The sequence below is a fragment of the Carassius carassius genome, chromosome 29 (assembly GCF_963082965.1).
Source record: "Carassius carassius chromosome 29, fCarCar2.1, whole genome shotgun sequence".
NCBI lineage: Eukaryota > Metazoa > Chordata > Actinopteri > Cypriniformes > Cyprinidae > Carassius > Carassius carassius.
The window spans coordinates 24,600,039-24,672,127 of record NC_081783.1 but is presented as its reverse complement, the minus strand read 5'-3'; the positions used below and the strand labels follow the sequence as shown (position 1 = coordinate 24,672,127).

The window sequence follows — 72,089 nt, the reverse complement described above, 5'->3', positions numbered from 1 at the left end:
GTTGACAAACAAATATTCAAGTTAGAGTTATATAATTATAATTTAAGTATCAACTTTGTTTCAGATGTTTGTTTTCATATATATTGGCCTGGCAAAGGAACACAAAGGAGGAAACCCAGTCTCTGGTGATGTCCATGAGTTCCAGACTTAATGCAGTCATTGCCTGCAAAGAATCCTCAACAAAATATTAAAAGTTAACATTTTATTTTTGATTATATGTATTTGTCCAATTACATCTGAGCCCCTGAAAATAGGGAGACTGTGTATAACAATGGTTGTAATTCCTAAGCAATTTATGTTATATTATTCAAATTATGAACTTTATTTTCATCTTTCATTTTAATTTAATTTTAAATAGTTGCATTGTATTTGCATTGTATTTCTATTCTGGTAGCTTACATAGCTGGAATTCAAATAAAAATAAATAAATAAATAAAATGTCAATGTCTAAATATATATTTGCCTTACTGTATACACACACACACACACACCTACACACATTATATATAATAACGAATAAATAAAGAAATAATTATATAAATAACGAGCATCATAATATGCATAGAATAAGCTTATTTACATTCCAGATAGAAAGCTAGACATAAAACATCTAATTACACAATTACACAGCACTGATAATTCAGTAAGGTCATTATCAAACGGTGGGAAAAAAGTTAATAGTTGGAGCTGTTTTAACATAATCTGAGCATAATTCGAGACATTGTTGTCTTTTGAAATCCCAGAGAAGACAGCATACTTTTCTGAGATATTTTCTTCAGAGAGAGAGAGAGAGAGAGAGAGAGAGAAACAAAACAAAACAAAGCAAAGCAAAGCAAAGCAAAGCAAAGCAAGGCAAAGCAAAAAAAAAAAAAAAAAAAAAAAAAAAAAAAACAAAACAAAACAAAACACAAAAACCTGGAGACTTAAGCAAGGGGTAAATTTGTAATGCAAATATTAAAAATATCTCATTTGTGAATTTCCCTACAGGCACCATTGTTTGTTTGTATACTTGAAAGCTCTAAAAAGCCCTATATAATATGCAGCAGCTAAAAGTTGGGCAAGGAGTTTTGGCAGTTCTGCAGCAGGAAAGTATTTATAAAGCAGGTGTCATTTATTGAAAAGACAAGGGCAGGAAATAGAGCAAAAATTATTGCCTTATTCTTTACTGAAGCTCACAAGAGGATTTGGACTGGATCAGTCTCTAGAGCCGGCACAGTAAGGCCAATCTGATGGTGACAGAGTACTGTTTGATAATAAATATAACTATATCCCTCCTCCACACTCCACTCAGGTTTGTCCATAACTCAAGCAGTCCACTGATAACATTACACTTACACAATGCACAGGTGACATGTTTGTTTGTTATATATATATATATATATATATATATATATATATATATAAGAAGAAAATGTGGATGTAATGCATCTGATACCGTTCATAGCTTTAAATAATCTGCACAATGTTTTCTAAAAATATTTTTATACTGCCTGATTTTGATTAACATATCATATTTGAACACACACACACACACATATATATATATATATATATATATATGTGTGTGTGTGTGTGTGTGTGTGTGTATATGTGGCCGTATAAAAATATTTTTATAAAAAAAAAAAATTAAAACAAAAATAATTATATATATATATATATATTGGAATTCAATTTTGTAATAAACGGACTAAGAATGAATATAAAAACACAAATAAAATATATTCAAAATATTAATAAAATCTATACTAGTAATCTCAGTGATATCAATGATACTGACATAATTGAGATAACTGAGATTAGTATTTACTGTGATACTGAATTACTGGTAACGTTACATATTTAGAACTTGTTTTATTAAAATTGCTTATTTATTAATTGATAAATAAACAGAATTTTCTTAATTATTGGCTATATATATAATATAACAATAACAATTGTTATTAATATAATAACATATTATTGTTATTAATATAATAACAATTTGGTGCGGCTGGAGGTGATCAGTTTGTGGCACTGCTGAGGTGGTATGGAAGCCCAGGTTTCTTTGACAGTGGCCTTCAGCTCATCTGCATTGTTTGGTATCTTGTTTCTCACCTTCCTCTTGACAATATCTTATAGATTCTCTGTGGGGTTCAGGTCTGGTGAGTTTGCTGGCCAGTCAAGCACACCAACACCATGGTCATTTAACCAACTTTTGGTGCTTTTGGCAGTGTGGGCCGGTGCCAAATCCTACTGGAAAATGAAATCAGCATCTTCAAAAAGCTGGACAGCAGAAGGAAGCATGAAGTGCTTCAAAATGTATTGGTAAATGGGTGCAGTGATATTGGTTTATTGGTTTAGTTAAAAAAAAAAACCTTAATGGGCCAACACGAGCAGATGGCAATGCACCCCAAATCATCAAAGACTGTGGAAAATTTACACTGGACTACAAGAAGCTTTGCTTTGAGCTTCTCCAGCCTTCCTCCAGACTCTAGGACCTTGGTTTCCAAATAAAATACAAGACTTGCTCTCATCTGAAAAGAGGACTCTGGACCACTTGGCAACAGTCCAGTTCTTCTTCTCCTTAGGCTAGACAAGACGCCTCTGACTTTGTCTGTGGTTCAGGAGTGGCTTAACAAGAGGAATACGACAGTAGCTAAGTTCCGTCTGTATGACTTGACCCCAGCCTCAGTCCATTCCTTGTGAAGTTCACTCAAATTCTTGAATCGATTTTGCTTGAAAATCCTTATAAGGCTGCTTGAGATAGTAAATTGGTGGGTTTTTGTTAAATGTGAGCCAAAATCATCACAATTACAAGAACCAAAGACTTTTCAGTCTTTGTGCATTTAATTTATTTAATACACAAGTTTCACAATTTGAGTTGAATTACTGAAATAAATGAACTTTTCATGACATTCTAATTTATTGAGATGCACCTGTATATATATATATATATATATATATATATATATATATACATATATATATATATATATAACTGAACAGACTTGGATATGGATAATCTTTTTAATAAAATATGCATAATAATATGGATTCATATGGCAAAGGCAGCTATTACAGTAATCGATGCTAAAAAAAGATGAATGACCTCACTTTTTTTTCAATCATTTATTTATTTATTTTTTTTTGTTGTTATTAGAATGCAGACCTAACTGTATTTTGTGTCAATATATTTGTTAATTATTTGCTTTGACTGACATAATTTCCATATTTGCGACGTTGCAGTATACTTGTTTAATGAGAATCTTCTAATGGTGAGATGCAAGTCTCTTTCTGTGGGTATCAGCAGTTCACCACTATGTCATAATATGTCAAAACTGCTGTCTGTTTACTATATATATATATATATATATATATATATATATATTTTTTTTGTTTTTTTTTTTTTTTACTATGCCACACACAACTCTGTGGCCCTGAAAAAGAGATTTCACAATGAACCCAAGGTGAAATGAACTTTTCTGTATCATCTCCTAAGAAAAAGAAAAAGCAGTGGTGGCCATGGAAACAACTCAAGTCGAAGAGATCTAGAAGAAACTGATCATTTCCTAGTCTCATACAGCTATGCAGGCTTTTTTGGTTTTAATTGAGTATGAATAGTCCTATATAACTCAAATTTCAAGCTCTGATTATAGAAAAAGAACCTTGAAGGTTAGTTTTCAAAGCTTTCTACAAATGAGCTACAAGTGAAGTGCATTGGCTTTAGGGTAAAATCATGGGGAGATAAAAAGAACAATGGAAACAAAACAAACATCAGATACTGTATAAAAGAGATGGGAGTCATTTAACCTGCTTAACTGCAGCCTGCAGCTCTATTAAAACAAAATAATTACCACAGACACAAATATCCAGCATCAGTAGCTGCCAACTGAGCAAGCAGCTTTAAAATTATGAGTAAGCTATAATGGGACGGTGCCTTGAGCAGTAAATACAAGCTCTACTCCCTGCCTCAAACAGCTTTGGCTTTCAGTTCCATATTATTCCATTCTGTGAAAAGGATAACTGCAAGTTGATCTGAATGCATGATAGGAATGCAGGGCACTATGCAGCTAAACGGCCAAATGATTTGTGAATGTCTGGGAGGTGAAGCAGTTATTCAGAAGTGGGTTGCTGCAGTGGGCACGAGTTCCGTTTGTGAAGCAATACTGCACCCTTGTGTCAAATGAGTGCTTTTTAGTGCCTGCAGATCTGTTTCCACAGCATCTGTTGACTATGCGTTTTACTGCTGTTTGGGTATGTATTTTGCAGAAAAGTGATGCAATGAAAACATCGCAACATACTGCATATAATGCAACACTATTTCACTAAGATAATTCGCCAGTATTACTTATTACCAGCAGCTTTTCTAAATATGTTCAAATGCATGTTGCAAAACTACTGAAATGTGACATTTCTTAAAAAATTAATAAGAAATACATAACTTGGGTTCAGCCAAAGAAGCATTTGACATTCAAAAACAAATCCTTTTCATTAGATAATATTTTAATGTATAGCTTACTGTATGCTGCAGGATTTGCCACTATTTGCATAATATTATGCAATTATTATTATTTTTTTTTTAAATAATAATAATAATTTTGTTTCTTCAGTGTTCAGTTGTGTGGTTGCTGAAATCCACTAGATGGTGATAAAGTAGTTCACATGTTCTTGCATTACACAGTGAGTGGAACGTGTGTGTGCTGTGTTCCAGAATGTCTCCAGTCGCAGATCTGCACCTGCTCTGGGGGAGTATATTTAGTTTGCAAACCCCTCAACTTTGTGTAATGGGACATCATTCTCAACCCTACATGAGTCACAGGCCGCACTGTATGCCATCACTGGGACACCGCTACAAAAAAAATCAAACATTTCTGCTTTTTGTCTGGAATTATTGACCATTAATCTACTAATGTCAAGCAATATCTGTGATCCCACTAGATATTATATTGAAAGGGGCCAAGAGACAAAGCCTAATAAATATTCACAATAGTTCTGACAGAAATACCATGACTATTACTAGTAATTAAACTATTGTTACTATTATCTATATAAATAAATAAGTTATTTCAATTTTATTTTTGTTGAGTATTTAACTTGAAATTGAAAGCAGTGTCATATTTGTTGTTATATAATATTTATATATAATATAATATAATATAATATAATATAATATAATATAATATAATATAATATAATATAATATAATATAATATAATAAGCCATTTCTCCTGCCGTTGTACCTACATTCATTCACATTGTTAACACAACGCTTCACACTGGTGTTTTCCTTTCTTTGCAAAAACACTTGAATGAGTTCGGTTCAACCAAGTCCCCTGCCTTCCTCACACAGAAAAACCTCCTGGACAGTAACCAATCTGGCTTCAGACGTTTGGCTAAGACTGTCTTGTTCTAATTTGTTTTTAATGAAACTTTATACTGGCAAGAGCAGCTTCCAAATCTTCTATAATTATATTGTTGTATCTGTCCACTGATTTTACTATGGTGAACCCCCAGCTTCTCCTGTCAACTTGATTGGAAAATGTAATCTCAGGAAACACATGCCAGTGGTTTGAGTCTTATCTCTCAGATACATCCTTCAATGTATCTTAGAGAGGTGAGATGTCCAAGTCACAACATCTAGCTACTAGGGTGCCTCAAGGCTCAGTTCTAGGACCACTTCTCTTCTCTGTCTACATGGCATCACTAGGCACTGTCATTCAGAAACATGGCTTTTCATATCACTGCTATGCTGATGACACTCAACTCTACCTCTCATTACATCCTGACGATCAGACGATAGCTGCTTACATCTCAGCATGTCTAAAAGACATTTCGTGTTGGATGATGGACCATCACCTTCAACTCAACCTGGCTAAGACATAACTGCTAGTGGTTTCAACAAACCCATCATTTTATCAGAATTTCACCATCCAGTTAGGCTCATCAACCATATCTCATTCAAAAACAGCTAGAAACCTTGGAGTTGTGATTGATGATAAGCTGAATTGCTTAGACCACATTGCTAAAACTGCCTGGTCCTGCTGATTTGCTTTATACAACATTAGGAAGATCAGGTCCTTTCTTTCAGAACATGCTGCACAACTCCTTGTTCAAGCTCTTGTTCTGTCCAGGGTGGACTATTGCAATGCTGTCTTGTCAGGTCTTTAAGACACTTCTATCAAACATCTACAACTAATCCAAAATGCCACTGCAAGATTAATGTTTAATGAGCCGAAAATAACACACGTCACACCTCTGTTCACCAATTAGCATTGGCTACTATAATATAATATAATATAATATAATATAATATAATATAATATAATATAATATAATATAATATAATATAATATAATATAATATAATATAATATAATAATTATTCCTATATATTATTATATTACACTTGTTATATTTTATGGTATCATTTTTGAAAGAATTCTCTTTTTTATGGATGTAATATGGTTTTGCTGAGTAAAAGTATCCATTCCATATATATATATATATATATATATATATATATATATATATATATATATATATATATATATATATATATATATATATATACATATATATATATATATATATATATATATATATATATATACATATATATATATATATATATATATATATATATATATATATATATATATATATATATACTCACTTTTTAAAGGTAGTATACACTAAGCATTAAATACTCACCACTACACTTCAAAGCACCATTTTCTCAACTATAATCTCTACAGCTCTAAAGCAGTTTTTTGTCTACAAGTTTAAGCTAGATATTTAGACATACTTAAATGTAAAAGCAGATTTCATCTTTCTGTCTTTTCAGTCTTGCTCATTAAATAGATGACTGAAAAGTATGAGCTGGCCATTGGTAGTCAGTACTGATGGATCTGCCTTTGAATGCTGAGGAGGGGCAAGGCTGGCAGGGCCATAAAGGCCTTCGTTATGGGGCCGTTAGGGCAGGAGTGGATCGGGGGAGTACCTGTGGTGGTGCCAGACACTGTGGGGATTGTGAGTGCTGCTGGGGCCAGCTGGGGACGGACAGAAGGCTATCAGTGGTGGGCAGGAAGTGGCAGCAAGGGCTCTTACACAATGCCACACTCACTACAGCACTGAGCCAAATACTGCAAGGTCATCAGAGCTGCCAAGACTCACATGCAAGTCTCAATCATTTTTCTTTAAGCACTTGGAGAGAAAATTTTAATTGGATCATGAAAAAACTAAATTTTTCGTTCTTTGAAATAAAAGATTTTGATGTACGATGCAACCATACTTTGACTTCCAGGAAGTAAACATTTTCCCCAAATGCTTAAACACATAGCCAAGCTCATTTACACATCATCAACACCTGTTTAGAGTTTAGAAGCCAATAATGGCTAAATAATATCAAGGATGGATACTATTATTATTTACATGCAAAAATGTTAGCCAGTCATAAGAAGGGGTTTATGTGTAAGGCTTTTCTCTCTTAAACTAAGTACTGTTTAATCAATTATTAGAGTAAGAAAATTGGTGTGAGATGGACACTACACTATGTTTTGATGCATGTAAGTGTGACGTCATCAGTTAAATAAAATGATGCATTTTCATATGGAAATATGATACGCAAAATTTTAAAAATAATAATAATAATAATAATAACAAAACACTTATCTCCATTACCTGTATTTTAATGTTGATGTTTTGTTTTGTTTTTTGTTCATGGCTTCTGCGATTAACTCTCTGGGGTCTGAGGGGGTTTCGGGGCTCTGGAGAAGTTTTAGCATTTAACTTTGGTAAGACATGTTTTGTAATAGAATGCCCTTATTTGAGGGAGTGACAATGGCCATGAATATTAAGTGATTCACACCTGTGTGACAAAGGGCCTCACATAATGGGCCATCAGTTTGAATGTGACTGTCAAGTAAGAAAGAATGTGAAGAGAGTAAAATAATGGAGGGTTTGACCATTTGCGTTTTATTTACAACACAATATAATACAAATGTACACAGTCAAAGACACGCTTTTGTCAAGATTTTATGCAACCTGCCCATATTGGCACCAACAGAAGCTTATTTCCAACAGAGAACACAAGGAAAATGTGATTATTATCTCACGATTCAGATTTTATTTTTAAAGAGTATGGATCTAACAAGTCTGAAAAAAAAAAGTTAAAATTGTGAGATGTAAATTTGTAATATTATTCTATCTTGCATTTGAGAGAGAAAAGGTCTGAATTGTGAGATAAAATTCACAATTACCTTCACAATTACCTCAAAAGAGACTGGCAAACCATTAACTGAGAACCATATATCCCTGATATACACCTGCCATTTTTTTGGAGGTAGACACGCTCTGTCAGTATAAATCTAGATTAAATACCCATCTCTTTAACCTGGCTTACACATAACACACAAATATATTTCTAATATTCAAATCCTTTAAAGTATTTTTAGGCTGCATTAATTAGGACAACCGGAACCGGGAACACTTCCAATAACACACAAATTTACTTGGTACATTGTTAGAAGAATTGCACAATGATACAAGACAATACTGAGACACAAAGATGAAGCTGAGAGGAATACACAGTCTAGGATGGTGGCGATGGGTGAAGCATCCGAAAGGCGGAGGTGAGTTGGCAGCAGGAGAGGGTGACACAGGAACTGCGGGGAAGCGAGCCGAAGGTAAGTGATGTTGCTTGGTGGTGGTTTGCGTAGAGTGGACGGGGTTCCGGGGAGACACGGACATCCAATGCAGAGACACACAAGAAAGCAAAGCATAGGTCACAAACATGAAACAACGCTCTCACAAACACAAGACGCTAGACAAGCCAATATATAGGGATGAGTAATGAGTGACAGCTGTTGCTGATGACAATTAGCGGAGACGCCCACAAACTAATCAGTGCTGACGCGTAACACACAGACTTCACCCACAAAGTGCAAAACCCTGAGATCACGGTTTACCAACCGTGACAGTACCCCCCCCCCCCTCTAAGAATGCCTCCTGGAGTTCCCAGAAGGGCCTACCTGCTGATTGTAATCATCAATAAGGGAGTGATTCAGTATGTCCCTAGCAGGTACCCAACTCCTCTCCTCCGGACCGTAACCTTCCCAGTCCACCAAGTACTGGAATCCTCGTCCCCTCTGTCTCGAGTTCAGAATACGATTCACCGAATAAGTCGGTTCCCCATCTACGAGACGCGACGGTGGGGGAACAGGGGTAGGCGGATTAATATGTGAATAAAACACGGGTTTAATTTTGGACACATGGAAGGCAGGATGTATTCTCCTGTACACTGGAGGTAGTTTGAGGCGGACTGTCACCGGACTAATGATCTTGGTGACAGTAAATGGGCCAATAAATTTGGGAGCTAATTTGTTAGAAACGGAGTGGAGAGGAATATTGTTAGTAGAAAGCCACACTTTTTGACCCAAGACGTAAACGGGAGGCTTTGACCGGTGGCCTTAGTGCGCTCCCTCATCTGGAGCAGAGTCTCGCGGGCTCTGGTCCAGGTGCGGTGGCACCTCTGGACAAATGCGTGAGCGGAGGGGACCGTGACTTCAGAATCCAGACTAGGAAAAACTGGTGGCTGGTAACCTAAGCTGCACTGAAACGGAGAAAGGCCCGTGGCTGACACTGGTAACGAATTGTGAGCGTACTCCACCATAGAGAGTCCAGGAAGAAGGATTCTTGGAGACTAAACATCACAACGTTCTCTCTAAATCTTGGTTGGCTCGCTCAGACTGCCCGTTACTCTAGGGATGATAACCCGAAGACACGCTAACCGTCACTCCTAACAATTTACAAAATTCCTTCCAAAATTTGGATATGAATTGGGATCCCCTGTCAGAAACCACGTCTACCGGGAGGCCATGTAACCGAAAGATGTGATCAAGGACAGTGACCGCTGTCTACTTGGCTGTAGGTAATTTGGGCAAGGGAATGAAATTTGCCGCCTTCGAGAACCGGTCCACTACGGTCAAAACGACCGTCATGCCATTAGAGGGCGGGAAGGCGGTAACAAAATCTAGCGCTATATGTGAACGGGGTCTCGAAGGGACAGACAGTGGTTGAAGAAGCCCATCTGGAGGCCGGTTAGACGACTTACCACTGGCTCAAACTGAGCAAGCCAAAACAAAATCGTGGACGTCGCGAGCCATAAGTGGCCCCCAGAATCGTTGTTTAACTAAACCCTTGGTTCGGCTTATCCCTGGATGACAAGCAACGTTAGAGCAGTGATCCCACTGAATAACTTCGGACCGTAACTCCTCCGGCACAAATAAACGATTCGGTGGGCAACTGGGCGGAGGCGTTACCCCTTCTTAGGCCATCTTGACCTTCGATTCGACCTCCCATACGAGTGCTGAGACGACTATTTTCTCAGGTAAGATACACTCGGGAGTCACTGGGCGTGCGGACGGATCAAAAAGACGTGACAAAGAATCGGGTTTGACATTTTTGGAACCCGGTCGGTACGACAGATTAAAATCAAAACGACCAAAAAAGTGCCCACCGAGCCTGCCTGGAATTGAGTCTTTTGGCAGTTCTAATGTACTCTAAATTCTTGTGATCGGTCCAAACAATGAAAGGTACGCCTGACCCTTCCAACCAGTGACGCCACTCCTCTAAAGCTAATTTGACAGCCAACAATTCTCTGTTACCAATGTCATAATTGCATTCAGCAGGAGATAAAAGATGTGAGAAAAATGTGCAGGGATGCATCTTATCGTCCGAGGCAGAACGTTGGGAAATAACTGCTCCTACCCCCACCTCTGATGCGTCGACCTCCAACATGAACTGACGTGTGGGATCAGGGGCTACAAGGATGGGAGCCGAAACGAACTGGCTCTTGAGGTGGGTAAATGCAGTCTCGGCTTCATCTGACCACCTGAACAGAGTACTGGGGGAGGTCAAGGCCGTCAGAGGTGAGACTAGTTGGCTGAAATTACGAATAAAACATCGATAAAAATTGGCGAACCCCAGAAACCGCTGTAGGGCCTTACGGGAATCTAGAGATGGCCAATCTATCACAGCCTTAACTTTGTCAAGATCCATACGTATTCCTTCGGATGAGACGATATACCCTAGGAAGGGGACAGACTGTGCATGGAATACGCATTTCTCCGCCTTGACAAAAAGCCCATTCTCGAGTAATCTCTGGAGCACTCGTCTGACGTGTTGCACATGTTTCTGGAGAGATGAAGAAAAAAATCAGTATGTCATCCAGGTAAACATATATAAACTACCGGCTTCCGACGCTGCACTGTGGCGACAAGTGCCTACAGCACGTCTGAAATGTTTGTTTGTTTTATGGTTTATATGTAAGCGTTTTTCACCACATAAACCTCGAACTACACGCTTTGAAAGTTTGGTTGCTAAGTCAGAAGTGAGCCAACACAGTCAAGTTGCGTTTTGTTGCGCAGATTTTGTCTATCGTCCTGGCGAATTACCTGTTGCTGTTAACAGTCCTTTCACTGAGTCGGGGAAGCTATGCATCGGCCGCCGCCACAACATATGGGATTTTACATTATACCCAGGATACCCGGGTGTACACGGACATCCACAGCACCGAGTAAAAGAGGCTGGCGAGGAGGCATACGGCGGAGAGTTTGCGCACGGGGGAGCAAGCCACCGCTACCTACGGTCATCCTGGCTAACACCCGCTCCTTGGTGAAATAACTTACGGAGCTACGGAACGCTGTGAGGTACCTCTCAGAGTATCGGGAAAGTTGTCTTTTGTGCTTCACGGAAACATGGCTTAAAGACACGACTGATAACTCAACACTCAGGATCAGAGGGTTTAGCGACCCGATTAGACCGGACCATGATGCACAGGTAACCGGCAAAAGAATGGGAGGGGGTGTGTGTGCTTATATAAATGAGCGATGGTGTAAAAACTACACAGTAAGAGACTCCAATTGCTCGAAGGATATTGAGCTATTGTCGCTGTCAGTAAGACCTTACTATCTACCTAGGGAATTTGGTCAGGTGTTTGTCACTGTGGTATATATTCATCCCCACGCTAATACTAAGGTCGCGGCAAATAGGATATATGACACAATGGCTAAACTAGAAAACATGGCACCTGATGCACCGAAGTTTGTGCTCGGAGACTTTAATGGATTTTCAATCAAAAGCGTATTGCCCAATTACTATTAATACGTCGAGTGCCCGACAAGGAGGGATAAAACACTCGATCTGTGCTTTGGGAATATTAAAGACGCTTATAAGGTCTATGTAAAACCACCCCTTGGAAACTCGGATCACAATGCAATCCAGCTTGCCCCACAGTATAAACAAAAGCTCAAGACCAGCAAACCCGAGATAAAGACAGTTAAACAGTAGACTGATGAGTCTGTTGAAAGCCTTCGAGGCTGTTTTGATTGTACTGTGTGGGATATTTTCGTGAATACCAGTAAGAACTTGGAAGAGTTGACTTCAGTGGTGACTGACTATATTCGGTTCTGTGTGGACTGTATAATCCCAGAAAAAAACTTTTAGGGTATTTCCAAATGACAAACCCTGGGTAAATAAAGATTTAAAAGTTGCACTGCACAGGAAAATGAGAGCTTTTGAGCAGGGAGACAGGCTTAAAATTAAAGCAATTCAGAAGGAGATTAGACAGATAACAAATGAATGTAAACAGAAATATAAATGGCAGATTGAGGTGAAAATGAGGGGGAATAACCTGAAACATGCATGGCAAGGGATGTATACAATGATAGGGAAGGAAGAGAAGAAAAGGCACATAGTTACAAATGGAGATGATCAAGCATTTGCAAATGAACTGAATGGTTTTTATGCACGGTTCCAAACATCAGACTTTCTGCTGGAGCGTGATGCCATTAGACAGCAGCTACAGTATGGTACTTCTCCAACTATTATAGCAGATGATGTGCGTAGAGTTTTTAATAAAATTGATTCTAAAAAAGCACCAGGCCCAGATCAAATAAGTGGTAGGGTTTTGCAAATGTGTAGTGAACAACTTAGCCTCATTTTCTGCCAGCTTTTTCAAAAGTCATTAGATACACAATACATTCCTAAAGCCTGGAAGTCCTCGCTCATAGTACCAGTACCTAAGGTGGCAAGACCAGCTGATTTAAATGATTATCGTCCAGTCACCCTAACATCAATCGTGTTGAAGAGCCTAGAGAGAATTGTTCTGAGACATATTCTAAATGATGTGCAATGTAATATCGACCCTTTACAGTTTGCCTATAGAAACAAGCGGAGCACAGATGATGCCCTTCTGTATATGCTCCATAATATCTATTGCCATCTGGATAAGCCCAAATGATATGTCCGGGTTCTCTTTATAGATTTTTCCTCCGCCTTCAACACCATCAGGCCCCACATTATGATGGAGAGGCTGGGGCAGTTAGGGGTAAATCCTGACATAATAAGGTGGGTTGAGTTCTTTCTGATGGAGAGAACACAGTTTGTTATGGTAAAAGAGGCTGTTTCCTCCCCGATTATGACCAACACAGGATCCCCACAGGGCAGTGTCATCTCACCAGTATTGTTCACTCTTTACACTAATGAGTGTAGAAGTAATACACCTGAGCATCATACAATAAAATTTGCATATGATACAGCAATAGTAGGGTTAATACTGAATAGTGATGAGACCAACTACAGGGCCTGGGTGGATCAATTCGCAGACTGGTGTAGGTCCAGCTATCTTCATCTAAATATAAAGAAAACAAAGGACATAATAATAGATTACAGAATTGGGAGCCAGCCCCATCAGTGTTTGGTTATAAATGAAGAGGATATTGCGATTGTAGCCAAGTACAAGTACTTAGGCACAATAATAGATAATAAGTTGCAATGGAACAGTAATACTGACACTGTCTATAAAAAGGGACTGCAGAGGCTGCATTTTATGCAGAGACTAAGACAATTTAGAGTGGATAGTGATATGATGTTACTTTTTTATCACTCATTTGTGGAGAGCATTCTACTTTTTTCTTGTGTTGCCTGGTATTTCTCTTTATCAGTGACCAATAAAAACAGACTGAGCAAGATAGTTAACCTGGCTAGCAAGGTTGCGGGGAAAAAACTAGACAGTATGGCTATTACCTGTGAAAGAAGGGTGTTGAAGAAAGGTCAAGCAATTAATAGAGATATGTCACACCCCCTACACCAGGCATATGAGGTGTTGCCATCAGGGAGGAGGTTTAGGCTACCCTCTTTCAAAACTAATTGAGCCAGTAAGTCATTCATTCAAACTAGCATTACATTTATGAATAATAACTTACCTGCAGGACAGCACTTTAAATAGCATCATGCACTTTCTTTCCAGCTTGACTGTTACAGTATGCACAATTGCACTATGTGCAGTTATGTGTAGTGGGGTTTGAGTCTTCTGTCCTGATGTTGGGTATGTGTGGGGGTGTGGTAGGGCGGGGGTGTTAGGGGAGGGGGAAATTTTGTTGTATATTTTGTTTTGAATTCTGTCTTGTCAACTGTCTTTTTGTCTTATGTATAAATGTATCAGACGTATTGTATGGTGTAGAACAAATTTCCGAAAGGATAAATAAATCTCTCTTTCTAAACTGATCTACCATGTCTCACAACACATCATTAACGAGTGCTTGGAAAACCCCTGGCGAGTTGGAGAGCCCGAACGACATCACCAAATATTCAAAGTGCCCTCTAGGGGTGTTAAAGGTGGTTTTCCTGTCATCCCCCTTCCTGATGCGGACCAAATGATAAGCATTACGTAAATCCAATTTTTTGAATACGGATGCTCCTTGTAACCTCTCAAAAGCTGAAGACATCAACGGCAAAGGATAGGTGTTCTTTATCATGATGTTGTTCAGCTCTCGGTAGTCAATACAAGGTCGCAGAGAACCATCCTTCTTACTCACAAAAAATAATCCTGCCCCCGCTGGAGAAGAGGAAGGGCGGATGAACCTCGATGCCAAGAAATCAGAAATGTATTTGTCCATGGCCTCCCTCTCCGGAATAGAAGAAGAGTAAAGCTTGCCCTTAGGCGGAGACTTACCTGGAATTAAGTCTATAGCACAGTCATAGGGACGATGCAGAGAAAGAGAAGCAGCACGGGACTTACTGAACACCTCCTTCAGGTCCAAGTACTCTGCGGGCACGTTTGATAACACCATGGTCTCCTTCTGAAAGACAGAAACAGGCACAACATGACAAGCAGAAACCAGACAAGACTCATGACAACTTTCACTCCACAAAGTGACTGTGTTGGAACCTCAATCCACTCGTGGATTATGTTTGATCAACCAGCGGTGACCTTAAAACAATGGGAGCGACAGGGGAGTCTATTAGGAAAAAGGATATGGTTTTGGTGTGGTTTCCAGAGGTGAGCAGAGTTATAGGTTCCATGTTGTGAGTGACATGGGGCAGTTCCTGGCCATTGAGTGCGGTGACATGGATAGGACGAGACATGGGAAAGACAGGAAGGTTCAGTTGATGTGCAAGGACAGTGTCAATGAAATTACCCTCGGCTCCAGGGTCCAGAAGGGCGAAGGGCGTGAGTATGGTTCTCCCACCGCAGTTTCACCGGAAGGAGAGTCGAAGATATAGTTGAGGACTTCCCGGGGGAGAACCCACCCGATAGTAGCCTCAAACTTACTACTGGGGCTGGCTCCTTTACCGGGCATGACTGGAGGGAATGACCCGAGCCACCGCAGAACAAACACAGTCCCTGGGACCTCCGCCTCTCTCTCTCCTTCCGGGAAAGCCGAGCTCTACCCACCTGCATGGGTGCGTGATCATAGACGGGACCGACCATGTTCTTTCGACTCGAGCGGCCCCGTTCCAGAGAGACGTAATGGTGTGATGGACTTGCTTGTTTACCCAGGCGATTAATTCGAGCGTCCACCCGGAGTGCCAGGTCGATGAGACCATTGAGCGTTGGGGGGCAGATCGAGAAGGTAGATCTCCTTCTGAACACGGTCGGCCAGCCCATGCAGGAATCGATCCCACTGCGCTGCCTCGTTCCACTGGCACGTGGCCGCCAGGGTGCGGAACTGGATGGAATAATACGCCACCGACGATTTCTCTTGTCGGAGGTCCGAGAGCTGGTGAGCGGCCTCCCTGCCGGCCGCAGCCTCCCTGCCGGCCGCGGCTCAATCGGACACTCGTCTCATCTCTTTGGAGAGGGCGTGGAACGAGGTGCAACATGGATGACGATTTTCCCACACCGCCGTCTCCCATAAAGCGGCCCTGCCAGAGAGTAGGGTAAGAGCAAACGCAACCTTGGACTCTTCCGTCACGAAGGTGCGGGACTGCAATGCAAAATGCATGGAACATTTTTTAAGGAAAGTCTTGCAAAAGTTAGGCTCACTGGAGTAGCTCTCTGGCGCCGGAAGTGGTCCTGGGAGGTCTCCCGGGGGACGGGCGGCGCAGGTGGTGCGGTGGGCGCAGTGGGAGAGGTGAGTTGATGGATCTGCTGGGTGAGCTCGGACACCTGTGTCACCAGCGCTTGGATCGTGTGTCCGATTTTAACAATGCTCTCCTGCTGCTGATCCATGCGGTTGACGCTGTGCTGGATGAATTCTGAGAGTGAAGTGGTGCTCGCTGCTTCCATGTTTGGTGAGAGCGTTCTGTAACGACTGGGTGAAGGAGTGGCAGGAAGCAAGTGCGAGATTAAACACAGTTTAATGGAGACAATGATACAAGACAGTACTGAGACACAAAGATGAAGCTGAGAGGAATACACAGTCCAGGATGGTGCCGATGTGGTGAAGTATCCGGAAGGCGGAGGTGAGTTGGCAGCAGGAGAGGGTGACACAGGAACTGCGGGGAAGCGAGCCGAAGGTAAGTGATGTTGCTTGGTGCTGGTTTGTGTAGAGTGGACGGGTTTCCGGGGAGACACGGACATCCAACGCAGAGACACACAAGAAAGCAAAGCATAGGTCACAAACATGAAACAATGCTCTCACAAACGCTAGACAAGCCAATATATAGGGATGAGTAATGAGTGACATCTGTTTTTGATGACAATTAGCGGAGACGCCCACAAACTAATCAGTGCTGACGCGTAACACACAGCCTTCACCCACAAAGTGCAAAACCATGAGAACCGTGACACTACGCTAATATTAGTCTGTCTCTTTCTTATTCTGAGGTCAACGTATAGCCACCAGATCAAGATGGTCACTACAATCACCCGGATCCAATATGTATCAGAGTATGTGAGCGGAGCAGAGCGAGGACTGGAGCAGCATGATTTTGCCTGTAGCTAGGAGTAGATTTTTTAAAAGTCAGAGAGTTGAGGTTTCCACTCGCTCCAAGAACGCTCTGTTGCCGCTCCGTCACAAGCACAAATTATCCCAACTCATGCATTAAACATAATTAGTTAAGTTGACAGATATATGGATCACATATGAAGGTTTAAAATGGCGATGGACAAGTGCAGGAGGTGAAAGCATGTTAAGTTGTACAGTTTTTTAACTCTTTCCGTGCCAGCATTTTTCTCTTTTTTTTAGGTTGCCAGTCACCACCAGTGATTTGGATAATTTTCACTAAAATTTGATGGCCTTCAGTTGCTGCACATGGACAGGGCACATAAGCTTGCACATAACGTACAGATTTAGGCAAATTGTAGTGTTCAAATTATCCATGCTAAAACTATTATTCTAGTTACTAGAATGCTTACTAGTTTACTAGTAGTGGAAGTCGTGGCCTAGTGGTTAGAGAGTTTGACTCCTAACCCTAGGGTTGTGGGTTCGAATCTCAGGCCGGCAATAACACGACTTAGGTGCCCTTGAGCAAGGCATTGAACCCCCAACTGCCCCCCGGGCGCTGCAGCATAAATGGCTGCCCACTGCTCCGAGTGTGTGTTCATAGTGTGTGTGTGTGCACTTTGGATGGGTTAAATGCAGAGCACGAATTCTGAGAATGGGTCACCATACTTGACTGAATGTCACGTCACTTCACTTTTTTTATTTTCATTTAATATCATTTCTGAACAAAATTAGATTTTTCAAGCATAGTAAAATCATTTAGCCATTCCACATACTTTGGTACGTATCCAGCCTAGATGGTGGATTAGGACCTATAAATCACCTCAACAGCCATGAATGTCAGCGGAGACCAGGACAACTTCATCTACAGCGATATCGTTGACTTGATTGCAAATAAATGCACAGACACTATTTAACTGAACAGAGATGACATAACTGAATCCAATGATGAACTGCCTTTAACTATCATTTTTGCATTATTGACACTGTTTTCCTAATGAATGTTGTTCAGTTGCTTTGACGCAATGTATTTCGTTTAAAGCGCTATATAAATAAAGGTGACTTTGACTTTGACAACTAGATGAGCCCGAGACAGATCCACAGTCAAAACCTTGTCTCCTAGATGGCCACCGGGACAAAACCACAGGGACCAGATGAGTCTTCTGCACAATCTGACTTTGCTGCAGCCTGGAACTGAACTGAAGGTTTTGTCTGGCCAGAGGAGATCTGGCCCCCAACTTTTTTTCTCCATTCTGTCACCGATGGAGTTTGGTTCCTTGCCTCTGTCGCCTCTTACTTGCTTAGTTGGGGACACTTAATATCAATTTCATCGACTTGATTGCACAGATACTATTTAAACTGAACTGAGATGGATGATCACATCACTGAATTCAACAATGAACTGCATTAAACTGAAATTGAGTGTTTACCATTGTTATTTTTCATTAATGACACACAATCTAATGATGTACAGTGCTTTGACACTTTGATCTGTATTGTTAAAAGCGTTATATAAATAAATAAAGGTAGTGTTAAATTGTATGTTTTATTGCTCATGCATAATGTAAACATCTGAATTCAGTCTTTCTGAAGTGATGCTCTGAAACAATCATTTGACTTTCAGTGGTGGAAGACTGTAGAATCCTCAGTGCTTGGAGCTCTGCTGTTTTTAGACAGTGCTGTCAGTGAGTGAAGCAGGACTGGTGACAGCAGCACAAGCTGTCTCACAGTGGTGCGACTACACAGGTTTCACACTGTGATGACTCATAAAATCATTACTAACGCGCTGACCTTCAACCCCCGGCTCAGAGCTCAGACATACACTAATGAGCTATCCATCATTTAGCCCTTTCCTCAGTATTGCCAAACAGTTGATGCAAAGAAATTTAATTATAAGTCAGTGAATCTGATTGTGTAACTATGTCTGTCACGGCGCATGGATCGGCTGTGTTCTCAGGTCCTGTGATTTGGTGTCTTTCATGTGGTTACATCATGCTCATTGGAATCAGCTGCTAATCAGTCCCCGCACCAGGTGTCTCACATTACCGTCAGCTACATATACTCACCTCAATCTCTCCTTCCTTGTCTGATAGTTGTTCCGGATGTTGGACTGTCTTGTTGGGTTGTCTTGGTCTTGTTCGTGTTGGATTGTTTATTTCGCCGTTGATCGTCACTGGATTGTATTCATCACGGGAGATTCACGCCACGTCATCACCAGCCATCAAGCCACTGCGCCACCCAGCCGAGAGATAACATCATCACCCACGGAGTTCATCATTGTCTTCACGGAGTTTGTGTTCACCGTATTTGTCGTCAATAAATATATGTTCACACTGCTTTTGCTTCCTATCACATTCATTACCATCACAGAACTATCAGAACCACTTATGGAAGCAGCAGGCTCCACCCCACTCACGGCTGAGGAGGCTTTACGTTCCTGCATCTCTCGGCTGGAGACCCAGGAGAAGAGCTCGGCGGATACGGGAACAGCGATCCGAGCTCTTGTGGCGCAGGTATCTGAGCTCACCCAGCGGATGCAGAACTGGCAACAACCCACTGCGCCAACCCCACCACCCATGCCGCCCGCCCACCAGGAACCATCCGGGGCTGCCCAGTCACCCGAACCCCGCCTTCCCCCACCAGAGCTTTACAGCGGTGAGCCAAACTTCTGCCGGGCTTTCCTCACTAGATGCTCCATGCACTTTTCATTGCAACCTCGCACGTTTACCAGTGAGGTAAGCAAAGTGGCGTTCGCGCTCACACTGTTAACGGGGAAGGCGGCACTGTGGGGCATGGCGGTATGGGAGAACCAAGATCCGTGTTGTGCCTCGTTCTCGGCGCTCTCCGCCGAGATGAAGCGGGTGTTTGACCGCGCGGCCACTGGAAGAGAGGCCGCGCGGCGTTTGACGGATCTCAAACAGGGGGAGAGATCCGTCTCAGACTTTTCTATCGAGTTTCGCACCCTGGCGGCGGAGTGCCGATGGAACGAGGAGGCGCAGTGGGACATGTTCCTGCATGGGCTGGCTGACCGTGTCCAACGTGAGATCTACGCCCTGGATCTACCCGCTGATCTCAACGGCCTCATCGATCTGGCACTACGGGTAGACGCTCGACTCTCCCGAACCGAGCGGTGGTGTTTAACCGCTCGGTTTCCCCCTGGGGAGGGACCTCCAGTTCGAGCCAGTGGCAACGACGCGGTCGGCCCATTCCAGGATCACGAGCCCATGCAGGTGGGTCGAGCTCGGTTGACTCGGGAGGAGAGGGAGAGGCGGAGATCTCACGGCCTTTGCCTGTACTGCGGGGCGGCGGGACATTTCGCCTTTAGCTGCCCGGTAAAAGGGCCAGCCCGGCAGTAAGGAAGGGGCTACTGTCGGGTGGGATCTCCGCTATCAAGTCCTCGTTCAGATCTACCTCCACGCTCCTCCCGGTCAGGCTTAGATGGCATCGTCTGGACCTGCACTGCACTGCACTTTTGGATTCAGGGGCTGAAGGTAACTTTATGGATTCTACTTTTGCGCATCAAAATCATGTTCCCCTCCTCCCTCTCACCAGTTCTATTGCAGTCCACGCACTCAATGGTCAGACGCTTCCCACCATCACCACCATCACGGAACCCATCACTCTCACGGTATCTGGTAACCACCGTGAGAGCATCTCCTTTTACATCCTGGACTCATCCCACGCACCCGTGGTCTTAGGACATCCCTGGCTCATCAAACACAACCCCCAGATTGATTGGCAGCTGAAATCGGTGTCTGAGTGGAGCATTAAATGTCATGAGTCTTGTCTTGTGTCTGCCTGTCCGTCTGTATCTGAGTCTGTGTTGCAGGAGAAGGCGGCGGATCTGTGTAACGTGCCCGCAGAGTACCTCGACCTGAAGGAAGTGTTCAGTAAGTCTCGGGCTGCTTCTCTCCCTCCTCATCGTCCCTATGACTGTGCTATAGAATTACTGCCAGGTACGTCTCCGCCTAAGGGCAAGTTATACTCACTTTCTATTCCTGAGAGAGAGGCTATGGAGAAATACATTTCTGATTCTCTAGCAGCCGGGTTCATTCGATCCTCCTCTTCTCCAGCGGGGGCGGGGTTCTTTTTTGTGGGGAAGAAGGATGGATCTCTGCGACCTTGTATTGATTACCGAGGGCTGAATAATATCACGATAAAGAATACTTATCCTTTGCCGTTGATATCTTCAGCCTTCGAGAGGTTGCAGGAGCATCGATCTTCACTAAATTGGACTTAAGAAACGCTTATCATTTGGTTCGCATCAGGAGGGGAGATGAATGGAAGACTGCCTTTAATACCCCCAGGGGGCACTTTGAGTACTTGGTCATGCCCTTCAGCTTGTCCAACTCCCCAGGTGTCTTTCAGGCACTCGTTAATGATGTGTTGAGAGATATGGTCGATCAGTTCATATATGTCTACCTGGACGACATATTGATTTTTTCTTCTTCTCTCCAGGAACATGTTCAACACGTCAGACGAGTGCTTCAGAGGCTGTTAGAGAATGGGCTTTTTGTCAAGGCGGAGAAATGCGACTTTCATGCACAGTCTGTTCCTTTTCTAGGGTACATCGTGTCAGCCGAGGGTATGCGCATGGATCCCGAGAAGATCAAGGCTGTGGTAGATTGGCCAAGTCCAGATTCCCGTAAGGCCCTACAAAGGTTTCTGGGGTTCGCCAATTTTTACCGGCGTTTTATTCGCAATTACAGCCAACTAGCCGCGCCTCTGACTGCCTTGACCTCTCCCAGAACGGCGTTCAGGTGGTCAGATGCAGCGGAAGCTGCGTTTGCCAACCTCAAACGCCGCTTTGTTTCGGCCCCCATCCTTGTTACCCCTGATCCGTCACGTCAGTTCGTGGTAGAGGTCGACGCGTCAGAGGTGGGGGTAGGTGCGGTGCTTTCACAGCGCTCACCCTCGGACGACAAGATGCATCCCTGCGCGTTTTTCTCTCATCGTTTGTCGCCAGCAGAGTCAAATTACGATATTGGCAACAGAGAGCTGTTGGCAGTCAAGCTGGCATTGGAGGAATGGCGTCATTGGTTGGAGGGGTCAGGGGTACCCTTCATGGTTTGGACCGATCATAAGAATCTAGAATACATCAGAACTGCCAAAAGACTAAACTCTAGGCAGGCTAGGTGGGCACTTTTTTTCGGACGTTTTGATTTTACACTTTCGTACCGCCCGGGTTCCAAAAACATCAAACCCGATTCTTTATCTCGAATTTTTGACCGCTCCGATCGCCCGTCCACTCCCGAGAGTATTTTTTCTGAGACACTTATTGTTTCTACTCTCAGTTGGGAGGTCGAATCGAAGGTAAAGACAGCCTTACATGGGGTAACGCCTCCGACCGGTTGCCCACCTAACCGTTTGTTTGTGCCAGAAAGTCTTCGGTCCGAAGTTATCCAATGGGGTCATTGTTCCAATGTGGCATGTCATCCAGGGGTAAGTCGCACCTTACATTTGGTCAAGCAAAGATTTTGGTGGCCACTCATGGCTCGTGATGTTCGCAGTTTTGTTTTGGCTTGCTCAGTTTGTGCCACTGGTAAGACTTCTAACAGACCCCCAGATGGGCTCCTACAACCGCTGCCAATCCCTTCGAGACCCTGGTCCCACATTGCGCTAGATTTTGTCACCGCCCTCCCACCCTCTCTGGGTAACACGGTAGTTTTGACCGTGGTGGACCGGTTCTCGAAGGCGGTTCATTTCATCCCCTTGCCCAAATTACCTTCAGCCAAGGAGACAGCGGTAACAGTCATTGATCACGTCTTTCGGTTACATGGCCTCCCGATAGACGTGGTCTCTGACAGAGGACCCCAGTTTGTGTCCAAATTTTGGCGAGAGTTTTGTAAACTTCTGGGGGCCACTGTTAGTCTCTCTTCGGGGTTCCATCCTCAAAGCAATGGGCAAACTGAGAGAGCCAACCAAGATTTGGAGAGAACACTACGATGTATGGGCGCTCGAAATCCTTCCTCCTGGTGTCAGCAGCTGTCGATGGTGGAGTACGCACACAATTCCTTACCAGTGTCTGCCACGGGCCTGTCCCCATTTGAATGTAGTATAGGGTACCAGCCACCTATTTTTCCCAGTCTGGAATCCGAAGTCGCGGTCCCTTCCGCTCACGCCTTCGTCCAGAGGTGCCGTCGCACATGGACCAGAGCCCGTGAGACTCTGGTCCAGGTGGGAGCGCGCACCAAGGCCAAAGCCGATCGCCACCGGTCGAGGCCTCCCGTATACGTCGTTGGTTCCAAAGTGTGGCTTTCTACCAAGAACATTCCTCTCCGATCCGTTGCTAATAAACTTGCTCCCAAATTAATTGGCCCGTTTTCTGTCACCAAGATCATTAGTCCGGTGGCAGTCCGCCTCAATCTTCCTCCAGCGTACAGGAGGATTCATCCCGTGTTCCATGTATCAAAAATTAAACCTGTATTTTTTGCTCGTATTAATCCGCCTGCCCCGGTTCCCCCGCCGCCGCGGCTCGTAGACGGGGAACCAACCTATTCGGTCAATCGTATTCTGGACTCTAGACGGAGGGGACGCGGATTCCAGTACTTGGTGGACTGGGAAGGTTACGGTCCGGAGGAGAGAAGTTGGGTTCCTGCTAGAGATATATTGGATCACTCTCTTATTGATGATTTCAATCAACAGGTACAGGAGGCTGGGAACGTCAGGGGACGTTCCTAAGAGAGGGGGTACTGTCACGGTGCATGGATCGGCTGTGTTCTCAGGTCCTGTGATTTGGTGTCTTTCATGTGGTTACATCATGCTCATTGGAATCAGCTGCTAATCAGTCCCCGCACCAGGTGTCTCACATTACCGTCAGCTACATATACTCACCTCATTCTCTCCTTCCTTGTCTGATAGTTGTTCCGGATGTTGGACTGTCTTGTTGGGTTGTCTTGGTCTTGTTCGTGTTGGATTGTTTATTTCGCCGTTGATCGTCACTGGATTGTATTCATCACGGGAGATTCACGCCACGTCATCACCAGCCATCAAGCCACTGCGCCACCCAGCCGAGAGATAACATCATCACCCACGGAGTTCATCATTGTCTTCACGGAGTTTGTGTTCACCGTATTTGTCGTCAATAAATATATGTTCACACTGCTTTTGCTTCCTATCACATTCATTACCATCACAATGTCACATTATGCTGAGAAGTTACTTTCACATTCAGGAAATTATTGCATATGATTAATTATTTGTAAATATTGAGTTGCCTCAAGGATGATATGAATGTTCTTGAATACATTAGCAAAAGGGAAATACTGTTTTCTGAATAACACATTTTTTTTTTTTCATTTTTAAACACACATATACTCTCTTTCTTTAGGGAATTTTTATCAACAGAACAGACATTGATCTGACCAAACAAGAACTCTCACAAAATCTGCACACATCTCCATTGACTTTTTAAAAAACAACCAGTGTGTTAATTATTCAGTGTCATTCTGGGTGGGTCGAATTTTAAAGGAATTTCTGTTAGTAATTTTATATTTGCAATTTATTGGCATTTCATCACTCTCAAAAATCTGAAGCTACACTGCTGTTCAAAAGTTTAAGGTTAAGATTATTTTTTTATTATTCTCTCACAGACATCATTTATTTGATAGATCATAACATATAAATAATGTAATTTAATTATAATATATATTATACAATATATCAAAATAGAAAAAGGTTATAAACTGTAAAAAAAAAAAAATATAGGTTTTCCAGTTCATGAAACTTTTCTAAAATACAAAAAATAAATAATGAATGAATGAATGAATGAATGAATGAAAAATAAATAAATAAATATGCCAGTTCCTATCCCTCGCAGACTCTTTACTCTTGCAGAATGAGGAATAAGGCTCCGGAAATCATGTCAGATTGCTTGCACCTGGGACACTGTGTGTTTCAGCATTTATCCTCTCAGCGGACACCAGGACTGAGAGTGCTAAAAAGCAGGACAGAAACACCACTGCCTCAGTTTCTTCCTCCAGGTCATATCTATCATTAAAAGAAACAGCACTGACTTCTCCATCTAATATTTCATATGCTCTGAACATCATCTACTCAAATCTAGTAGCCTACCATCTTTTTAATACCTGGAACAACCACATCCTTTAAATCTTACTCTCTGCTCACGTTATCTTTAATTTATTATTTAATTATGAAATCTAATGCCCAATCTGTGTGTATTTGAATATGCTTCACCTACTCCAAGACCCGCTCCTTTGTACATCGTAATCTTAGTGAACAAAAAAGTCTAAATGTTGATTTTTAAGTGAACTGTTCCTTTAAAAGACAGAGGGAAGATGCCCTTCAATAGAGGATGAGTCAGGGAATGGATTAACACGGTGCAGTTATAGGTGACCAGTGTAGCAGAGAAAACCCACTCTCAGTGAAATCCTGCAGGGACAGCAAGTCCTCTCCCAAGTGTCTCTCATATTTGTTGTTTTTACAGGGCACTAAAGAGCCAGCGAGTCCCCAAAAGGGATTAACTTGCAAAACTCGACTTTGCCTTGAGTCAAGCCAAAACTTATTTTACTTTCCTCTGATACTGGGTTAAACTGATGCTTTTTCTTTTTTGTGTCTTTTTTGTGTCCCTGATACACAATAAATAATTCAATGCGTAACATAATTTGTGGCCCAATTCAAGAGTGCAAATTGACAAGGACAACAACAACAACAACAACAATAGTAATAATAATAATAATAATAATAATAAGAAGAAGAAGAATAATAATAATAATAATAATAAGAAGAAGAAGAAGAAGAAGCTTTACTCCATTTACAGATTTTTTTTAAAGGGGGAAAAAAAGTTATAAATTATCTTATATATGACCTAAAAATCAGAAAAGTGGCTTTATCTTTATGTTTTATTTAATGGCTTTAAATTTAAACTTGGTATGAAAGCCAAAGATAAATCAACGAATAACAGAGTTAATTTTTATAGAGCTTTTATCTTTCCATAAACAGAGTTATTCTCAGAACAGAGGAATTATGTATTCTTGTCACACGTCTCGTCCTGATTATTATGACAGATTGCTGACTGCTGTCACTGCACAGTTCAGGAGGTGGCCACTCACGTCACAAATTCCACAGCATCATCAAAGAAATCTGAATCCATCAGCATCCAAATTCAACAAATTTAATTTCAATGAAAAAGAGTGGAAACTGTTCACATGCGCTTCAGAGCCCAGAGCCTTAACTGGGGGTATGAGTAAAGCTGCATCTGTCTATGAGACAACTCATGCATTTGTATGAAGAGGAGATGGGTTCATATCACTCTGACACTCTCTTCCTTCTTCCTATAAAACACTGCTATTAGTTTTCAATCGCTGCCTTCTTCTCCAGCACCATTGACTCCTCTCATCCTCAGAGAGAGGAACTGGGGAGAGAGAGCTGCCATTTTGAGTGACAACCCCAGATAATGAAAGTGACAACTGCTATCTGTGTATATCTATTCGCTTTAATGTGGTGGAAATGAAGTCTGTCTTGACTTAGCGGTATGAGACTTGTGACTCGTTCAAGGATGATGTGGCCTCTTCATCTGCACATGCATGTGGCACTAATGCTAAGTGAGTGCGACTCATGTGACACTTTTTATGTGAAAATGCACCCTAGTAATGAAAGATAATGCGGTGCACCAGTTTATAGCATAACATTTCAGTCTTTGCCACTTTCCACATGTACATGTGCATATATATATATATATATATATATATATATATATATATATATATATATATATATATATATATATGAATATGTGTGTGTATATATTTATATATGTGTGTGTGTGTGTAGTACCCTTTGCACCCTTGGTAAATATGAGCAAAGGCAGCTGTGAAAATAAGTGTACTTTGTTTATCTTTTTGATCATTCATTCATTCATTAAAAAAAAAAAAAAAATCATTGTATCAATAAAGTAAAACAATTGAAAATTGGGGAAAACGCTTACAATCTTTTTTTTTTTCTTTTTTTTTCTGCAATTCATGTTGGCCACAATTATTTACACCCCTAGAAATTATTTTTGAGTAAAATTTTCTTGAAGTATATTACCACTGATATTTACATTCTTTGGCACACCAGGGTGACTAGGAGCATGCAATTGTCCAGCCATGCCTTCCTGTTCAACACTATTATAAATATGAGGAACACAAAGGCCAAATACCCTAAGCATCCATCACAAGGAGTAAAACCAAATAATATAGTTCTGATTTGCAGAACGAGATTGTTGAGCTTCACAAGAGCTAAAGCTTTGAAGATCCCCATTTCCACCATCAGGGCAAAAATTAAGGGGTTCCAATCGACTAAAGATGTTACAAATCTGCCTGGAAGAGGACATGCTTCTATATTGTCCTAATGCACAGTGAAGAGGAGAGTGCCAATAAGAGCAGAGGGCACTGTATATATTTTAACATTTCTTTATTTCCTTCTTTCTTTCTTTCTTTCTTTCTTTCTTTCTTTCTTTCTTTCTTTCTTTCTTTCTTCTCTTTCTTTAATTTTGGTTAAAGAGTTAAAGCAGTGACAAACCTCACAATGAATAAATGGGACATAATAAAGCTCATATAGTATTTAGTTTGACCTTCTGAGGTTGACTATCAATATTTTATAAAGGTTAAGCAACTCGTTTTGCCGTCTATATGCTAGAGAGAAAAAAAGTTACACAGCCCACAAATTTCATTCATTTAAAATAAATATTACACTTAACCCACCCATTAAGCCATATTGCTTACATTATGGCCAATTACATTCTGCAGTATTTTGCATAACTCATAGGATTTGCTGCTAAGGTTGTAGTTTGCATTAAAGGTAGGGCTAGGATGACTGAGATTCTCCAAATAAACATTTATAAGATCTAAAGAACTCATCACCTGCATTTCTCACAGCTGCTTCTTGCTCCGCTCTCACTGTTTATATGAATAAGATACAGCAAATATAAATGCAAATAGTCTAAAAAGTGTTATTGTAAAAGTATTATTATTTTAAAACTATGGTGTACATTAGGATGCATATTTGCAAGTACAATGCTGCAATAAATGTTAGAGTTGATACAAAGACATCCATTATAAAGTGGGCCCAAGAAACCTGTGACCATGTGACCTGTACTGTAGTGAACTCTAATTGTTTTGAGCCTCAGCCAGCACAAAACAGATTGGAAATGAAATTCCAATCTTTTGAGAAATGCTTTTGCAGGTGCATCAGTTCACATCTCTCTGGGACTGCTTATCTCTGTGTGGGTTCAGATAAGCTGAAAGGAAAATGTTCTGTAATTTTGCTTACACATGTCTATAGTGTGTGGGTTTACATCCCTAGAGACGATATACAGCTACACCGCGAGCAAAGCTTATCGTGGAGTCACGACGATAGGACAGAAGTGCAACCAATCATTATTTCTGCTGCTTTATAATGGGTACTTATAAATGTCTATTCACAAATGCTTTCACCTGAAATCAACAAACCACAAAGTGTGTGTATACCACAACTTCCAAAACCTCTTAGTTTGTTTGTTTGTTTCTTGGAACTGAAAAAAAAGTTAATGATTGCTGCATCAGTTGAGCCTTTCAAGATCTTTATGTACTTGACACTTCCAATGAATTTTCAAATGATCAGTTCATTATCTATCTATCTATCTATCTATCTATCTATCTATCTATCTATCTATCTATCTATCTATCTATCTATCTATCTATCTATCTATCTATCTATCTATCTATCTACTGTATCTTATTGTTGTTGTTGTTGAACGTGATAACTACTAAACTGTTTATTATTAAAATCTAAAATTTTTCCATTATATTTTCACAATGTTGGGGGGATTCAAATGGTGTAGATAATCAAACAACGTATATATATATATATATATATATATATATATATATATATGAGCAAATACCTTTGTAAATACCTTCAGGATATAGTCATGGATAAAAATGTAAAGTCTGGTGTGTGTAAGTGCTATTGAAGTGGGGATTTGTAGCTTGATGTAAGAGAAAGAACTAATTTTGAGAAAACGGCCTTTAAAAATATGTATTGTAAATGAAATCTATTGACACAGATAGATAAAGTGCTAGAAAAGAAAGTGTCTTTTTTATGTTTTCTTTCCACACCTCTGAAAAAAAATTAAAAGAAAAAAGACTTTATGAAACACCAAAAAGCCCAAAATCTCAAACTTGACAGGTGCATGAAAAAAAGACAGAAAAAAATAACAATTTTGCCTGCAGTGTCTCCCCTTAAACTAATCAATTCCCATTTGACTGATATTAGTGCAGGTGTATTGAAGTTTAATTGAAGTTACTGAAGTGTTGTCACAAAGTAGGCAGTACAATTTGGCCCCAGGAAAACACACATTGTAGAGAACAATACAATAAAATGAACCCACAATACAATTGCTACAGTGAGTCTCAAGAGTGTGGACATCAATCAGAAAATCTTAAAATTGGACATTTCATTTTATTGTATTTATGTTTTATATCTGGGTTCTCTAAGACTCTAAACCAATATGATGTTACATTTTTCATGAGGGGCTTATAAAGAATATAGTGTTTTCTGTCTGTTCTAAGCAATTATGGAGTGACAAAAATGAGAAAAAAAAAATCTTACCAAGAAGTTGAAACTGACATCATCAAGTGTTTAAATTGTTGTACTAGAAATATATAGAAATTAGCCCGTATTTCATGAAATAATGACTCAGTCGTAAAACTATTTATTTATTCATATATTATTTTTATTTTTATTTTATTTATTTATTTATTTTTTGGGGGGGGGGGTTATCAATATAATCAATCAGCTTTGTAAGTAACATGATAAATATTAATTATTTTTGTTAACCCTATTCACCTGAACAATTTGTCATGGTTTTATTGTTTATATCATTTCATTAATTGCATTCTATTTTAAATTAAAAGTCAAAGTTATTATCAAGTACAACACATGTGCTCTAATTAATCAAATTAATCAAATTAAATATATTTTCAAAATATGACAAAACATTGTTAAAATATGCTGATTTAAAATGTACTTTAAATACTTTTAGTGCACTTTCATAGTCATGAAAGTATACTCTCTTCAAGTACACCTAAGAGGCATTTTACTTCATTAATATTACATCATTGCCAAGTACAGCTTTTAAAATACTTTTAAGATTCACATTCAATATAATAAAGCTCACTTCTTGACAGTGGAGTTTCATACAAAGAGTCAGTCTCATGGCAAGAAGAAGAGCAAGAAGCAGCATGAGAAGAATAAGAAGAAACGTAAATCCTCTACATTAATGAGTGTTAAATGTGTTTTGATTTGCGCTGTGGTCTGTATGTGTGTGGTAAATAGTAGAGGAGGTCTGCCTGGAGAAATTGATCAAAGGCACAGCGATGGAATCTGCGAACCTGCCGGTTGCTGACTCACCCTAGGTAAAGCATGCTTTTACTTGAATTTATACTGTTTTCTACCATATTCAAAAGTCAGTGCTCTCCTCTGCTGACTCCAGATCAAAGTGCATTTTGAGAACAGACGTTTCACTGTCAAGTCATTTGATATTTTAGGTGGTAGAAGAAGAAAGTGTTTGATTGCAGAAAAAATAATAGGATTTAAGCTGCATACACGTAGCTTTGTGCTACTTGTCATAGTTTTAAAACACAAAGGTTAGTGCGGGTAGCAAGAGCAATGTTAAACAGCAATGCAATAAAATAAATGGACTTCTGGTAAAGAGTCCAGGCCAATTAATTATCATTGATTCTGAAGATGCATGAACAATGGTCATTCAAATTACTGTTGGTGTCATTTCAATCATAAAATCACAATGGCACTTGTCCAGGGTTACACTCCATCATTTTCTATCAAGATATAATCAAGATATATTCTCTGAAAGCAAGTCTAAATATTGTATGCAATTTTGTTTCAATGCTGCTTTTTATGGAAAACGTTAGAAATACAGTTTTTTTTTTTTTTTTTTTGCAAATTCATGGAGAAATGAGTAACTGATGTAAATATCCAGCTGTTTTAGTAACTAACATGTATGTTAGTTATATGTTTGCATTTGTTATATATTTGCAATGGACCAAATGTACTGTAGGGTCAGAAAGAAAACTAAAAATAACAAATACATATCAATGTCAATGTAGCAATATTATTGCGTTATTATTAGTAAAAGAATGTCAGTTTAATCCACAAGGGGGCAGTCAGATATTAATACATTTGAGAGAGACCCTTGCAAAATTAAAAATGAAGGCCAAACAAAAACAATTGACCAAGAACCAAAAATGACATAATCACGTTAAAGAGAGTGTTTACTGCATCAGCATGTCTCAGCTGCTCTGAAGGTGAGACGGCCCACAATTCATTTAGTGAGATTAGGCTGAAGAGCAAATAAAGGCTAAAGCTAAAGCTCAGGCAGACTCATGCCTCTCTCAGCTCAAGAACGGTTAACCATCCTCTTTAATCCCTCATGATTTCCTAAAGCCCAGAGCTGAAATAAAGACAGAGCCTGTCGTCTATTTAAGCTACGAATTTGACTGATACTCATTTAAAGGGATAAAATTACCCAAAAAATGTCAATGTTGTCATCATTGACTCACTTTTATGTTTTTCCAACCTTCTGTAATTGTTTCTTCTGTGAAAGACAAAATAAATTTGACAAAATGCCCCAGAAAGGAAAACAAATGTGTATGTATAATGGCAAATTATAGAAATGTTGGTAACACTTTAGAATAAAGTTCCATTAGTTAATGTTAGTTAATGTATTAATTAACATGAACAAACAATGAACAATACATTTATTACTATATTTATTAATCTTTGTTAATTGTAGTTAATGAAAATACAGTTATTCATTGTTAGTTCATGCTAACACAGTGCATTAACTAATGTTAACAAGGAAAACTTTTGATTTGAATAATGCATTGGTAAATGTTGAAATGAACATTAACTAAGATTAATAAAAGCTGTAGAAGGATTGTTCTTGCTTAGTTCATGTTGACTAAAGTAGTTAACTAACTTTAACTAATGGAACCTTATTACCAAAATGTTTACTACTACTCTGCGACAACACAAAGATAAAACTTCAATAATATCAGTCAAATTAGATTTTATCAGTTCATAGGAACAGGTTAAATGAATTGGAGAATAGAATAGAATAGAATAGAATAGAATAGAATAGAATAGAATTATGAAAATAGGTAATGGAAAATGCTATGTTAATTTAATTAAGTAGACTTATATACTGCCTATGACACATTGCATTTTTATTTGTTTATTTATTTTTACTAGGATTGAGTTTCATGGTCAGAGGAAGACAAAGTAGAAGGGGGAAAAAAACAACCAAATGTAAAAATATAAAAGTTAAGACTTGCTTTCAGAGAATATGTCTTGCCTCAACAAGGAAAGTGACAGTTTATTTATAATGCCAAAATTTTAGGAAAGAAAATAATATAGAATTGGGAAACCAGTGACAGGACCATTCTCAATTCTGTTATTAAGTATCAGGTATTTAATACTTCTTGATTTGGATATGTGGATAATTCTTCTTTTTGTGATAATTACATCAGTGCCAAATGGGCTCAATTTGGCTTTGTTTGGATGTAGATTAGTGAGTTTCACACCCAACAGATTGCAGAAAAAAACATTCCTGCACTGTACTGGCTTGTTCCACATTTGTTTGTAAAATTTTCTATTTCAGAATGCATAATACGATTTCAGAGATGTGCTTGGTTCCAATAGTTAGCAAGTAAAAAACTGGTTTTGTTTGTTTTTTATCGTGCAGAAACATTAGGTGTCAAAAAAAAAAAAAAAAAAAAATAATAATAATAATAAAAATGTATAAATATTCATTTGTGCTTTGGAAATTGTGAATACATTTCAAAAGTGTTATCTCAGTCTTCTCCAAAAGCTATTTGAAGACTGTGGCATATATTTGTTTTTGGAATTGGATTTAATTGAACTCAGCAACACAGCAGACACTATAGTCATCATCAGGTGAGTGCTAATTAGTTTAGTCTTTGCACGTAATTACTCACACAGTCACTCATTAATATAGTTAACAATTTACAACAACACTTGAGGTTCTACAAGCTATTAGTAAAATCTGACTGTTAACATTAAAAAAAAAAAAAAAAAAAAAAAAAAGAAAAAGACTGTGACTGTTGTTCTTTTGCTTGGTGTTACAGTGAATTGGGCCTGAAGCAGAGTAAAGCCGGGCATACACTGTGCGATTTCTGTGCGATTTCGGCAAGGTACCAACTCACACTGTACGAGTAGATCGCATGCGATGTAAAGCCAAAGCTCACGATTTTGATGTGCTCACTGTACGGTCCGATCTTTGAGTTGCGATTTGACTGCTCACACTATAGACCCCTTAAAAGTTTGTAAACAATGCAACGTCTCCGGGTGGGCGGGGCTTAGCTGGAGGCAAAAAGAGGCGTGGATGCAATGTTAACATGCGTAAGCTAGCACGTTTTAAATTTACATTTACATTTATTCATTTAGCAGACGCTTTTATCCAAAGTGACTTACAAATGAGGACCATGGACGCTTTAGGAGGGATTTATTAAACATGGATGGAGAAGAAGGTTCGGAACTGTCTGAATATGTACTGTACAGTCACTGACTCTGCGGGACCGTGACAGCTACTTTTGTATATTGTTCTCATTGGAAACATTTTAACCAGGTTTTGGATATTTCTTAGACAACATATGAATTACTTTCAGGTGGTTTGGGGAATTTTGTCAAGGCTTATTGTCTAATGTAACCTATCGCTGGGCTAACTATGATTAGCAATGTAGATTATTAAGATTATTAAGAGACCATTCAAAGGATGGCACACACATCTATAGCTGTATGTTTGTTTAACATTTAAGCTAGCTAGTGTGCTGAAGGTTGGCGACTTTCCAACTATAAAAAAAGATTTGCTGATTTGTACTAGATAAAACCAACACACCAGTCCATATGCATAGATTATTTTACCTGATATGAAATGTGCACTGCAAACACGAGCATTTTTTTATGATCGTCTCCGTCCAGTCTGTATGCCGTATTGCATTCAACCACTATTGTCTTCTTGATTTCTGCGAAGGAATGTCTGCCAGGATCCAGTAAAACTTTAGTTTTGAACAAAAAGTGATGTTCCCTCTGTTCTGGCAGCCAAAAACACAACAGGATGACATTTTAAGTCAAATCCTCAAACTTTTAGTGCGCATGCTATGAGTTCTTCCTTATGTTTTGCCTCCAGCTAGAGCGGTGATGTCACAGTGACGTAGGCGATTAAGGGGTCTAGACCTGGGGAATCAACAGAATCCGGATATTTGTAGCTGTTTCAGAATAAACATGCTTTCCCGGGATAAACGCACTGCTTTGGTGATATGCGCAATTCTGTCTACTGAAACCGCTCTTTGTCTCCAGCTAGAGCGGTGACGTCACAGTGACGTAAGCGATTAAGGGGTCTATACCTGGGGAATCAACACGTAGGATCCCTCAGAATCCGGATATTTGTGGCTGTTTCAGAATAAACATGCTTTCCCGGGATAAACGCACTGCTTTGGTGATATGCGAAATCTGTTTACTGAAATACCCCCCCCCCGAAAGGCGTCAGCGTATCTGGACGCGCAGGTAGCTTGGAAGACGTGGCCAATATGGTTTATCATAGTACATTTACTGCAAAAATTTCCTGTAATTTTACAGGAGACAATTACAATTGAATATTGTAATTCAACATATATGTATATACATATTGTTATTTCTAAATATAATAAAATACTGCAATTTTCCATCTTCCAAAATTAAAACCAAAACAATGGCAACTTTTTTATTTTTTTTATAATTAACACACTATGCAACATCACATATTACAAACCTTTTTTTCCCATACAAACAAAATTAGAGTTTCACTGAAGAATCTAGCTCACTTCCAGACGTCCAGACAGTCTATCATCAGGGGGAACATGGTAATAAATAACAAAAGGTCCCAACCAGTCTTGAACTGGGGAAGCTGTGGGGTGTGGGTGGGCATCAATACTAGCCCATCAACTCAAAGTACAGGAGTCTTCTCAATAGGATGCAGACATGTGCGTTGAGCCCATGTCTCTTCTCTGCTTTGCTGACATCTTGGAGTTGATTTTACAAAAAGCTCTGAAAACAGAGAGAGTGAAAACATAAAAAGTAAAACTAACATAAAAAACATAAAAAGTAAACTATTCCTACATGCTTTTAAGAAAAAAAATGAGCTTGATGTATTTATTTAACATCAACACATTTAAAAACATAACATTTAGAATTACATTGGCTTTTACATTGTTTTTCCTAAATATATAATGTCACTGTATGCCCTGTAAATTGAATGTCGCTTTGGACAAAAGTGTCTGCAAAATGGGTCATATGGCATTTCTAAAAAGAACATTATTTTGTGTATTTGGTGTAATTAAATGTTTAAGTGGTTTAAGGTTAAAAAAAACACATTATTGTTTCTCCTCTACAGGTACTCCTCTCCTCGCCTTCTGAAACGTGTTGATTTTTACAAAGCTCATCGTTCTGAAAAGCGAAGTGTGCTCTGATTGACCAGCTACCCAATCTATCTATCTAGCTATCGTGTGACTGAAATGTTATGCCAATACTGTGCCCTGTCTGGCCGAAGCGACGAGACATAAACATTTAATTATAATGTTTATTTCATAATAATGTCAAAACCCATTATAAGCGTGATATAAACATGATTTTCTAGTCGTGTTCTCTTTTGGAAGGCCAAACAAAGTAGGTTCCCTTTTTTAAAGAAACAGCGTTTAAGAGTGACGTTTCAATTCAAACGAACGAACAAACACATGAGAGCAATTAAAAAAACAAAAGGAGCTGTTTGTTCTGCTCTCTTTAGATCTCATGAATTTCACACAACGATCGGCTTGCGCAGTGCAAACAGTCAAAACCTGGATGTTTTAGGCAATATTAAAATCCTGGCGAGGACGTGTCCCGTATGAATGGCGCATATGACCACCCTATACAGATCTTCTTCATTCACCAAGAGCTTGTAACACTCCAAAGAGAAAGGAAAAATTACAATCGCATCATATGACCCCTTTAACCCCAAAAATTTACTTAATTAATGAAAATTTTAATGTTAAACTGCTGTCTGTCAGACTTCTCTGTGTTTACATAAATGTATTGCGGGGCAATACCTACTCTATGTTAGACACTTAATAGCAATATCTTTGTCTCCATCCAGCTTTTTATGGCACATTTTAACCTTTTGAAAAAAAAAATCCTGAATGGAAACGGTTCAAATTCACATAAAATATTCTAATGTGAATAAAACTTTTTATGTGGATTGACTCACTAATAAATGCAACATAAATGCACATTTGTTGCAACTCTATCAGGTGTTTTAAGTTGCCCCTTAAGTTTTGATCCCACAGCGTTTCATGACTACTCTCCTGTCCATTTCTAATTTACATAAAAGAGCTGATGGAAATGCTCTCAAGTTATAGGGTTTCTTTGCCAAATTTCTATGAATGCACTTAAAAGATGCAAAGGAATTGGATGGAAACCTGTCTTTTGACATCAATGCATAGAGTATATCATAGAGCCTAACAATACTGAACAAAAAGAAAGTGATTCATCGGATGTTCCATATGAGAATGATCTATTTTCTTTATAAGTGTGCAAACAGTTTTAACATACCTTGAGTGCTTGAGGCCTCTTTAGGATACTGTTAGTTAAACACGTAGACAGCTAAGGTCACTGCCACTCTATTCAGAAGGTTGTTGTGGGGCCCCATCACAGTTGTCCCTTCCAAAGACATCATCCATTTGTCTGCACTTAGTGCCTCTTCTGAAATGCATACACAATATGATAACTAAAAGAGCATTAGAAAGATACACTACATACATACATGCATGAGTGGCAGTATTGGCAGGATGGGCAAAAGTACCAATTTTATCAGGTGGGAGACAAAGTTATTGTATGGTTTTTCCTAATTTAGACTAGGCATTTTATGGATGCAATAGGCTTATGTTGAATTACAGTCTTTCCTTTCTTCTTTGACATATATCCATGTAACAATTATTAACAGGGCTTAAACCAAGCAAACATATGTTCCATTTAGCAGCCGGTGTGCAGCTGATCCTGCGGTGTGTCTACAGCTGTTCCCGCTCAGTCTTTTCCTTCTGCGTTGACCATTCATGACCGTGGTACAGTTATGCCGCGTTTCCACCGACCCCCCCTCATTTCAATAAGACGAAATATGATATCAAACACCACTGCCTCCTTTCATTTTCATTTTCATGCGTTAAACATATTAATAGCCGCAGAAATGAAGTTCAGGCAAATGTGTAGGCCTACTTTATATAAAACGAAATATTATATCAAACAGTAGCCTATTGTCTCTTTTTTTCATTTTAACATATTAATAGATTAACTGAATAAAGACCAAAGATTACCTGTTAGGTTTACCCAAAACAAATTATATTTTATGCTTAACCACTAAAGAGACATCAGAACCAGTGGCAAATGTCAGAAGGTATTACCGAGTTGAGAGTGCTCCCGACGGATTCATGATCACTGAGCTCCCACTGATCGCGTGGAGTTGACCGTCTCCGACATCGGCGAAACACATTTTTAAATAGGCGCAGTCTTTATAAATAAACCGCATATTTAAGTTTTAAACAACTACATTCTCACCTGAAATAGTTAAAACACTATACCTTTCATGACACGGTGACAGTAATATTTAAAAAATTATCAAAAGATATGGTGGTTGAAATTACAATGTTGTATTGCCACTCCCGAAAGTTCAGGACCTTTGAACAAGTACCTCGCGAGCAGGGACTTTCTGAGGGGCATTTTTTTTACCCAGAACTTTATTTAGATCATGGTAACTGCAGTGGAAGCACACCGAGTACCAGCCCAAAGTCCATAGTTTCTGGGTAAAGTTCCTGCGGTGGAAATTTGGATAGAGTATGAAGACGCGATTTTAACTAACTTCACCGTATTCCTCTGAAATAAACCAAACTAAACAATCAACACTCACTCAGATCACCAGTATTAATATACATAAAGACTTATAAAACAGATTTTATGTAACATACCTGAGACATGTTCCTTCTTCCAAAAATGTTAAAATACTTCTGGTACCGTCCGTTGGCCGCGTAATTTCACAATTCAAACAGCAGCGATCCCACAATGCTATACGGTGGCTGTAAAAAAATGTTTCTACGGTGTAGTTACAATAATATTACAGGACTGTCCGTTAATTTCCCATCATGCGTTTGCATTTACAACAAAAACATGAATACAGTGCGTTGTTGTAAAATTTATTGTAAAAATGACATCAATTCCTAACAGTGTGTGGAAAATCGGTTCGTAGCCCTGCTTCAATAGTGCGATACCTCACGAGAGGCACGAGAGGCATGTCAGAAATCCATCTGACCAACCGATTGCCTGTCGGGAGAGGTTAATCGCCTCTCGTTTCACCTTGTACACTGCATGAACGACGCACAAAAATGCAGAAAATCGACCCGACCCGAAAAAGAGTCGCACGAGTCTTAATTCGGCTCAAAATCAAATGAAAATCGCACAGTGTATGCCTGGCTTTACTTGGACTCAGGGATCGGTCTCGGACTGCAATTGTGAATGAACTTGGACTTGGAAAGACTCGGGTGGACCCTGATATTTTGGACACAGACATTTTTTTAGAGTACAGAAGAATCCATGTCATGTTTAATATAAAATAAAATAAAGTAACAACATAAAATTAATATAAAATATATATATATATATATATATATATATATATATTAATAAACATCTACCACTTAAACTCAATTGATTAAAAAAATAGGACACGACAAGGTGGACTGAGACCCAACACTGGCCTGAAGCTTTCAAAATGGACATACAAGCAACATAAAATGTATGCTAAAATGATGCATATGACTAGAATATAGTGCACAAATCATAAGAATACATTTTTGAAACTCATGGTGCATCGGAGGGCTTTTTGAACCTTGGAAGTTTTCAGTGTAAGAATATGGAAAATAGCAACCATTTTCTGTACTCTTGTGTTCCACAGAAGAAATAAAGTCATGTACATTTGTATAGACTTGAAAGGTGAGTAAATGATGACCAAATTTTCCTTTTTGGGTGAACTAATCTTTTGCAGGCAATAAATGGAACCTCATGGAGTCATAGATGGATTTAGTGGAATTGGTTATGGAGGTTTGCTCCTGGGAGTAAAGGATCATCCTTGTCCTGGATTTTCCAAGCAGCTTAGCTTTCTAAATATTCATCTGAACTCCTGTAAGAAGTGGCAGGTAGGATTCGTCATCCTTCTGGGATGTTCCTTCCAGGCTATTGAACCATTGAGCCTCAAACCACCACAACCAAAGAAAGCTCCTCGCCTTTGTGGTGAATGTTGCTACAATGGAGAAAAATACAGAAGTAAAGTGATTTAATACATATTCACTCATTATTCATTATATTACTTGGTTATATAATAAGTTTTTAACATGATTGAGACAAGGTGTAGACTTTCAAATGCACCTCAGTATTTGTTTATCACAGGAACAACAGATGTATTAACACCCAAGTAAACAGGCCTGGGAGGAAGCTGATAAGACTAACACTTCAACAATTCAACTGCAGTTTGTGCACTCTGTTGCAATGTAGCTACATTTTGTGAAGCCAAAACATGCTGAATTTAATAGTATTGCTTAGAGATAATAATATACATGTACAGATATTTACAAGAAAATATGAAGGGTGCTTGCTTTTGCAAACCCATGTTAAAGCTAAGGTGTTGTTGGAAGGTTTTCTGTTTTGTCACTATGCTGTTTCAAGTGTGTTCTGGGTAATAGGGTTTGGCAATTCTCCAAAAGCATGCTAATACATACAATCTACTGCAGTTTAAAGATAAAATGAACAGTAGAGGCAGTAAAACCACCAAAATATTTATATTTATCTTCACAAAATATGATTATGGAGGAAATTATATGTCATCTTCCTTTGCACAATACCATGTTATGACCTCAAACAATTATACCATAATGCATTATTTGTAAACTAATATGCATGGATTGTCTTACTTGGTAAACTTGCTTGGTAGCTCACCTGGTAAAGCACCTGCGATGCAGAGTACAAGACCAAATACTGATAAAAGAGCTCAAAACTTGTAAAAGAAAGCTAAAATAGCAGGGTTACATGCAAATGTGTTTTAACGATACATTTATCGTACGTTTTTGTAAACACTATCGGTTAGATTTAGTGTAGGTAAATAATTTTTAAATGTGACTCTCTCACTGGACATTTTAATTTCAAAGTTTTAAAAAACTAATTTCACCGAAGTTACGCCACATTTGATGCCATCAGTGGAAGTGTTGGTAAAACCTGCATGAAAACATTAGTGCAGATACACAAGTGCACATCAATTCAAAGCAATGTCATCAGTTTCATGAATTGCTATACTGCAAACTGTAGCAGCATTTACAATTCAATGTGAATATGAAACTATGCATGCAAGATTAAATCATCATTCAAATGGACAATCTATATCTGTGTCTTCTTCTCATATTGGCAAAGATTCCCTCTTCCTCCGTGACAACATTTAAGCCATGTCGCGTTTTGCTGATTCGTCATTCCTAGATAATCTAATATTCCATTCTTTATACACCTCAAGCAGTCAGTCACACTGCTTTTCCTGGCAGTGTTCATGCCAATTTCCAACTTATAACCGGAAAGCTGCATTCTTGACCACTGCTGATTTTTCCTCTGTGGCACGGACCCCAAGTTCATTAAATACTTCATTAGCCACCGCTCCTGGACAATGGAGAAGACTGCTGTTGATGGACCACACAAGAAAGGCACCTGGGTAAAACCTCGAGAGACACAGTGGGCCACTGCAATTAATAAAGTCTGCTTTCTCTTTCAAAGCACATCTCTCATGCCAGGATTGGGCCTTAATAATATGCCCGCGCGGTGCAGAGATAACCTCTTTTCTCACCCACACTTAATTTTCAATCAAAGTTCCGTCAGAAGCCCTTTCCAGTCACACTTAACTGCATTAATTTATTTCATGTGAATTAAAGGAGGTAATGGGAAGATTTATCAGATTCAAGAAGCCTGCAGAAGTGCAGCTTTCCTCCAATGTGTTGTAACGTACCAGTTACAGGAGTCCTGTTAAAATTCCATGCTGTTAGCAAAATAATTGTGCTCCAGTACAAGATCAGAGGTGGTTCGTACATAAATATTTCATGAAAAGCCTTTTTGAAAAATTCAAGGGGTTCAAGATTCAGAGAAATAGGTGGAGGGCAAATTCTGATACATTACACAAAAGGTCTCAGAGTGATTTAGACAGCAACATTGTGCTTTTGCTAGGCTAAACAGTTTGCACTGTGATTTTGTAATAGTCTAGCAGTAAAACTAAGATTAAGAAATTAATAAATAAAAATAATAATGCCTTAAAATTAAATCTGAAAATTATATTAAACAGACAGACAGTCTAGCAGGGTTTCAGTTCAGTCTACAAACTGTTGCTTTATAATTATTTAAATATTTATATTTTATTTAATTTTTTTCTTGAGTAATAATAATAATCTCACAAAAACTTCAATAACAATAAAAGTGTTGAATATCTATGTGCTCTACAGTACATAAGACTTACTATATATATATATATATATATATATATATATATATATATATATATATAGTTTTTTTGGAGAAATATATATATATATATATATATATATATATATTATATACTGCATTTAAATTTATACTTGTTGAATAATATTTTTTATGTATTTATTATTATTATTATTATTATTATTATTTGCTATATTTTTACAATCAAGCAAAACATCTGTAATGGAGACATTTCCATGTACAACCGAGCCCTCTTAAAGTTTCCACTTTGCTGAAGACAGCTTCAGGAATTGCTGTAGTTTAGGCTAGAGTGGTACATTATCGTCAATCCTCAGTAAATAGAAACTTTCTTTTTTTGTTTTACAGAAAGAAAAAGTGGCACAGCTGAGCTATGGCTTCCCACCGAATTAATAAGGCCTTTAGTGAAAGAGGAAGCAGGGATGTGGGCAAAACGAAGGACCGATAGCCCGTGGATTCCTATTCAGTAACTGTTATTTCAGACTTACAGTCCTCTCGCCAACACCGTCATTATTCTTGGGGAATGGGTGGACCCTGTGGGTATATTCAGGCTTTTGTATGCTGGTGCCCACTGTCTATCCTCACACTGCTTCTCCCTTGTCCTTCTTTGAAACATTGATGTATTTGTAAACCTTTGGTGGAAGCTTAGACATAGTGGTTTCAAATAAAAAAGCTTTTCAGACTAAAAGCATTTCTCTGTTGTACCTCGTCTTAAGGGGAATCAGTGTCAGGTACCTGTCTGGCCTGAGAGGAATTTTGTTCCTCTAGGTAAACTGTTGAACATTTATTTAAACAAGCTGTAAAAGCCTCTATAAAATAAAAAACATTGACAGTTTAAGATAAACAACTTTGGAAAAAAATCAGTAGCATTAAAACTTGCATGTAATTTTCATCTCGTCCTCTAAGGCATTTAGTCTCTTCTGCACTCAGGGAGGAATTCTCTCACAGCTGCTAGCGCATAGTGGAATTGGCCAATCAGAAAGTGATGGTGTGGAATGCACATCCCCAGCAGAGTTATCTGGACATAGGGCCACGGACATTGATGCTTAAACTTGAATAGTTATTTGTGAATACCAATAAATATGTCTACTTTCTTAACATTAGACATGTTTTGTTGGTGAAGAAAACAATACAATTGGCAGCATGTTTTTAAAGGATGTTATAGTATATCATATTATATTATACTTATCTAAACGACTTACAATTGGGGGATACATAAAGCGATTCTTCTTGAATAGACAAACATACATAGGAAGTAAGTGCTTGTAATACAAAGTTTTAGGCATTGTTCAAATAATTACAAGCTGGAAAGAGAAGGAATAAATAAAGGGGAAGGTTATATATATAACTATATGTATATATATATATATATATATATATGATGAAGTCAAGTAGCTTTGAAAGAGGTGAGTTTTCAGGGATTCAGAATTCCGGATGGGGATGGGAAGATCATTCCACCATTCAGGGATGGTGAATGAGAATGTTCTAGAAAGTGATTTTGAGCCTCTCTGTCATTTCCACATTGTCATGAATGTCACGAAAATATTACAATTTTAAATAAATCAGAAGTAGGGCTGTACAATAAACCAAATTTGGAATATGAAGTAGTGTCTGTATTTATTAAAAAGCACGTGTTAAAGAACAGTGAGAGTTTTATTTACTACATATATTCAATTATGTGTAATGCTTAATAATGTAACATTCATTTTACATTATTAAATTAGTATATTAAATTCATATTTAATTAACTATCAATTATAATGATTTTGTTAGTTTTAATGTTAGGAATTCAATTGATTGAACATGCATTTTGATTATTAAAATTATTGTTTGTAAATAGATAGTATACTACTACAAATAATAATAAAGCCAATAAAACAGAATACAGTAAAAAAAAAATTATATATATATATATATATATATATATATATTGATTTAGTTAGTTAAATAAAGTTTAAAATTAGTTTGTTTCAGTTGTTTAATATACATTTAATTATTATCGCTTTTTAATTTCTGAAATTAAAGATTTGAGTACTATGGAGTGGAAAGATTTTCAGGATATTTCCTATAGAATAATGCCATTGCAGTATGCTGTTTTAAATCTATCATGTAGATGTTTTTGTGTTGGTTTCTTTTCTGAGAGCTCTTGACCCAAGACAAAAATGTGAAAGCATAAAATGTGGAATGTCTATATACTGATGCAACACATGCAATGTTGTGGGCCTCTTTCACACACTGGAATCGTTGTTCTACAGGCTCTTAACTTGGAAAATGAAGCTAGACTGTGGATGGGAAAGACATTGTATCTCAGTATACCCAGTCACCAGGGAATGCTCAGCTCCAGATGAGCTTAGTTTGAGAAGGAAGCTTATTGGATGTTTATATTGTACATAAGCAACTTCTGACTTATCAAATAGGCTTCTGAAACATGATCTGTCAAAATGACAAGTGTGATGCAATATCAGTGTAAGGAAAAGCTAAGAACCAAATGTAGGGCAAATGTGAGTCATATTTTAACACTATTAATATATCACATTTAATACCCACATTTTTTTATGGCCTCTCAAAGATCAACATTCAATCAAAACTTTGCTTAGAAACATGTTGTATACAGTCTTCTACAACAAGTTTTCTACCATTTGATTGATGATTTATAGTTTATAGCAAATAAATTACATTTATAATAGCAAAACCATTAAAAACCATAATAATAATAATAATAATAATAATAATAATAATTTTATTTTTTTCCGTTCTTTCTTTCTGTATATTATGTGCGATATAGAGCAATATATTGTATATATGCATTTTATGCAAGTAATATGTTATACCGTTATACAGATCTTGTTGTTTGCATTATAATCTAAAATAATTTCAAATCCTCCATTTTAAAAGCTGATTTATTTTCCTACCTCACAACGCACAATCAAGTAATTGCATTTTTTATTTGTATTTAGCATTCTTTTATGACCTGCAAACCAATTAAGAGCCATCTGTGAGACTGCCTCTCCATGCATAATCCCTTAATATTATATTTTATAGCATAAATAAAGCAGACCTTCACTACAACACACAAAGCTGTTGTGAAGAGCAGGTGCTGCACAAATATTACAGCCCTGTTGCACAAACCTCAGAGCGTAACATGACAAGGTTCCATGTCTTTTCTACACTGAGTTCAGTCATACACCAAATTATCACCTTCACCGAAGCATTTGACACCGATACGTCACGGTGATAAAAAAACATCTTGCATATCCAGCACACTAGCAGCGTGCCTCTCCCCAGGTTCCTGTCAAGACAGCCTCACTTTGCCATTTTTTTCTTTTCATTTCGATGACTCCTGTCAGAAAAAAAGAAAGGATCACATGTTGAGACTGCTCTGGAGGCAGCTTTGAGCATTTGTTGTTCTGCCATTACGTAACTACCTGCATCCTAATTGCTAGACGCTCGCAGAGGATGAAAGCCTCATTATAAAGAGCGCAGATGACACTGCAGCCCCTGTGAAAGGATTGATGTAGAGGTTTTTGTGTGGTTGAATGGGGTAGATCAGAAATTTGCAGAGCCGAGGTTTGCAAGATGTTTTAGTTTATTTTTTATTTATTTTTTTTATTCACAGACAAGTAATTACAGAAAACAGATCTGATTCTCTGGGGGCTTTTCCAGCTGAGCGGGGCAAGGATTGCTCGGATTATATGAGGAACATCGAGATCAGGAAGGTATGTAACAACAAGGTGTGTTGTGAAGCACCTCAAACCACTGCTGATGCAGGAGATTACATGATATGTCAGTGAATGTTGCTCTGTGAGGAAAGCTAGTGCACTAAAGGGCCTTTTTGATTTCCCTTTTTCCTGCTTTCTTCCTCAGCAATGCATTTATGATGTAGTCGTCAGGATTTGGAAGTGCTTCCCAATGGAGAAGAGGTCTAGGACCACTGAGCTTGGGGTAAACAGCTCTTGCACTGGGGACTCAGTGCCTGCCTTTGAGCAAATTCTGGAGACAATGTGCACATTGAAACACAGAGGGATCTTTTAGCTAATCCTGTGGAGCGGCCTGCTGAGGGGCCAATCAATGGAGCTTTTATTAGGAGTGCCTGATACATGCCAACACTTTGCTACTTTAGTAACTAGCACTCAGGAATCTTCAAGCAGGGAATTCAGACAAGCCGTGTGAAGATGACCTTGACCATCCAGAATTCCCCACCAAATAAACTTCTCATTTGGGTGCGGAACTCATGGTCCATGGATATTACAATATACTCTAGCAGGTCTGAATAGTATTGGCCACACTCTGTGGAGGAGAACACATTTAAACGCTAGCGATTTACTTCGCATGGCCTGAATTACAACATTGTGTGAAAATAAGTACACAATGAGAGATCTTACTTGGATAAAACTGAGGTTTTAGGATGGTATTTACTTCCCTTTTTTAATGTAAACCCCCTATTCTATCACATATGTGACCCTGGACTAAAAAAAAAAAAAGAAAAAAACAGTCATAAGGGTCAATTTCTCGAAACCTAGATTTATAGAGCATCTGAAAGATTAATAAATAAGCTTTCCATTGATGAATGGTTTGTTCGGATAGGACAATATTTGGTCGTGATACAACAGTTTGAAAATCTGGAATCTGAGGGTGCAAAAAATAAATAAATAAATAAAATTCAAAATACTGAGAAAATCACCTTTAAAGTTGCACAAATGAAGTTCTTAGCAATGCATATTACAAAAAAAAAAAAAAAAAAAAAAAAAAAAAAAATTGACATTAATAGTAAAAAAAAAAAAAATACAAAATATTTTCATGGAAAATAATCTTTACTTAATATCTTAATGAATTTTGACATAAAAGACAAATTGACAATTTTGACCCATACAATGTTTGTTTGGCTATTGCTACAAATATACCCCAGTGACTTAAGACTGGTTTTGTGGTCCAGGGTCACATATGTCCAATGTTGGGGGTAACACATTACAAGTAATGCAAGTTACGTTGAAAGTTTTTCTTTCAAGTAACACATTATTTTTTAATTTACAAGAAAATATCTAATTTACGTGTTATATTTTTTTTATTTTTTTGACTAACTGCTCTTCTGTCCCCATGTTAAGAGAAATCATAAGTCCTGAGACATTACAGTATGTGCACCATGTAAACTGTAGTTCTACACCAAATGTGAACAAACATTTACTCACATGCACAAAAACAGATTCAGTATTCATCAAAATGAATAAAATGCAAACTCAGAATATGATACATACCTGCAATAATTGTGTTAAATATATATATATATATATATATATATATATATATATACATATATATCATATATATATATATATATATATATATATATATATATATATATATATATATATATATAAATCCTTAATCCCATTTTATTAACTAGTCTCTTTACTGCTGAACATCGATGACCAAGTTTAATAATACTAATAAGCAAATAATGTCAGATTCCATACCACAGCTATAACGATAAAAGCACAGAGAAACAATATCATTGGAATCACTTCCAGGATTATATTTTTTCTAGCTGATGAATGATACAAACATTGACAGCCAATCAGAATCCATCCTGCTGTAATGAGCTCAAGAAATTAAAGCGGCAGACAAACATGCACTGAGAATAAATAGACAATATCGTCTGCTAGTGTGGACGGTGATATCATTATCGTTATAGTTATTGTTCTTGGTTTGAAGGGGCTTAACTCAGTATTGTTTTAAAGTAACTTTCCCCAACACTGAATATGTCCAGATTTGAGCTTTTGAATCGTTCAGTAATCCTCAGAAATCTAAAAGATGAAGACTTGTCATTCTTTGATTCTCAGCAATCAGTTCCATACACTGTTGATGCAACAGAACTTTAAAATGATAGTTCACACAACAAATAAAACTTCTGTTATCATTTACTCATTCTCACGTTGTGCCAAACCTAAATAGTTTGTTCATTCATAAAGCATGAAAGAAGACATTTAGGGAAAAGTGTATTTTTATCCACACAATGGATGGCAGTGATAACCAAAATGACTTGGTTACCAACATTCATCAAAATATCTTTCTCCGAAGTTCTGCAGAAGAATGAAAGTCAAAGGAGGATAATTGTTGACAGTATTTTTGTGTTCTGTTTAAACTATCCCTTTAAGAAGTTTTGAATATTACATCCACTCACAAGCATAAAGAAAACCTGGACTTAAAAAAATATAAAATAATAATAATAAAAATAGTGTCATTCTGCAATGAATGTGCATCTCTTTTTTATATTTTTTATCAACATGTCAGTGATTTAGCATTTGTCAAATAGTTGCATTCATTTTCTAAAAAGAAGTCAACCTTTTTTTTATGGTGTAGAAAAAAAACACTTTTATAGCGTGCCATCCTGGGGGCATGATTTCTTTAAAAGCACTGCCTGCAACTTCACGGCTATTAAGGAAAAAAAAAAGGTCCATAGCCGATTGACGATGAAAAAGAATTAGCAATCAGTTATATGAGCTCAGTGAAGTGAAAACCGCAGCAGAGCCACTGACTGACATGGTAAAAGATGAAAAGACTGAACTTGAAATGAAAATGTCTTTGGAAGTGTTATATCCTGTTTTGGTGCACTGGAACACTGAGGCACTTCTCAAAGTCAACAGAAAATAATGAAAATAATGATCACGGACAATAATTTCATGTCAAAGTCATGAGAACTGTCAAAAGAACTGAAGAAATAATAACATCTGCAGCATTCATTTCATCTCTGTTTTCATGTCTTTCTCCATTGCTTCAAGATAAACAGCCATTTGATTAATTAAGGCCTGTAGAAATGTTGCTTGAAGAAATGAAAGCAAATCAAACTTCCGTCTGAGCTCTGCTCATTAATTATTCTTCGCACCTGTGCAGATTTTGTACTGAGCAGGTTCTGAACATACAGACAGAAATTCCCACACAGCATGCCCCACCATAAATCATTTCGATTGTGATTTATCGGACACAGTGAAATAAGTTGTTCAAGTATATTTCTTCCCACGCATAGTAAAATGGTCCTTCAGTATGTAAGTGATTAGGATTGGCTCCTCTGTCTTTTCTGCTTGTCCTCATGAGATATAAGGGCCAAAATAACTCTATAAGTATTCCCACTGAATAGGGCTTGATCTAATAAAGCATTGAGTACACTGGGAATAAGACCTCAAATTAAGATTTTATTAGTGTAATGTCTGTAAATTGTTTTATTTTAATTATTATTATACTAATATAATAATAATATTGACTGAGGTTATACTCCTTGTCCAGGCAGGATATCCTATTACAGAATCCGACAAGGACAGGGACAGAGTCTATGCCATTCTAGCACTAAATGAGAAGCTAAATTTATATTCAAATAGAGTCTTTCTAGTAGAAGTAATACCAACTCTCTACCTCTCTCTTTCTCTCCAGAGCATTTCACTATTTATCTCTCTCTAGCTGTGCATCTTTGATGTTGCGGTGACAGCTGTAGATTAATTACTACCTGCCAGCAGTTACTTAAAAATTAATCTTCAGAACCTTCTAGAAAGATGACAACTTGTTAAATTATGCAGAACAACGTTAGAGGACTCGGTGTTTATGATTGTTGCTTACTGAAAAACAATCACCTTGTAGTTTTAGGTTTAATAAACTTTATTACTTATAATCAATAAAATAATGTATTCGTTCAAAAGTATGCATGTCTAGTAACAACTAATTCTACATTTATGTACCGGTATTAACATTATAGAAAAGTAATTATACATTTAAGTACTGCACAATATTAATTAACTACATGTACTTTATATATAGTTAGGGTTAGGACTAGGGTTTGGCTTAGTGTTACTTGCATGTAATTATGCATAATAATAGAATAGTAAGTACATGTAACATGTAACAAGGACACCTTAAGATAAAATGCTACCATTATCACTGCTAACCAAAGCATGAGTCGCTGATCCATAAAGCTTCCTCTAGTGAAAAAGTCCATCTCCTGTTGTGCTCTCATATCAAAATCCACCTAAATACAGCATTTGTTCGGAACTGTTTTGGCTTGTAAATGATGCATATTTCTCATCTGATTCATCAGAAATGACTTTAGTATAAACAACACCTAGAACAAAAGGAAAGCATGATTATGTAAATTACTGAAACCAGTTATTATTTAGTTAGAATTCCACTTTTTGTTATTTAAACCTTTTCATAGTTTATCTCGAGGCTAAATAAATACTCAACTACAAAAACAAAAAAAAGGTTGCATATACACACTCAGACAACTCAGCCGAACCCTTGCTTTCAGCCCCTGCAAAGATTTGAATAATTTGGCTTCTAAGGTTTTTTATTTTTATTTTTATTTTATTTTTTTTAAATGCTTGTTTGATTGATTCCTGATAAAAAACACAGTGAGTGAAACAGATTGGCTAGACTGCTGCTTAACTTGCATCCAAATTGACTCATTTTTAGAAAGCCAGAAATGTTTTAAAACACTTGGAATCATCCTATGTGGACAACATTAAGGCAAACTCTGGGTCTTGCTGCTTTATGTTCCACAACAAACGGAAAATATGTCCTTTCCTCAAGAACTACTCAGATCCTAATCCAGGCCTGAGTCATTTCATGTCTACTGCAACTCCCTCATCGGCCAACTAGCATCTGTTATCCCCTCAAGCGCATCCGAAATGCTGTTGGTTACTTCCAGAAATTCTCCCATTAAACTTTGCTCAGGTCTCTTCCCTGGCTTCTGCTAGGATTTAATTCAAGACATTGAGCTTGGCTCACGCTGAAGCCAAAGGCTCAAGCCTCCCACTCTATCATATCCTTCACCAAGCTGTACATCCCCAACCAGCTGCCATCATTGCCCGCCTAGACCGACCTTGTTTTGTTTTTTTGTTTTCTCAACTTGTTTATTAGTTTAGCATGTATAATCAAATGCATGCTGAATTTGAAAGTGAGCTTCTTCTTGGCATCCGACACCTAGCTTAGCAAGTAACTGTCACGTACGGGAACGCAGGAGACGGAAGATCCAAGTGCAGTGTGAGCTTTAATAGAGAAATCCAAAATCAGAACTAAAACAAGCAGGGTCATAACCAAACATCAGTCCAAAACAAACAAACAGAGAACAAGAAACTAGAACACAAGGAACGCGAGGAAACTTGGTGACAGAAAGTAAGGACTCCATGAAAACAAATGGAAACAGACCGGATTATATAGGCAGGTAATGACTATCAAGTGAAGACACCTGAGTGCAATTAACAGTAGTGCAATTACTGTGATGAAGGGACAAGGCTTTGTGGGAATTGTAGTGCCTGCGGTGAGGTGCCTATGGGGAAGTGAGACCACTAGTGGACACCCAGGGAAACAGAGACCAGCGCAGAAGACCACCACATCCGTGCGAACGAGACAGAAGCCCACCAGGGCGGCGCAGAAGACCACCACAACCGTGCGGATGAGACAGAAGCCCACCAGGGCGGCACAGAAGACCACCACATCTGTGCGGTCGAGACAGAAGCCCACCAGGGTGGCGCAGAAGACCACCACAACCATGCCGTCGAGACAGGAGCCCACCAGGGTGGCGCTGAGGACCACCACAGTGGGATCAATTACACAGGAGAGCAAGTCTGAATAGGCAAGTCTGAAACAGAGAACATGGACAAGTTAAGGGTGGCCTCCGTGGCCACGACAGGATCAGTAGAGCGCTTAGAGAGTTCGGCTGAGACGTGACAAGGCTCTGGAAGTTCTGCAGAGACGAAGAGAGGCTCTGGTAGTTCAGCAGAGACGTGGAGAGGCTTCGATAGTTCAAAAGAGACGTGGAGAGGCTCTGGTAGTTCAGCAGAGACGTGGAGAGTCTTTTGTTGTTCAGCAGAGACGAGGAGAGACTATGGTAGTTCAGCAGAGACGTGGAGAGACTCTGGAAGTTCAGCAGAGACATGGAGAGACTCTGGTAGTTCCGCAGAGTTTAGACTGGATTCAGGAAGATCAATGGTGACTTGACTCTGCTCATGAAGATCATTGGTGACCTGACTCTGCTCATGAAGAACAATGGTGACTTGCATTTGCTCATGAAGATCAATGGTGACTTGCCTTTGCCCATGAAGATAGTCGGTGACTTGACCTTGCCCATGAAGAACACTGGTGACTTGATATTGCCCATGAAGGTCATTGGTGACTTGACTTTGTCTTTGAAGATAACCGGTGACTTGACTTTACTCCTGAGGTCTCACTGTGGTAGTGCTTAACTCATGAGTGTCAACGGTGATCTGACCTGGCTCTGGAGTGTCAACGGTGACCTGACCTGACTCTGGAGTGTCAACGGTGACCTGACCTGACTCTGGAGTGTCAACGGTGACCTGACCCGACTCTGGAGTGTCAACGGTGACCTGACCCGACTCTGGAGGGTCAACGGGGAACTGACCCGACTCTGGAGGGTCAACGAAATCCTGACCCGACTCTGGAGGGTCAACGGGAACCTGACTAGACTCTGGAGGGTCAACGGGAACCTGACTTGACTCTGGAGGGTCAACCGTAACCTGACTCGACTCTGGAGGATCAACTGTGGCTGTCATCTTGTGCAGAGGCGCTGGACAGGCGGCCATCTTGTGCAGTGGCGCTGGGCCGGCGGCCAACTTGTGCTGTGATGCTGGGCTGGCGGCCACCTTGTGCTGTGGCGCTGGACTTGCGGCCATCTTGTGCAGTGGCGCTGGGCTGGCGGCCATCTTGCGCAGTGGCACTGGGCTGGGGGCCTTCTTGCGCCGAGGCGCTGGGCTGGCGACCACTCTCCCACCCCGGCAAAGGATCATCCAGGTAGCCGTTAAATAGGTCCTTCAGGGCCTCATCATTGTACCCCAATCCTACCGCCAACATCCAGAACTCCTGTGCTACACCACCCACCTCATTCCCCCTTTGACGGAGGGTGGTTAGTTTACCGAATCTTCTCCTCCGCTCCTCCATGCTGGCTGGGGAACGGAGAAAAAAATCAGACACCGCTGGATCTGATCTGATGGAGTCCTTCTGTCACGTACGGGAACACAGGAGACGGAAGATCCAAGTGCAGTGTGAGCTTTAATAGGGTAATCCAAAATCAGAACTAAATCAAGCAGGGGTCATAACCAAACATGACCTGACTCTGGAGTGTCAACGGTGACCTTGTCTTCTTGGATTGTGAAAGGTTTCGTATCTGGTACTTAAATGCTTACAAAGTACATCAAACTCTTTTATCTCGTTAGATTAAATAAAATTTGTTTTCATGATTTAACCCATTTGAAATGTTTATAGCACATTCTTGAGTCACTGTATTAAAGAGCAGGTCAAATGGGTTTTCAAAATATATCTCTTATGCAGTTTGTAAGGTAGCTATCCTTCAATGTAAACAGTCTGCAAAGCTGTTAATCAAAAAAGTACATGATAAATAATGATATTGTCTCTCAAAAGAAAGAGTCGACTCAGAATTATGTAGTTATAGGGTGAATGCAGGGAGTAAAAGACCCGATAGAGTGAGATGAGTTAGTTAGGCTGGTCACATGTAATACATAATGTTCTGCATTATAATTAAAGGTTAAGACACAGAACGTATTTTGTCTATCGTTCTTCTGACATTACAGTAGACATATTTTGGTTTTCAAACTGTATTGTTTCACCAGTGAGTCACGTTAGAACTCGGCTTAGGTATCCACCATTATTGTTTTAAGTGTTTAGAGTTTAGCAGTTAAACTTTAGCTGTGGGCACGATTCACTTGCATAAGCCAGCTGACCAATCAGATCAGAGTAGGTTTATGGAAGGGAATGGTTTACAGACATTTTTCTCAGAACTTAATAAAAAAAAAACTGTTCTTTAAGAAATAATCTATAAAATGTAAATGTTTGTGCAAACCAGCAGTGCTCACAGCAAGTAAAATGCTCTCTGTGTTAGTGTACTGTCTAATAAATTAGAAAAATGCAATAAATCATACGAATAAGCTGACATAAAGGCTGAATAAACATCCTTCTCTCCCCAGAGGAGTACCGGTCCTATTGAGTCTGTTTTTTTTCCCAAGATTTTTTCTCAGTTTCTGTGACCTGATGGAGTTTGGTTTCCCTTCTACCATTCCCTTTTGCTTGCTGATTTGGAGTTTAAAAGACACTTAATATTATTTTTGATTTAACTGTACTGGACTAGCACAAAACTTGCACTAAATTGAGCGGAATAATGACAGTTACAGTCGAAACAAAACTGATGAACTTTACACAGTTACTAAACTGAACTGAAGCTGAATAATGACACTTTTTTCTTGTTAGAGCTTTTTTACAGAATAATTTGAATTTGTATTATATTTGATGAAGTCTGCATCATTGATGCTGCTGTTTTCTTGTTTATTACTGTGAAGCTGCTTGAAACAATCTGTAAAGCGCTATACAGTATGACTTGACTTGACCCAAACTATATAGTTTTTATATTTAATAGTACATACATTAATTTAATATGAATTAATAATAATTATGCTTAGTCCATATGTATTATAACTGAAAGTTTCAGTATAATTGCCAGCACTGAAAACAGAAGGGCCATAAAATGAGTGGTGGGCAGAATATGAGTAACTAACCACAGTGGCATCAGCATGAGTCACAGCTCAAGATCAAATGTAAGACTGGTATCCATGTCACTGAAACACAGGCAAATCGATTCCAAGAGGAAATATCAAATCAGCAATGCTATTTACGGGATGAATGGTTCCGTATGTTTTAATACTCCAGTGGTAATGAAGTCAATGAATGCTAACACCCTTAAGCAATGTTTGTTTATTTCTCAACATGTCTCTAAAATTAGCATATTGGTTAAAGTCTGATTTGTTTTTTAAATAACAACTAAGGTTGTGTTGTTTTGATCCAGGGTCTACAGATATGAAATTCTAGTCTACTGCTTAACAATTCTGTAAAAAAGTGACCCACCTGATACAGTAGTGCACTGGCAATGTGGAGCATTCAGTTACAAGTTCTGTGAAACATAATTTATGAGATTTTGGATAAAACTGAATATGTTTCTAACACACTGGACATTTCACTTTGAAAATTCTGTAAAATCTTAAGCACTATGATATAATTTTGCAGAAATGTCACCACATGCATGCTTTTACAACGATCCTGCATTAATATATGAATGCTGCATAAAAGTACTATATACTGAAGACAGTAGTATGATAGTTTGCTCTTCCGAATGCCATGGTCTCTTATTATTACCTTCCTGTTTAACTCGCACACATATTATACACTCACAGTTTGTCTATAAACCAGAGCAGTAAAGATCAATGTGGCTGTATAGTTAGCAGTCCTGGCTGTAGTGTTGATCAATGATCACAATTTAATGAAGCCCTATTTCAAAGTGCCCTCTGAAGCAAGCTTTTCTATTGTGTAATAGCTCATTCACATATTCATAAATGCACTTTAAAAGTGCATCATTATGATGCAGTATTAATGAGCTTGATAGTAACACTGGTTTTGTCCCCAGTCCAGACACACTAGGCCTGGCTGTCATATCGTGTGCTGCTACATGATGGATACTTGGCCCATTCAACGTAGAAGAGCTATGAGAGAGCAAACGCAAGATCAAAAGCACCAACAGTGCAAGAAAATCCAATTAGGGGCAAATGTATGCAATTTGATAATTTACGATTCCCATTGAGACAGTGATAAAACAGATTTCTAAGCTCCTTCTGATTTATGTATGAAAAGAGGTCTGGAATAATGCAAGACAACTTTTTACAGAAAAAGAAGGGTCCCTGGTGTGGACTGACTAAAGAAACAACCCTCAACCCTGGCAGAAATGTGAAAATCCACCAGTTAATGAAACTAGGGATGGAAATAAAGCTGAATATAGGAATTTACAGAGGGATTGAATGAAAGTGAAAAAAAATCACACACACACACACACACACACACACATATATATAATTAATTAATATTAATAATATTATTATTATTATTATTCTGCTATGCTGCTTTTTAAGATACCTATTCCCCATTCTACTTAATTCTAGGGAATCATCACATCCTTCACCCATGATGCACTGCAACATGATCAGTGAGAGAGAGAAAGAGAGAGAGAGAGAGAGAGAGAGAGAGAAAAATAAATAAAATAATAACATTCCAGAACAGTGGACAAAGCTAGATATCTGTCAATAATAAATAAGATTTCAATGCCAGAAAGATTAATTTACTTTAAAAAGCATACATTATTACATTTTGATGAAATCTGACAGCTTTCTGACTCTGCGTAGACAGCAACATAACTACCACGGAGCATGTATGGGGACTTGGGACAAAAATGCCTCTTGACTGGCCAAAAAAATGCCCCTGCACAAACAAATATAATATATTATGTATGTTGCTAACAAAGTGAATATGAATAGACAGTGTCGACAGCGGCATTAAATTAAGACCGTTTTTTTTTTTTTTTTTTTGCAAAATGCGATATTCACAGAGTTCCTAGGTCATGTTTTCTCACTTTTTTACCAAACTGTGACAAACACCAGTCTCCATTTTTTGCAGAATGCGATATATGTACAGTATATGTATATATATATTAGTGGTGGGCCGTTATTGGCGTTAACGTGCTGCGTTAACGTGAGACTCTTATCGGGCAATAAAAAAAACATCGCCGTTAATCTTTTCTCAAAGTTGGGTTGGGAGCTGGGTCTATACTAAGCAAGCTATGATGACTTTCACCTTGATATTTTATATAACAGACTGGCTGAGGCCAGCCTAAAAAGAGTCTCAGGACAGTTGACGGCCACTGCTGCGCATCGTCACGAAAGCTTATCTTTTTCACGTGTTTTTAAGCCTTACCGCTTGTCGATTTAAACATTAAAGCATCCAAGCACAAGACGCGGAAAAGCTGAACAGATTAGATGGTTAATCGCGCGCTGTGTTCGGTGCGCACGAGAGAGATCGAGAGCCGCGTATCACGGACAGCGACACTGAACCGAGCTCTCTTCTGCGAAGTTCTCCTCGAAGTCCCTCCTGCACCTGAACGAACAAATACAAATCGAGGTTTGAACAAACAAAAAGATGTGAAAGAGCCCAATTCAGTACTCGCGGTGTTCTGGTGTTCAGGGCTCACGCAGAGAAAGGCATCTCAAAACACTTGAACATCGAATTTGATTATTTTTGCTCTTGTGCCGACAAATACATACAAATTATGTCAAACTATCCACCTTGGAAATTATGGTTTCTTAATTGAAAGTAAACAGTTGAGGAAAAAAATGGGATGTGTATTATATTGGATGCGTTCATCGTCTCTTAAAGTGACCGCACCTAATTTAGCTACTGGCGGCTGTAATGTTAATCCAAGAAAATGAAAAAAAATCACTCACTGCTCTTGACTGAATTACTTTGTAGTTTTAACAGTCAAACCAAAAATTATTCAGACACCAGATATAATTTTTGATATATATAGCAAAAATAAAAAAATATGTAATAATGTGAGAAATGTTGAAGGTGTCTGAATAAATGTAGGTTTGATTGTATATTTCATTTTTACATTGAAGACTATCCAGTGCTATTTTACATTTAATTATTTGGTTTCTGTACCTTGACACCTACAAACTTGAAAAAAACTTAAACGTTGTGTAAATAGCACAAATAAATAAAAATAAACGAACACACAGATTAAACAATTTCAAACAGCGCCCATTGGTACAACCTTCAACGGTCCCCGCTGACCCCAGCTATGGCCCTGCTCATGCCTGTTTCACACATACTCCGTCTGCAGTGCGTATGCAGTCTGTGTGCGTTACGTATGTGGTGCAGCACGGACTCGATGTGCTTTCACACAGGACACGTTTGCACTCCGCTACTGGGTACGTAAACGATCACTGCACTGCTGCAGACGCAACGCTCCTGGAATGCAACTGGAATCTGTTAACATGGGTGCGTAAAAAAAATGCAACACATACGCACTGCAGACGGAGTATGCGTGAAACAGGCGTAAGGTTGTTTGCACCTTGTGCAATGTGGAATTAGTTTACAGCTTTTTCAAGCACTTTGTGATGCATTTTGGAAACAGGAGATGAGCCCTTTTTCTAATGCACCACCTGTCTTGATAAACCCCTTCTCAAAGACTTACTTTTTGTCAAATTTATTGGGGTAACACACATATTCTGAATGCCCTTCGGAAGAATTCGAATGAGCCATTTTAATCTAGATTAATCTAGATTAATTTCAAGATCATAGTGAGATTAATCTAGATTAAAAAAAGTAATCTATGCCCACCACTAATATATATATATATATATATATATATATATATATATATATATATATATATATATATATAGTACAGACCAAAAGTTTGGACACACCTTCTCATTCAAAGAGTTTTCTTTATTTTCATGACTATGAAAATTGTAGAGTCACACTGAAGGCATCAAGGGCTATTTGACCAAGAAGGAGAGTGATGGGGTGCTGCGCCAGATGACCTGGCCTCCACAGTCACCAGACCTGAACCCAATCGAAATGGTTTAGGGGTGAGCTGGACCGCAGACAGAAGGCAAAAGGGCCAACAAGTGCTTTGCATCTTTCGGGGAACTCCTTCAAGACTGTTGGAAGACCATTTCAGGTGACTACCTCTTGAAGCTCATCAAGAGAATGCCAAGAGTGTGCAAAGCAGTAATCAAAGCAAAAGGTGGCTACTTTGAAGAACCTAGAATATGACATATTTTCAGTTGTTTCACACTTTTTTGTTATGTATATAATTCCATATATAATTCCACATGTGTTAATTCATAGTTTTGATGCCTTCAGTGTGAATCTACAAATAAAGATTCAGAAAATATATAGAAAATATAAAGAAAATAAAGAAAACTCTTTGAATGAGAAGGTGTGTCCAAACTTTTGGTCTGTACTGCATATAGTGCTATACTATAAATTGCATGTGGTTGCCATGTGCATCTTGTCAGTTAAGCCGGTTCTGTGATTAATAAAACTTAATAGTACTGTGATTAATAGTACACTATTCAACAAAATGAATGTAACATAGCAAAAGATTAATGCACTTTTGGAAGTTTGAATTTCTGTGTGATATTGTTGTTCATGTTCTTGATGAAATGTATTTTATTGCTGTAATTAATTTATAGAATTAACAAGATGACCCGTTTAATTCATTTTGGAAGGGATGACTGATGAATGTAATTTTTAATCCAGTGCCTGTATATAAGATTAATATTGAACAAGTTAAGAGGATGTGGATCAAATTACTATGTAGTGTATTTTCATCAGTTTCAGTATGAAAAAAAAAAAAAAAACCTTTCATATTGATTCAATTGATTTATTGCATTATGAGAAGAAAACGAAAGTATCATGGATTTATAGCATTTTGGAAAAAAAGAATGCAATTCTATAATAAATCTTTAAAAATCAGAACCTGCATGTTCTGTTATTATAACGTAAACAGTGTTGGGAACGTTACTTTAAAAAAGTAATTAGTTATAGTTAATCACTACTTGTTCCAAAAAGTAACTGAGTTAGTAACTGAATTACTCTATAATAAAAGTAACTCGTTACCAGGGAAAGTAACTATTTGCGTTACTGTAAAAAAAAAAAAAAAGTTGCTATATGTCAAAGTATTTTTTTTTAGCAGTTTTCACAAGTCAGTTGAAATAAGTAGAACAGACAGGTGTTCGTACATAACTTTCGAGATTTATTGCACGTCAACAGACAGCAAGAGTTTTATCCTGCACTCTTTGTAAGAAAAGTGTTTTTGGTCACTAGCTTTGTAGATGCGTGTGTCACACATTACATGCACGTTCTTGCCTTTGACTACAATGAATTTGAAGTAGTGCTTATATCTCCACCTTGAAAATGCCAACTTTTCGTCGGATTGCTCCTGACTCGCCATTTCTCCTGCTGCTGCGAATCTCTGTGTAGCTGTTGCGTCTTGCGTGTGTGTGACTGTGTGTGTTTTTGGCGCCGCTGGCGCGTGTGTGTAAAAACACTGGCTCTGATTGGCTACCATGAAACACATGACTCTGCCTTAGCCAATCATAATCGCTTATCTCGTTATTAACCCACCTGCTCACTCGCTGTGTGAGCCAGGGGTGCGTTCGGATTGCATATTAAATCAATGCATAGTAACGCATCACATTTAACGTTCAGTAACGTTAACGGCGTTGTAACAACGAGAAAAGTAATTAGTTAGATTACCCCGTTACTGAAAAAATAACGTTGTTACCTAACGCCGTTCTTTTAAATGCCGTTATTCCAAACACTGAACGTAAATATGCTATGTGAAAGTTTGAAATAGAGGTTTTCATTTTTTGACACTTTCTTAGTAAAGTAAACACATTTTTACTCAGTTTAATCCAGATGGATTTATTTAATTAAACTCTTCATATATATATATATATATATATATATATATATATATATATATATATATATATATACAAACTAGCAACACAATTGTTTGTGGACAAACAATACTATACAGTTTTTATGATCATGTAATGTAAGAACTTTGACTAATTTATTTATTAAATTAGCTTGTAAGTTAATATTTTCAGTTAACTGTACACATCCTGGTGCCGTTATGTTTGCTTTTCATTCTACACCTGCAAAATCAGTTCAAGATTTCAAGCGGCATTTGCATATTGTATTTTTCTAAATAGGAAGCTGGAAAATCTCAGTTTTCGAATCTGGAAGAAACTGGCAGAGGTCATATAAAACCAGTCAATCAGATTAGAGCTTGCCAGTTGATAAGTGCGTTCCAGTTTTGAATGCAATATCCATCTGATGGTCGTCTGAGGCTGAGACTATTTTGAAAGCCGCCTATAAATGCTCACTTGGTTTTGAACCAAAGCGTATAATTAGATGAAGACTTGATAGACTTAACCTTTATCAGAATAATGCAGTGTTTTGTTCTTCAACTTCAACTTAAACTTACTTCATCCAAAACACCTTAAAAATGGGAACATAAATTTTAATCATGTTGCAGATAACCTCCTGGTAGAAAGCACTATCTAAACGACACACTGAACTGCAGGGTCAATTCTTCATACTAACAGAGCATCATTAATATCCCCTCTTTGGCAATGCCTGTCACAGAGAGTGTGATAAAGCATTGTGGATGCTATCATTTTAAAGCCAACTCTTGAGACACAGCAGGGATTGTTGTGTTGGCACATCGCGATTGCACTGTTCTTTAAACTGCTGTGTGCACACCATGTCCCCTTTAACTGCATCTGTCAGCAGCATGACAGAGTCTCTCCAGTGGGCGTTTCATTACAGATAACAGCGGTTTGCATGTAAAATATACCACTGTTAACTGTTTACTGCATCATGTTTTCTGAATCTAAATGATAAAACAAAGAAAACTGAGGATATCCAGTTGTTGTTGTTTTTTTTGTTTTTTTTTAATCAAACTGTACTGTAGAATAGAATAGGCTTTCGGTTAATATCTATGATGGAGTTAAAGGGAGTTACAGTGATAGACATGACACCAGGAAGTGTTCTGAGGGTATTAGGTTAAGATCCATGACAACCCGTCATTATATCTGCCTGTACCCAGATTTTAAATAAGACAATTTTCATTGATTTCTTTCCATTAATAGGGTAATATGACTCTAAGGTTTCCTTCAGGGGTAAGAAGTGTTTGAGTAATAGTACTTCACTGCGTATGCATTGTAGGAGGAGGACGGATGTGTCACACATTTTAAACTCAACAAATGGTAAAATACATCTATTAACCATTATGCGTTGTTAGGGACGTTTTCGTTTTCGGGGTAAAGTTGAGTCTTATTTTGGCAACAACTTTCCCTGTGTTTCAGCTAATGGAATGATTTTTGGTGACAAATCTTATTTTGACACATATTTTGAAATTTTAACAAAACATAACAATACACTGTGGGCAAATTCACTACCCTTTCTTTATGTTTGTGGATGGAAACATCCACTAAATTAAACTGTTGTAAAAATGTATCAGATAAATATTTTTTTCTATTTTTATTTTTATTTTTTGCATAAATCTGTTAATCAAACTCAGTCCTGATCAAAACTACCAAATGCTTAAAAAAATCCAAGATTTTATCTATTTAATTAACAAGTTCATAAATGATGTCACTGATTTGGAAAAACAAAAAACAACAACAACAACAAATTTTTTTTTTTTTTTACCTTTTATCACAGTCTTGGACATGTCAAAGATTAGTAACAAGATTGGTTTTGATGCATTGTTAGTTTTTGTGCAGCATTAGATCTAAATTTTGTCTCCCTCATTTGTTGTTGGTGGCTGTTTTTGCCCCATTGACTTCCATTATAACAAATTTTTTTGATTGCAAAGCCATGACACCATATAATCATGCATACTTGATTGTTTGTGGTTTTCCCTTTTGGGAAGAGATACAATTTTTAATTTTTATGGTTGATCACTAGGTGGGACCATTAACCCTTTATATAGGCCTGTGCAAAAAAAAAGGCTTAGTTTCTGGCTTGTATATGGAGTTATATGGAGTATAACAGCAAATTATAAAATGTGTGTGAGTATGGAGTTACAATTTGGTAGCCCAAAATGAATTTAACTAGCCTGAAGAGAGAGAGAGAGAGAGAGAGAGAGAGAGAGAGAGAGGGAGAAAAACTTTACTGTGGACTAATCAAATACGTTGACCTAATTCATGTTTTCCTATATTAAAAAGAGAGTGGTTTAATGTAGAATGCGAACATTACTCCCTTCAGAAGTTTGTGTTATTTTTCCTGCACATAACATAATGAAGATCAGTATAAAGTTATTATTATTAATTTTGCTTACCTTTTTACTATATGTAAACAGTGGTCATTTGAAGAATTGCACATATAAAATATATAAGACTTTAATAAATTTACAATACCATAGTCCTCTAGAGGAGCACACCTAGCTTCTATTATATATATATATATATATATATATATATATTGTATATATATATTGTTGTCATTGGGGACAGTGTATGTAAATTCAATATAATGTATTTAGATTTTTTTCACTGCATTGTGTTTTAGGTTTATCAGAAAACACATGAAAATTAACCATGATTTGTATTATACTAAACATTTATATATTTGTAGTTAAACTGTGGGTTAAAAAAATTACAATCAATTCATGGTTCCTGCACTTTTACTATAGTAAAACCATTGTTAATGTAAGAGAAAATTAATGTCCTGACAGAAAAGTATCAGTAGACCTACATTTTACTCCTTTTTTAAGTTCAATCATATGCTACAGTTACACAAATATCCTTTAATGTAAAATTTACTTAAAATATGCCTTGATGAATGAAACCATGAAATATTTTAATTCTACGTGACTACTAAATCTATATGTGCTTCAAAGCAGCTTACACTACTGTTTGCATGTAGTAATATGGAAGTTAATACGCAAAATAAATGTAATAACTTAATACTTGTCTTCCTTATGTTATGTGCAGAAAAAAAAAACACTCAAACTATATATATATATATATATATATATATATATATTGGAGCCCAACTGGAAAACACAATAGCCCGTTGGACGTCGAAATTGAACATTTGGAATAAATAAATACAGTTACCCATATTTTGTATTATAAATACGTAACACTGTTACATGCATTTTGTTGCTACCCATCAATGCCTATGTTTGATCATTTGTGCAGATAGTTTACAGGACATGGAGGTGCCAGAATCACTTGCATTTTTTTTTTCTCACAACAAGAACAACTTAAAATACATATTTGCCCATATTTGCTCAAAAAGGTAAAAGTAGTACATCACTCTGAACTCTAAAGTGTCTACTTTTATTTGTGTGCACTCACAATATCAACAAGACATTGTGCTTTTGTAAAATAAAGAAAACAAAGTCTTGAGCAGCCGTGCATCACAAAAATAACCTGAAACTCTATAGAAATATATCTACTGAAAGCTTTAAATTAATACTTTAAAATGGAATCATTCAAATCTAAAACAAAAGCTATTTCTTTATCTAATCTGTAGTTTTAAAAAGTCATAATGGTTTATGTGTATGTGTAGGTCTATATAGAATATGTAATTCTTGAAATTATATAAATAATTTGTTTGTTCTGTTATTAAACAATTGCCTCTCTTAAATAATGCTATACTGTAATTGAGATCAGATTCTGTGTACATTGTGAGTGTTTTGGAAAAAGAATCTGAGGTGAATTGTTCTCCTATAATGCACAACGAATGTGCTGTCAGTAGCTCTGTTGCAACTTGTCTGGTACTCAGTGGTAAACTTGTCTTTCTGTGTGATGGTTGCACAGCCACTGTTCCTGTGATTAAAGTGTCTGTCACTGCTGGCTCTGCATTAAACACAGAAGACTGAACAGGACTGTAATACAATAGCTGGAAAAAGCAGATGGAAAGTGTAAAGTGACTTGACCTCACTATCCAAGTAAATTCAAAAATGAAGACCAGTTGCAATTCAGTGTGCAAAGATGTCATGCCAGTATAAGTGGGCGCACACACACACACACACACACACAGACACGTTTGTTTCTGAGAATTGTGTGGACTTTCCATACAATTATTTAGTTTTTACACTAACCAAAAAATATTTTCTATCCTGGGGGCCAACATGCTGTGCCATATAATGGTTTTCAATAGATTTAAATTACCTTTCTACAGTCGATATAATCAGATTAAAAGCTGCCATGAATATACAAATTACAAATAAGTATGATACATGACTGTGACTCACTCACACACACACTCTGTGCCATCATAAAGCTTTATGATAAAGTTTTACTGCAATTGGATGACCAAAACAACAAGGCCATGTCAGATATATTATTTATTTTAATACAAGTCTATCCTCTCTGCAAACGATAAGTAAAATGTGCACATGTTAGCAATCCATTCTCAGGTTAGTAAAATGTGAACATGTTTTAGTAATCCATGCACACAGATTAAACGAACCCACAAGTTAAAAGTTTAAAGTTCCTCTGCTCTCCTTATGTCATGCATAAATTAGATTTAATATAATTCTACTCATGCTAGCCTAATAAAGTCAGCATACTACTGAACATACTTAAGGGCTGGCTTTTTAATAGTAATAGTAGTAGTAGTAGTATTAATCCCCTTACTGGACAACAAGTTCACAAATTTTAAGGGCACCTATTTATCTTTACTATAATGTGTACTATAGCATGTTGTTCATGTAAAAATCTGCATATAAATTTACACATTTGCATACTGCCTGCTTTGGTCCACCCTCAAATAACAGTTGAGTAATTGATTACCCTATGAGACACTTTTTTCACTACTGGGAGAAAAAAAAATCATAAAACATTGTTTGGACTTCAAATACCGATGCATACCATAGATATGATACCATTTACAGCTGCTAATGAAGCCTCGAGAGCTGATTTAATGGTGTTTCATTTACAAAACATTCTATTTGTGATTAACCCACCACAAAAACTGGGTCAGCTGACCAATCAGAGCAGATTTGCCTTTTAAAAAGGTGGCTTTTACAGAGACATAAACTAAGCAGATGGGAAAAAAGGGTAAAAAAATACAAATGTAAAAAAAAAGGTGCTGCAAAGTGTTTTTTGAACTGTAAATCATTTAAAGGTATGTTTACGTAACAACAATTAAACTAAAAATGGAAAAGTTTTTGGGTACAGATGACAACTGTCAAAAATATCCATTCATACATATCTGTACAAATGTCTAAATGCTTTATTTATGCAAAAAAATCTATATTGTGATTATTAATATGGTAATTAGTATTAAGAATGGAATTGGAGGAAACAATGCAGTGCTGCAAGGTGATTTTGCTCTGGTTCCTTCAGAAAACTTCAACTTGATTTTTCTCGGATCTGACTTTCATGACTTCCTTGATGTCTGGTCTGGTCTGTGTTTCCCCAGGTGTCCACTAATGGTCTCATTTCCCCATAGGCACCTCACCGCAGGCACTTCATTTCCCACAAAGCCTTGTCCCTTCATCACCGTAATTGCACACCTGTTAATTGCACTCAGGTGCCTTCACTTTCATCGTCATTATCCTGTCTATTTAAACCGGTCTGTTTTCTGCCTGTGTCATGGAGTCCTTATTTTCCGTCACCTGGTTTCCTCGTGTTCCCTCTAGTTTCGAGTTCTTGTTTCCTGTTTGTTTATTTCTGGACTGATTTTTGGTTATGACCCCCTGCTTGTTTGGATTCAGATTTTTGGATTACCCAATAAACACACACTGCTCTTGGATCTCTCGTCTCCTGTGTCCCGATCGTAACAGAAGGACTCCATCCGATCAGATCCAGTGGTGTGGGATTTTGTCTCCGTTCCCCAGCCAGCATGGAGGAGCGAAGGAGAAGATTCATTAAATTAATCACCCTCTGTCAAAGGGGGAATGAGGTGGGTGGTGTGGCACAAGAGTTCTGGACCTTTGCAGTGGGGCTGGGATATAATGATGCGACTTTGAAAGACTTTTTTAACGTCTGTTTAGACAACCCCGTGCCGGAGAGTGAAATGAATGAGCTGGAGGCCTTTGATTTTTGGGGATTCATACTGTACCTGCAACATCGGTCTCAGTGGGATACCCCAGCCACACCTGTCTCTCCCTGTGGGATGGCCGAATCTAGACTGGGGTCTACAGACAGGAGGACCGCCAGCCCAGCACCACTGCACAATATGGCCGCCAGCCCAGCACCACCGCACAAGGTGGTCGCCACCCCAGCGCCACGGCGCAAGATGGCCGCCGGCCCAGCACCACTGCACAAGATGGTCACCGGCCCAGAGTCGAGTCAGGTTCCCGTTGACCGTCCAGAGTCGGGTCAGGTAACCGTTAACCCTCCAGAGTCGGGTCAAGTCACCGTTTACACTCCAGAGTCGGGTCAAGTCACCGTTTACACTCCAGAGTCGGGTCAAGTCACCGTTTACACTCCAGAGTCGGGTCAAGTCACCGTTTACACTCATGAGTTAAGCACTACCACAGTTAGACCTCAGGAGTCAAGTCAAGTCACCATTGATCTTCATGAGCAAAGTCAAGTCACCGTTGATCTTCATGAGCAAAGTCAAGTCACCGTTGATCTTCATGAGCAAAGTCAGGTCACCAATGATCTTCATGAGCAGAGTCAAGTCACCTGTAATCTTCCTGAATCCAGTCAAAACACCACGGATTTACCAAAGCCTCTCCATGTCTCTGCTGAACTACCAGAGTCTCTCCACGTCTCTGCTGAACTACAAGAGCTTCTCCACTTCTCTGCGGATTTCCAGAGCCTCGTCAAGTCTCAGCCGAACTCTCTGAGCACTCGACTTATCTTGTCGTGGCCACGGAGGCCACCCTTATCCTGTTCATGTTCTCTATTTCAGACTTACCTAACCAGACTGGCTCTCCTGTGTCATCGATCCCACTTTGGTGGTCTTCTGCTCCGCCCTGGTGGCCTTCTGTCTCGACCGCACGGCTGTGGTGGTCTTCTGCACCGCCCTGGTGGGCTTCTGTCTCGACCGCACGGATGTGGTAGTCTTCTGCGCCGCCCTGGTGGGCTTCTGTCTCAACCGCACGGATGTGGTGGTCTTCTGTGCCGCCCTGGTGGACTTCTGTCTCGACCGCACGGCTCCAGTTCCACCAGATCCACCCGGGATACTTGCCCTGTTCCCTCCTGGTCTTGTGTTTTGTTTCTTTTTTTTTTTCTCTCTGTTACCTTCTGTGGACCTGGCCCTCCATCCCTCCCCCTTGTCCTCCACCGATCCTCGTCCCTCATGGTTTCCTTGCTGTTGTTTCATTTTTGTTTTTGGAACTTCCTATCTCTGTTTCCCTCTGTGGACCTGGCCCTCCGTCCCTTCCCCTGATCCTCCGCCAGTCCATCTCCCTCCTGGTCTCCTTGTTTTTGTTTTTTGCACTTCCTGTCTCTGTTTCCCTCTGTTGCCTGGCCCTCTGTCCCTCCCCCTGGTCCTCCGCCGGTCCACCTCCCTCCTGGTCTCTGTGTTCCTTGGGTTGTTCTCGTGTTTGGGTGGAGCATCTGGTAGCTGCTCCGTAGAGGAGGGGGTAATGTCACGGTGTCTGATCTGTGTTTCCCCCGGTGTCCAGTAGTGGTCTCACTTCCCCATAGGCACCTCACCGCAGGCATTTCATTTCCCACAAAGCCTTGTCCCTTGATCAACAAAATTGCACACCTGATAATTGCACTCAGGTGCCTTCACTTTCATCGTCATTATCCTGTCTATTTAAACCAGTCTGTTTTCTGTCTGTGTCATGGAGTCCTTATTTTCCGTCACCTGGTTTCCTCGTGTTCCCTCTAGTTTCGAGTTCTTGTTTCCTGTTTGTTTATTTCTGGACTGATTTTTGGTTATGACCCCTGCTTGTTTGGATTCTGATTTTTGGATTACCCAATAAACACACACTGTTCTTGGATCTCTCGTCTCCTGTGTCCCGATCATAACAGTTGACCAACAGTTTGCTCATTGTGACTCATTTTGGCAGGAAATGTCACAAATAATCTTTCTGTGCAACCTGAACATTGTTTACAACATTATTACCTGTAATTGAGCCTCAGCCAACAGGAACATATTATTCTTCACAAACTGGTTCTTTCAGACAGTTTTTTTCAGTGAACAGGGGGCTGTTTCATAAAACAAGTTTACCAAACAAGTCATGCTTATTTCAGTTAGTCTGACTTATTTTCAACCAAATAAACTGACAATAAATCAGACTAACTGAAATAATCCTGGCTTATTTGGTAAACTTGTTTTATGAAACCGGCCCCTGGTTCAGTTCACTAGTTTGCTTATATCATCATGCAATGATGTAATATGAAATTATATCATTAAAGCACCCAAAATTATGTGAAATGTGGATGTTTTACATGTTAAAAGCATATAAAGTCTTCATCGATAGTCTTCATCAGCTTACATTTTTTACATAATGATAAATCCATAAATATAATTTACCCCTTCATTCAAGTGCTTGGTTATGCATGCGCTTATCAGTGCCTCTTCAGTTCTTCGGTCCGATTAATAACTTACCTAATTTAGGCTACCCATTTTTAACTTGTTTTTAATTTTTAATTGCCATAAGCACATTTTAACTTAAAATATTTTCTCAAACTCACAACAAACAATTAATCTTGCTAAGGATCTTGCGTTACAATGGAGTATATACATAATAAATCATTATGCATTCATTATTGACAGCTTCTGTAAATATTGTATTCTGTAAATAGTATACACATGTTCACTTAGGCCTACGAATGACATGACAAAATTATGCCTTTTATTTACTTTCAGTTCTTCAGTTACAGAAATGCATACGGACGCTATAGACACAATAAATGTACTGTACATGAAACATATTGACATCTTCAACATTCGGCTCACCTCAGTTAGAAACACATCTTTTTATTTTATTTTTATTATTATTTTTTTTTTTTATGAATCTCTATGAACAAATAATGACTTAAACATAATATTCTCACTTAACAATGAGCTAAAATAGAATTAATAATTATACTGCTCCAGGTATTCAGTTACAAAAACAGACAACAAGGCACAAATCACAAACAAGGACACAAGACGGACACACACACAAAACAATTGTATAAATCATATTGACAGCTTCTAAGAAAAATATTAAGATTTAAATTATGATTGGCTAGAAACACATAGCCATTTTTTTTCCATTCAGCTCTACATAAATACATTTTGAGATTCTTAGTCTAATGAGTATTTCAAATCCAACAAATAATTCACATTTTCTTCCTGATCAGCTACAAAACTGGAGCTTATCACAAGTAATTTGCATAAAGCATATTGACAGCTTATAAAAAATTAACATGAATATTATGAACACACACTGAGCTATAACTTGGTTAATACCACATATCTGGGTAAGCGCCTAGAAAAAAAGTATGTAGGCTATTATTAAAATAATAATAATAATAATAATAATAATAACAGTATAAACTGCACATTCTATTTTTGAGTATGACAAACGACATGATAGGAGCAGTTTTCCCTCACATGAATCCCTGTGTTGTCACTTTCAAGACTTCAAAACATTCAAGTTTGTAACTGACCAACCTCTAAAACAAATTTATTTGAGCCGATATCGAGAGAGGGTTTTTCAGCCCTTTCTTCACTATGCCCAAGAAAGGCTCATGGGTTACGATCAATCTTGGACCTGTGTGTCTTGAACTGATCCCTTCACCGGTTACCGTTCAAGATGTTGACACAGGAACACATCTTCGGATGCATCTGTCCCCGAGATTGCTTTGCAGCAATCGACCTGAAGGACGAATATTTTCATGTGTCAATCCTTCTGCACCACAGACCATTGGCGTCCAAAGGACGTGCATATACGTACAAGGTCAGTTCCCGCATGCGAGCAGAGAGATTCACGCTCCACACATTATATTCTGTGCTCGAGGAGAGACATTCGGGCTTGCGCATTATATTATTGTACTTTCGCGCTACACTAATGTGCTCTCGACATTTGACAGGGAAATAAAGCCATAGCTTTCGACCTCAGTCAGTCGGGCCTTCAGATCAACTGGGAAAAGAGCAAACTCTCCTGGGAGAGGATCTCTTTTCTTGGTATGGAGTTGGATTTGGTTGAACATGCCTCATGCAAGGACGTGCTTAGTCACGCCTGTTTCACACACAATCCGTCTGCCGTGCATATGCAGTCCGTGTGCGCTATGTATGTGGTGCTGAAGCAGCAAGGACTCATTGTGCTTTCACACAGGACGCGTTTGCAGTCCACTACTGATCTGCGGCTGTTTAAGCCACAAAACACAACATTTGTCCATTATTTTGATATCAAATCATGGAAAAACAAATCAAAAATCTTTTTCAGCATTGTGATACTCTTTCATCACAGTACATTAACAATCTTTCATAGACATATTTAAATTCAAATATAAACAATGTATTACTCATGCATTTGACTGCTAGGTTTTTATAATAAGTTGCTGAAACAAGCTGCAACACATTTAAACACAACATTAGCCTACTTTTCTTGTTAGGCTATCACAAACATAAAAAAAAATACTCACCACTGACAAAAACAGCCGACTCTCGTGCCTTTTGCATTTAAATCTTTATTACTCGCAATCCAATGGGTCTTAAATGACTTTGTTTTTCTGCCTCTGTAAAAGTGCATATATAATGTTGCCTTGTTTCTCTAAAGTTGCTCTTTTTCTTGTTTTAAATCTAGCCAAAACCCATGTGTTGCGTGTGAAACACAGTAGGCTTTAATAAGTATACATTTATTGTGAAATGACTGCATTTCCGTGTCAATCCATGTTCAATTTTACCACAAACAATGCGCTGTCACTTTAATTCAGCGCATGCAGCACATCAAAAATAGACTAGGTACGTAAACGATCGCTGCACTGCTGCAGACGCACTGCTCCTGGAACACACTGACGGACCGCAACCGCATGCAGTGTGAATGCTGGAATCCGTTAGCATGGGTGCGTTAAAAATATGCAACGCATATGCGCTGCAGACGGAGTATGTGTGAAACGGGGGTCAGTGTTGAACTGCAGAAGCATCTGAGGTCACTTCATGCCATCACATTCTGGGCCTGCAACCACACAGCCGACAAGCTGTTGCTCCCTGTGCTCCCTGGAGGATAGAGACTCCATCCCCAGTCGGTCCAGCTGATTTGGAGACGTTTCGGAGCTGCTCAGGTAGACTTGTTTGCCTTTCCAGAGACCTCTCATTGCAAGTTGTTTTACTCCCTGACTGGGGGAACACTTGGCACTGTAGCAAATTAGCTCATAGTTAGATGAACATAATTAATCATAACGGTTTATCATTAAACATATTCATCTTTAGGAATTACTTGTAGCATTATAGCATTAATAGTACAATAAAATTATTTTTTCGTCTGCAGGACGGACAGTGTTAATCATCTACTGACCTTAAGTAAAATGATTTATCTGGCCACAAAAAATAATCTTACTACTAATGCATTGCTCCCAGAGCATGTAACAAAACAGGAATGTTAAATTGACCTCATCCTGTGAGAAGCAAAAACAGACATCCAAGCATGAATACATATGGATGTTTATTAAGCTACACTACAGGGGAACATGCAACATCTGACTAGACACAAACATACACACTTTAAGCATAGATGCCAATGCAAGGATAGCATGGAGAGAGAGAGAGAGAGAGAGAGGTAGCGCTCGCACGCAAGAGAGTAGAGCATAATAGTAGTATTTACTCATCAGCTAATCACAACCTGTTAAGAACCATCAAAGAATCACATCACCTTAATTAAAAGGGGTCAAATCCTAGAAGCACATCTAAATAGTTAACAAGTGGTTACTTG

The 72,089-nt window shown here is 38.5% G+C and overlaps 1 long non-coding RNA gene across 1 annotated transcript; it reads right to left on the bottom strand.

Annotated features, from left to right (window-relative positions):
• Positions 1–36,097: 36,097 nt before the first annotated feature.
• LOC132110209 (uncharacterized) lies at positions 36,098–38,156 on the bottom strand. The gene is made up of 3 exons (XR_009424616.1): positions 37,969–38,156; positions 36,851–37,000; positions 36,098–36,206 (listed from the first exon to the last, which is right to left on the bottom strand). It is a non-coding gene; the product is annotated as an uncharacterized LOC132110209 (long non-coding RNA).
• Between the last annotated feature and the right edge of the window lie 33,933 nt (positions 38,157–72,089).